The sequence below is a fragment of the Spinacia oleracea genome, chromosome 2, assembly GCF_020520425.1.
Source record: "Spinacia oleracea cultivar Varoflay chromosome 2, BTI_SOV_V1, whole genome shotgun sequence".
Lineage (NCBI taxonomy): Eukaryota > Viridiplantae > Streptophyta > Magnoliopsida > Caryophyllales > Amaranthaceae > Spinacia > Spinacia oleracea.
Window position 1 is genome coordinate 97,581,307 of NC_079488.1, and position 64,988 is coordinate 97,646,294.

The window sequence follows — 64,988 nt, forward strand, 5'->3', positions numbered from 1 at the left end:
GACGAGGATGCCGCAAAGCTTGAACTCGAACCCCATTCGTGTGGTCAATCTCTCTTTTGAATTAGCAGAACATACATACCCCGTGCGTCACTTTAGCTTGGCCTGAAAATAGGGAGAGAGGAGCTCTCCGTAGAAAACAAGCAAAGAAAGGCAATAGAGTAAGAATAACTCTAAATACAACTATTTGGAACTAAACTACGCTAATATGTACACAAAAGAGATCCTAATTTGCTCCTAAAGATGTGCAATTTACAAGCACGTATGTACCTATTAGAGATAGGACAACACAAAGATCATTAGGGAAAGCATTAGATGTTACAGCCTCAACCATAAATAGGCACATTGAGGCCTTGTTCTTTTCAACTTATAGGAACTTGTTTTCAGGTTCTATAAGTTGAGATAGGTTCCTATAAGTTCCAATAAGGTCTTATACGTTCCAGTAAGATCCTACAAGTTTCAATAAGGTCTTATAAGTTCAAATAAGGTCCTATAAGTTCTAATAAGGTCGTATAAGTTCCAATAAGGTCTTACAAAAATGTGTAATATTATGATTATTTGCGTTGTTGTATTAAATAAATCATATTCATATTATAGTATTAAAATAATTTGTGGTTACTAATTGACGATAATAATTATCAATGATACGTAAATAAGAATTAATATGTTATTATTAAATACTATCAATTTAATTATAAGGGAAAAAGTTAATAATCACTCTTAAAATTACGTGTACATCACAAATCAATGGACCATTTTTTTTGGTGAGACGTAAATAATCATAATATTACTTCTTTACATCAATGCATCAAGTGCAATTATCGTACAAAGTATCAAAGAGTTGTTTTTCATCCGTGATAATGTTACATTACGGAGTATAAACATGTTTATTAAAGAGTTAGTTACAAATATTTTTTTACAAATTGGTCGAATTCGTACGTACTTGGGATTTTATGAAATTTGGATATTATTACGGAGTAATTATTTATATTATTAAATAACATAAAAACATAGTTTTTAATGTAAGAACTAAATAATAATAGCTTTATTCATTTATATTTATTAATATTTACAATCTACTATTATAAATATTCTAATGGTTTAAAATTTAGTATAATCTAATAAACTTTATATAAAGTCTAATAAGATTTAATAAGGTCTTATAAAGTCCTATAAGGTCTTATAAGGTCTTGTAGGGTCCTATAAGGTTATATAGGGTCCTATAAGTTAAATAAGGTCCTGTAAGTTCTAATAAGTTCAGATAAGTTCAGAAAAGATAAGTTCAGATAAGTCTAGATCCTATAAGTTAAAGAGAACAAAACCAGAGAAATGTAACATAAAACCACACACAAACCCACTAAGGCTAGGAATTTCAGATGGGAATTGTAAGGCAAAGGTTGGTATATTGTCTACGCATGATAATGCCATCCACCATATACACAAGCCTAAACATTAAGCCTTTTATGATTATCTTTACATAGAAGATAAGTGGTTTTACTTAAAGGAAGCAAATCTGAAAGTGTATTTAGCACCCGATTAAGAACACTGATATTGCACAATAAAAAAATCACATTCCATAAAGTATGTTAATAGCTGGAGTTGCGCGCAAAACCAATCTTTGACACGAATGGAGTTTGTATTTTTGATGAAAAACTCAGAACATTTCCATTTACATATGCAGAACCAACAAAAATGAGTTCTAAAAATAGAGCAAGAGACACACTAATCACATGCAAATGGCCAGCTATAAGATAGAAATGGCCAGCCGACTCAGCAAAAACTATAACCATTTAGGCAGACAATGCAAACCCACATATTAGGGCCGGTGATCCATAATTTTTACAGGTGATCATAGATGGATTCACTTTTATATGGCAACCACAATCACCCCAAAGTCCCGATCTAAACGTCTTAGATTTGGGATTTTTTAGGTTGATCCAATTTTTGTATTAAAAAATATACCCAAAGACCTTGATGAAATGATTCCAACGTTCAATAAGCTTTTGATGAACTACACCAAAAAGTATTCAACAATGTTTGGTATTCATATCAATATGTAATGCAAGAAATCATCAAGGTCAAAGGAGGAGGAAACTACGTGATACCCCATATGAAGAAAAAACAGTTAGAGAAGCCCGAAAACTTGACTCTCCAAGTACAACCCGATGCATCAACAGTCAAAAAAGCATGCAACATTTGTTTCCAGAAAATGAAGGTTGAAATGGGGTAACAAACCAAGTAACCCGGAGCATAGTCCGATCCTCAAAACTAGTTGTTTTTTAAAACGAATTAGGCAAACATAAATAAAAGCTTTGTTCGAACACGCCAATTTCTTATTTTCATAAAACTGAAACTGAAAACTGCAATTGATAAACATGCCCTAGGAAACGATCAAACGAAGGATTAGCTTGTAAAAGACCCCTGAAAAATGTCCTGCCACCGAGGCACCGACTGTCGGGCTCAATCTTGAACATATTTCCCGCCCTAAATTTGTAGAGGGACGTGTTTATTTTGCAGTTTGAAAATTTCCGGTTTTACAAATTGCCGCTGAAAATCTTCGAACAATACGATTATCATATCGTCATTCGTCAAATGCTGCGCACTTTTTCACAATTGAAACCTCTCTTACTGTCAGTCTTCTCAATTTTTATTTCATATAAATTTTCGCATCCAAAATCAATTAATTTCTTCCTGAATTGGGTATTACTCTCAAACCCTAACCCTAATTTTAAATTTTCTGATTGTCCCTTGTAAACTGTTTCAGTTGTTTCAGGAAACAGGCAAGACGACCATCAATTCGGTATAGTAGTGTTAAATTTCAGGCGAATTGTTCAATTTTTGCTACCAAAATGGAGAATGATTCCTCCAAGAAAACTGAGATTTCTGCCCTAAACCCCAATTCACAACCAAGAGGGGCTCTGGTGGTGTTAGAAGGGTTGGATCGAAGTGGAAAGAGCTCTCAATGTAGCGAGCTTCTCTCTCACTTGCAAAGTATTGGGTGTCCTGTTGAGTTATGGCGGTTTCCGGACCGAAATACCGCTGTTGGGCAGATGATTTCTGCTTATCTTTCCAATGAATCCAATTTGGATGACCATACTATTCATCTCTTGTTCAGTGCTAATCGATGGGAGAAAAGGTTGTTCCTTTTTTCCCCTCCACTTTGGTTTAGTTTCTATATTGGCAATTTCTTTTTTGGGTGTTTCATTCCATTTGTTTGATGTTATGTTTAGCTGAATCTAATTCCTCTCCATGAATGGTGATTATTTTTGGTTTATTTGTGTAAGTCGTCCTTGGATATGTTGCGGGTCGAGCTATTATTGTTGGTACCACTATTTAGAGCATCTCAATTTGCAATGATTTTGGTATTTTGAAAAAATCAAGTCTTTATAATTGTTATTTTGGTATCTTGGTTAATAGTTTCTGTATGGATCTATTGAAAATAGTTTCTCAATGGCTTTCGATTAATTAGGACTAAGGCCTGAAGGCGACATGCATTCTGACATCCTTAAACCCCACCCTCAGTTAGATTTAAGTTCATTTGTTATTGTGGTAGTACCTTCCATAACATTTTGTATGGAGTAATGTCGAACATGTGGATTTTATGATCAATATTTGTTAAGTTATCAGTTCTCTATTAATATTCTTTTGGTTCATACTTGATATAATTCATGTAAAGCATAATTTCAGTCTCTTTCCATACAAGGGTCTAAAGGAAACTACTCATCCTGCAGAAGGTGGGAACTTAGACTATAGGTTTATGTTATGGTGTCGTGTTTTAACTGTTAATCCTAGATTTCCTTCCAACAGGTTTATTTTTATGGTGTAGTGCGGTAGGTAGGAATTCATACAATATGTTTACGTTTATGTTGTAAATTTCTGAACTTATATCTATCTAGATTCCTAGGGTTCAGGATCCTACTTGGGATAAGGGATATTGTGGCTATTCTCACCGTGGTTGTAAGGATTTGATATTATAAATGCTTTTATAATTGGTTGTAGATGCCTTTTGTTCTACATTACGAGGTTTAGAGGGGCTATGAACCAACTAGTCAATCCCTATTTTTGAACCTAGGAAAAAAATCGAAGATGATATCCTATCACATAATGTCTCCTTGAAGAGGCTTCTTTTATCTTGGTATCTTAAATAGATATTATTCTTGGTGTTTTGGGCTCATAAGATTCAAATATTTACCTTTTCATCCATTTTTGTGTGTGTGATGTCTGCTTAGTTGTTGACTTTTTTTTACAATTGCAGATCATTGATGGAGGATAAGTTGAAAGCTGGGACCACTCTCATTATTGATCGGTATTCCTACTCTGGGGTGGCTTTCTCATCAGCCAAAGGCCTTGATTTTGATTGGTGTAAGGTAAATGTGTTGTTACCTCCATTAGTGTTTTAGTGCCGGATGAATCTTCTATAAATTTGGTTACTACCTGATTTTCATCCCATGACACACTTTTCTTTAATAAATTTTTGGATGTCTCGGAATAAATCCTTTTGAGTTTGCAAATTCACAAATTAAATCTATCATAAATTCATAATTGTACGACTTTTTATTGTGCTAGCATTTTGTGGTTGCAGACTTTGATTCCTATGGAATAGTCAATTAGTCATGAAAAAACATTTGATCTCCATGCCACGGTTAAAGTGGAGGTTGATTTTAGGGAATAGGAAGTACATAGTGTCAGGTTCGATACTTGTGCAATTATATCTTGAACTCCTGGCCTTCACTTTTTTGCTTGTGCCTCTGGTATGCAAGTACAGCGATGGTTATACCTAATATCAGTAGCAAAAATCTGAAATGCAGAAACAAGGATATCTAGTTACCAATGTTAGGGGTAGAGCTTTCCTAGTGGAATTGGCAAACTTATTGGGTATTATTGTGTATGTGTTTCTCTTAGGATACACAGATGGAGAAAAGGCTCAATCTGAATATATTGTCTACTCAAGTGAAACTTTAGTATAGAGCTGACATGTGTAATAAGCAGGTAACCTGCCTGACCCTTGTAACCCGTTGTTCTAATTTCCCATTCACAGAAAAGTTTAAAGAAATCATCAAAAAACTCTGGAAGGACAAAATTTTAGACAATAGAAGTATTGCAATTGAAACATCCATTGATAAATTAGACATGGTTGTGCAGGGAATTTTCATGTTTCCGGTTTTCTGCAGAGATTAATGCTGGATAAAGTATAAATTACCAGACAAAAACCAATGTTCTCGGACTACATTTCATGCTAACCTAAACTATGAAAACATTTATCTAGATATATTATAAAAAACTGCAACTCCTTTTTAATTAAATAGCATGAAATTCTGAACCAAAAACCGTTCTTTCAAGTCCTTATCTTTCTGTTTTCTTAGTTTAGGTCATTTTTCAGCTTTATTCCTAAGCAATTGGAAGGGTACCTGTCATTGAACAAGGAATAGATAGAGAGGAATAGAGGATGGAAGAAGGGACATATGTAGAGAATATATGAACTCAACAGTTGTTGAGGGAAAGCTGAAAATTAGTCTAGAAATGTGGTAGGCAAGATAATTTTTAATAGTGCTAGGAGTCCATACTGGGCATTTTTTTAGCTTTGAATTATTATATGGACTGAGTGAAGTATTAATCAATGCCCATCTGGTTGAAGGCATGTTATTATAAACTAACACCACACCCTAGGTTTAATGTTGTGATATTGACTTTCATAGTCTCATTTATAGAAGACCATCGAGAGCAAGCAGAAAATTAGTAACTGAAATTGAAATATAATAAAAGAGAAAACATGAAGGAATGGTAAAGAGAAAACATATCTTTTATGATAAAAAAAATAGAACTGCACTGTTAACCGAAAATCCATTCTCAGTTAGTTGAGTGTGATATATGTTGACTACTTGCTTTGAAGATCCCAAGTCTTAGTTTCTTACCAATCAACCAGACCACTCAAGTCCTTGTCCATTTAGTTGTAATATGACTATTTTTTTCTTTTTGCAGGCACCAGAGATGGGATTGTTGGCTCCGGACATGGTCTTGTACCTTGATATATCACCAGAGGTATATTTTTCAAAGAAAGCTTTAGAATTTGGAACTGGTTTGCAAAAACATGGGTTATTGAATAGGCCTGACAGGAGCTTTGCCTATAGCTTCATGAAGAAACTATGTCCTGGATGATTTTAGCACACCAAAAGTTGATTTATGCAAACCCACTATGAAAACACTGTTTTATGTGTTCTACTCATGATGTGTGACAAAATCAATCAATGGATGCCAAAGTCAATCAATGGGTGTGCCATAATCAATTTCTGTCCTGGATGTATTCCTTTACTTGGAGATCTACGATATGTGCCCTTTCTTTTGTGACTCAGGGCTGTTAAATCAGATCTTAGTTCTTTCACATAACTTGGTTGGGATTGATAACTTAAGTACACTAAATTGAAGAAGTATGCCATTTACCTTACTGCTACCTTTCTATCCATCTTGTCACGTTCCTTGATGAAAATAAGGTGACAGTTGTGACAACTAACTAATTTTTTATGTGCACAAAAATAAAGGTAGGTCTAACTGTTCCTTCTGTGAATACAAGTCCCATTACACCAAATCCATTAATGTCAGGTCAAACTATATCCTAAAATCTAATTTAAATTGCAGAAAGCTGCAGAAAGAGGAGGCTATGGTGATGAAAGATACGAGCGTGTTGATTTCCAGGGAAAGGTCAGAGAAAAATATCAGGCTCTTCATGATGCCTCATGGAAGGTATATTTTCTTTTCATGTCCAAGAGAACAATTTGTCTGAAATTGAATGTGGGATTACAGAGTTCGAATTTGCAGCAGATCCCTTTCTTAGTGTGTTTCTATGAATTTGTTGCTTTAGTATTCTGATTCTGCCATCCATCAAAGTCAGTAATTACGTACTGCCATCAAGATTTTCATTGGGTGCTAAATGGTAACAGATTGTTGATGCCTGTTTGCCAATGGAAGAAGTCCAGAAGAAGCTCAGAGAATATGTGGTTGAGTGTGTCGCGACATGCCAGAACGGAAGGGCTCTCTCTCACCTCTGGTCACATTAGGTAGCATACAGTTGCTCGTATACCATAGTCAATAGCTATCTCCTACCTGTAGATGTTCTCGTCCTAGCATATGCTGAATTCTGAATTGAGGTGTTTCTACCTTATTTCCGGCTTTAGAAAATACAAATAGATGAAGTTGTAGCTGTATTGAACTTTGGCAAGGGTACATTTGCTTTTGTATTTCTATGCTTAGTAATTTAGTAGTGCTTAAGTGGGTGTATTGCATATAAAAAGCTCTTTCTGAACAAAATCCGTTGTAAAATACATCAGTTGTATGCAAGATCTATTTAAATTTCTTATATTCATGTACATAAAACATTGTTTTTTTCCCTATCTATTAAGACATTGGGTTAAGTTTGCGAAGACCTGAGTTAAAGGCGACCTTTAGTTTAGAAGGTTGCGAAAAAGATGGGTTAAGTTTGCGAAAAAGATGCAAATTCTTTAAATGTACCTTAGTTTAAATGTTTGTCACACTAAATTGGATTATTTGTTCTCACTGTTCATGCTCAATTTGTATGCAAGATAGACAATGAATTTTAACTACTAATAACTGTCTAGTAATATAATTAACCGACTCTTAGCAATTAATTGCCAAGATGAGTGAATGATTTTTTTATATTATATAAATATTTTAACGTCACATATCAACTCATAACTTCGATAAAAAAAATGGTTTGAAATAACTTTTTCATCTTAGAAGGATGTTTTTTACATGTGTTCATTATGTTGGATACGTGTCGGACATATATACGCTAGTGGCTTAAGTGGATATCATATCAGGTAGACATTAATAAAGGAAATTGAATTCAATGGACAAAAATATCCAAAAAGTGAAAGCTTACGAGGCTAACTTCTGATGGCAATATTGTCCATTTACATAAATTGGCAGCATTTTTTTTTTCTTCTGAAATTTCAGTACTTATTATGCTTTCCCTCCACAAAAGCATGGGAAAAAAAAGAAGCCACTGGATTCAACTATGCTTATACCTTGTTATGATCATTCATAGTAAGTGAGGAAGAGAGAGAAATAAGACACTAAGAACTTAAAAAGCTCAAACTCTTTCAAGAATCCATGGCCATGGCTTCGACAAGTACGTTTTCTTTCTCTTCTCTAGTCGAATGGAAATGTTTATATCAATAACTGTGATTTGTGAATAATGTAAATAACATGGCATTTTTGTAATTAAATTAGTACAACAAATAAAAAAAAGGTGGAAATAAAAAAATAAATGAAAAAAACGAATTAAATGAATAAAATTTGAGATTTGAGCTTAAATGAAAATTTTGAACTTAAATGAATAAAAATTGAGTTTAAATATATACCTACGATTATGCCATTTGATTTGTACTATTCATCAACGATTTGTTAAAATAGACTCGTTGTTGTTGTTACGTGTATAATAGTATCATAGATTCCTGCTAAAATGATGCAAGTTCATCTTTGAAAAATAACTCGAAAATTAAAGAAATGTAACAGAGAATGTTATCTTCCTATACACTGCATTTTGACAGCAAAAGTTTGGACTCAAAATCTTATACGGAGTAATTCAGATTTTCGGGCTAGCATATTTTCGATTTTTTGATTTATTGTATTTTTTGATTGTGTAACTTGGGTTATTCAGAGTTTAGCTTAGAGTATTATTTGGATGAATTGAATGCAGGTACACCCATGTTCAAGAACAAGTTGCAAGAATATACTCAGAAACGAGCTTTGCCAATTCCTGCATATCGAACAGCTAACGAGGGACTTCAGCATGCACCAATGTTTAGGTCCACTGTATTTGTTGATGGAATGGAGTATACATCTAAGCTTACATTTCGCCGTCTAAGAGATGCTGAACAGGATGCTGCAAAACTTGCTTATGACTGCATTCTATGCAATCAGCAGCAGCAGCTTGATGCCAAACCCCTGCTTTCTGAGGTGAGTTAAAATCTTAAAAGCTGCAGATCCTTGGGCACTTGCCCTAAGATTTTATATATTTTTTTGATAAAAAATAATTCGTTGATTAAAGTCATACGACAATAACATTAAGATTTGAATCTCACAAACACATACCAATCGAATCAAGTATGCTTTCCGTCTGATTGTAGTCGAAAGATTGACCTCATCTCGCACAAATCTTACCAATGACACAACCTGGACTAAACTAAGCACACAAAACTTAACTACAATCAAACTCATCATAGAGATACTTATTACACTGAAAATATGTAGTTTTATTGAGATCAAACGTAAAAAAAAAAAAAAAAACAAAATTGACGAGAAAGGGTCGGGAGTACCAAATTTCCAGCCTAAAGACCCTAATTTTTGTAAACCCTAAAAAGAGAAGGCCCTGAGATTTATATGATCTCAAAGAAGATGGATCTTTTTTCTGTCAGTAAAATTGTATTGCAAACAGACAATCATTCTAACAACCTATTTCATCAAATATGAGTATGATTTACCTAGGTCTAGTCGCGTCTAGAATACTTCTAATGCCTGCTCTGATATAAACTTTATCAAGAAGCTTAACTAGTTAACAGATTTGTGACTATACTCAGTATTCTGTCATTCTTTTGCAGGATCCAAAATCTAACAAGTTAATATTGTATGAATACGCAACCAAGAAACAGTTTGATATGCCCACATATAAGACTCATTCATCGGAAGGAGAAGGACAGCTTCCTATTTATGTCTCCACGGTGACAGTGGCTGGTACTAACTTCACTGGTGAGGGGGGAAAAAGCAAGAAAGACGCAGAACAGCTTGCTGCACATGCTGCACTACACTGGTTACAAGGTTTTTTCTTTTTATTTTATATATTTATCATTGTTGCATAATTTTATATAAGAATAGAGTTTTATGGAATTCAGCTTCCTACATACTCTATACTTGACAAACGAATCAATTCAAATGACAGGTTGCATAATCTTTGATCATACTATTGGGTGATAGTTTAACTTTCTAACGCTTTATATGCTGGTTCTGCCACTATGTAGGCCTTGTTCTCAAATTGGTCTGATTTTTCTAGTTTCTGGTCTGGTCTTAATATTTTCTGTAAGTGCTTTTTCTTTGTATGGTTTGGTCTAATCTGAACTAATAATCAATAAGAATAAGGTGAAGAGAACAAAGCCATATTTATCCATAACAACAGAAGTAATGCTCTACAAACTACATAACGTTTAAAGGTTATCCTGATTTTAATCAATAACTCCGCAACCTGCTTATAGGAACTGATTCTGGAGCTGTTCTGAACCAAGTGCTGAGTTCAAAGAGAAAACACTATAATGCACTTAAAACAGTCAAAGTCACAGGGTACAACCAAAAGAAACCAAGAAGCAAAAGTTTCACAGGTAAGATCAATAACCTGTTTCTGTAAACTGAGCTTGAGTTTCTTCAAGTAGAAAGTACTTCAAACAAGGAGAAAGGCACCTAATTTCAATACTTCTGGATTATGTGCAGGTTCTGTAGCTGTCTCAGAATCAAAAAGTGGTATAAAGGTTAAGAATTTTCACCAAGGCTGTGTCGAATACTTCATTTCATTTCAACATTAAGATCGATTGGGATGAATAGCAAATAGTACAGTTTTTTTTTTTTTGCAAATGTTATGTGTGAAACCCTTTTTTTTGTTCATTTGATTTTTGTTCATTGCTTACAGCTCTTAACATCAGCTCCTCGGCCGTTTACTGGTGTAACAAAAATGCCGAATTGTCAGGGTACAACCAAAACTAACCAAGAAACACAAATGCGCAGCTGTTTAAAGTGGAGCAGATCAGCAAGGCGTTGATTCGAGTACAGGAAACGTGCTTTTATGTTTGATTTACTACCCAATTATTCACTGGTGTGATAAAGCTAGTTACAAGATTTACATATAACAAGCACATCATTTCACAGCAGACCGTTGCAGTTCAAGTCTTGGCTGAGTGTTGTAGAAGCACAAATTAGTTTTGTTCTGATAAATCATGTGTTTATTTTCAAACTGCAGTGTCTTATGTAACCCTGCACTCTATACTCTATACACTATAGTGTAAGCCTTTGGTTTAGAGATACTATCATACTTACGCGTCACCTATTGTCGGCTGGACATAATTTCATGTTTTCAACAACTAGTATCAAGACATTATCAACTGTTGAGGAGTGATACATCGTTGTTGCCCAGATGGCAAAATGCCTATATCCACCAAAAAAAAAGGAAATGAAAATGAAATAGAAGAAGGGGTCTAATGACAGATAAAAAATCAAATTATGTGATTTTCTCATATTCTCAATTTAGTAGCGTTGTACATTCGGCCTATTACATCATGCAACGAATAAATGAAAAAATTGGCGTCAAGGAGTACAGTAACTAAATAAGCTTGAGTTAAGGGCTATTTCTTAACGGTAATAAACAAACAAACAATGAGAAAATTTTAACTTCATCTCTGTTAACAATCATATGCAGGTCTACGCATTTTCAATCATGTATCTGCAATAACTGCTAAGATCTTTAGCCTTTGTTCAGCAACGTAAAAGAATTGAGTTATCAAGGTACTGTTCTTACAATCAGATCACCTTCATACAATACATTGTAAGAATAACTGAATACTCTACAACAGAACTATAAGAAAACGCGCAGATCACCTATCCAGTAAACTGTGGTTGAAATTTATGGTCTTGGTTTCGTAAATACATGACTATACAATTACATAGTTAACGTTACACAAGCCAAATAAATATAAACTTATACAACTACCTTTTGCGCTACATGGTGTAAAAATTTGCTCATTCATTTTCGGAGAGCAAAATGAAGAGTACATCGTCTGTAATTGATCCCAGCTCCATTGCTCTCTCCAGTGCAGTCAGTCCTCCCCAATCCTTAATAAGTCTTCTAGCACCTCTGAAGCCAAATAAGAAAATAGGTTTTATCAAGTGAGCAAAGATGCTGAAATAGAGAAGGTTGAGGAATGTACAAATGGAAATTAGAGGTACCAAAGACATATCAATTATTGAATAGACATGATTGCTATTTTGCTACCGAAACAGTGTCATATACAATTCTAGAATGTCCAGACAAAGTAATAATATTTCTTTAACTAGTAATCGGATCAATTTTCTTTAAATAGTAAGGGGTTGGGAGACTTGGGACATGATGACAACTAATTTCAGACGGAAGGCGTATTTATACGGGGGGGGGGGGGGGTTCAATGGTATACAAGCAATAGCAAATCAAAATTGGGAGAAAGAGGCAAGTTTACAGTAAGAACAAAAACATGAGGTCTATAAATGTAGAAGTGTATCCTTTTGGCATAATTGCAGGAATTATAGTGAACTTTACCTTCTTAGAAGATACTTCGCCAAGTCATTGTTCTTTCTTGCAATGCAGTGGTGCAAAGGAGTCCTTCCATGAAAGTCACGCATATTAACATCGGCACCAGATTGCAGCAAGAGTTCAATCATCACACGGTTGCCAACATGGCATGCCACGTGCAACAACGAACAACCACGTAAACAATTTTCAGGCTCACTACCCCTTAACCTTGGGCATGCGGATGGATCCAACTTGTGACCATCTTTTCCCAACTCTTCTTCTAATCTACTCAAATCAACACTGTGTATCTCATCAAATGTTGTATTCAAGATACTGGCATCTGACACAGCAATCAGACGATAAGCTTCACGTAGGTTACTAGCCCTAACTGCTTCCCACAGAGCCCTGGCACGTGAACCAAGGACTGAATCAGCTGCATTTAGGCTAATTAGCTGCTTTTCTGCATACTAAAACCAAGTATAAGATCATGTTAGAACTTGCACATAGTATCGAAAACTAAGAGACAGGAGCCTGAACAGGAAACAACAACCTGGGCGGTAATACGTCAAGACAAGATTCAAGAAAATGTCAAACATTACCTTCATCTGGATATACTTCTCCTTCTTGCTGAAAGAGTCGTGCGAAGATGGTTTCACAATAGATGTGGTAGAACAATCTAATTCATCTTTTCTGTATTTGAAGGATTTTACAAAATCAGATAAGCATGAAATAAGACACATTGGGGAGAAATGCAGCAACTGATGTCAATAGTAGATATATACATTAAGAGGTCAGTTGTAACTTCTACTAGAGGTTCTACTCCCTTTTTTCTTTTGTTATAAACGGATGCTTGAAGTAATTAGATGCATTAAAGAAGGCATAGTAGAGTTGCCTCCTCTGGAGATGGTGGATGTTTACATCATCCAAAGAGGTTCTACTAACTATTAAGAATTACTTAACAAGTAATGAACTCTTCATGTAAGTGTAGTATGTTGCTATGTTCAGTTTGGGCGCTAAGGTGGTTGGCACTTGTTTATTTTGTCTCTTAATTTTGTTATTTTAATATGCTTGTCATATGTTCTTTTACTTCTCTAGAACTTTTTCTTAGTTTAAAAAGAGCAAAACTAACTTCGTCTACATACTTGGTCTAGATGGACCAAAATTTTGTGGAGGCATACTGGCAGTCTGCTTGCATGGCTATTCCTTGGATATTATGGACAAAAACGGAACAATTAAAGACTGAAATTATGAAAGAAGGTCAATTAGTATGTGAGACTCACAGACAGAGACTACGGTTGTGTTTCTTGCTTTTCTAAGGTGTTTTTCTATGGGAGTATTACCAGGTTTATATTCAATTGCTAAGAGGTAAGCATCATTTATTTCAGTAGTTCTTTAACTGTACTCCTGGTAATCTGCTAAGTGTATCTATTAAATGTTTTATGTTAAACAAGATTTAGCCAAAGGATGGAAGCATCGAACACCTAATCCATAGCCCAAGGTACCAAAATGAAAAACAATTCAACAGCATAGACTGTCTAAACAATAATTGGTGGTTGAGGCGTAAATGAGTGTTCAGCCAACATATATTACCCGACATGCAGAGAGCCTCTTTCGGTGTGCATGTTTGCATGCATGAATGCATGAGAGAAAGCTTACTTAATAACAGAAGCATATAAAAACTTACAAAGAGTCATAATGTTTTACCTCTCTATATCAACAGACGGTTGTTCCTCCCACACAGAGTTGCAATAAGCATTGCCAAGTGCTTGAAACAATTCCAACATCGTTGGCTCCCAAACCTTGACATCCAATGTTATAGATCGAACCTACAATTGGAATGAAAGATGTAACATTGACTTCGTCCACATGCTTTGACTACATGGAACAAAAATTTATCAACTAGCAGTCTAGCATAGATTTTTAAACAATGTTTTGCCGTTTTTTACCCAAAAGGAATTACAATCAGATAAAAAATGATGCGAATTGTCCTGCCAGCCCATAAAATGAGAAAAGACCTTTTTAGTTAGGTGGTAATCACATTGACAAGTCATGACATAGCATGAGTTTTGCCTCAGAATCCTTAAATAAGGAAATTCTTCCAGAAGAAAGGGGTAACTGATATATGCCCAAAGAAGTGCCTAAGCTGCAACAATAGAAACTGAACAAAGACATGGTCACATGGCACCTAGACGCCTACCTCAACCCCCCCCCCCTCTCCCAAGCTCCATCCCCTGCGCCTCTGCTCGCTTCGCGTGCCTTGGGCGCGCTTTTTAAAACTAAGTGTTCAGCATGGGCGAGGGTTGGGAGAAGGGTAGTATTAACTATTAAGGACCCTTGTAAATATGCTTATTCAGTTTCTACCAGAAACCTATTTATGAATCCTCAAGTTGAGGCTTGAGATATTTTAGATTGAAATCAGGTTAAAGGATAAAAAACCATTGCGAGACAATTTCAGAATATAGCTCAAATTAAAAGCCGCGAAATTATCTGTCATTTTATACATGATACTCAGCATAAGGAGAATATTTGATTAAAAGCAAAGCTGCAAAGTACCTTTGAGATGTGAACACCAAGATTGCGATGGGCACCCGAGCATTCAATACACATCAATATGCCAAGATTCAACGAGGCCCAATCAGGCTCAGGAGAACTGCATTCTGCACACTGATCATTTCCAGGAATTTCCCTTAGGAGTTGAGAGACACCAACAGTGAGCTTCTCCATATCATTGCTCAAATTTCGACTATGTGATGTTGGGACATTTGACATAGCTTCACTTGCAGTGCATGAATTCTGCTTTTCAACCACTGGAATAACTGGCTCCTGAAATTATGGTGTCACTGTTAGGCGAGTTAGCTATTGAAAAAAATATATTGAATAAATGAATTGTGAACAGCAATGAGTTGAGTAACCTGTTCTAATATGTGAGAATTCAAAAGTGAGGTAATAACTCCAGTGATTTTGTTGACCCACTCCATTCTATCTGCCTCTGTTTCAGCCTGCAAAAAAAAAAAAATTACAAACATTGACCATAAGCGCAATTGCACTAACCAGCAGTACTCCATATATCACAGCCAGGATTTCATTCCCTTTTTAGTAGAGTGCGTGATAAAAAGGAGTCATAAATAACTAAATATGCAGTGCAAATTTTGATGTTCATACTCCACAATTAGAAGGTCACCACTTCCAAACCAGATGGAAAAGAGCAGATTGCTGTTATGCTAACTTCTGATGTCTAATACCATCAACCAAAACTCCTCGAAATAGCGATAACTTCATAGAGACTCGAAAATACTACACATACTCATATCAGTTTTGAAATTTTTGGTTGGTTGGAACATAATGAACCACAGAGAAGTTTAAAGGCCGTGCAAGATTCTCTGAAAACGGAAAAAAGGGAACAATGGGAGAGAGATGAAAATGTGGGAAATATAACCAATATGCACCTTATGCAATTCACAATGTATCTCCATTATACTAACATAGAGAAACCACACGCTGACAATGAAGAGTAGCTGACATTTCCAGACATAACTCAAGATGAGAGGGTGGGGGCAAAAAACGTTAAGGAAATGTGAAGTATGTGTATGAGGTTATAGTACAAGCAATAAAAGCAATCTTCAATGAGTTTGAACTGTTGATATAAAGCATTGAATTATCATCAACAAAAAGAAGTCATTGCCTACGGACAAATAAAAATTACGGAGATCACTACTAGAAAAGATTTTGCAACACCTACAACAATGGAAGTGGCGGGAAATAGTTCTAAGTTTCTAACTATAGCAAATTTGTGCAAATAATCCAAACTGAGTATACGCTAATTAACTAATTAAATAATCCAAACGAAGCTCAACTAAGTAAACTAATTATTAATTTATGCGCTAAAATATGTGATTATATAAAGTTAGATATTGCACGAATATTCCATTAAGTAGTTTCAAATGCTTATAAATAAGACAATTACCTGCAATGTATATGATTTTGATGGTGAAATTACTCTAAAGCAAAGACGGAGATCTCTGTCCTCTGCATCCATTTTGATTGTTGATGTACGAAGATCAACAGTACGATAGTTAAGGCTTTCTTCACTCCATGATGGATTCCTATTATGCCTTGCCCGAAATCTCCCGAACACGCCGTTATTTTGTTCTCCAACAGCTGTTGATTGATTTGAATGAGGGCCCTAAAAGGTTCAACAAAATAAGAACCTTAAAACGTCATCAGGTATACATTGTAGACCAGGATGTATAAATTGCACTAGTTGGGAATGTATCAATTAACGTCATCCCATAAGCCATTAACTAAATTCAACAGAGATCTGAATTCAGACTTCTTTTGCCAATTTAGCATCAAGTCCCTTCTGTTTCAAGTTTTTAAATGTGACAGTAATCTTACTCTCCTTCTGGTCTAAATGCAAGATCTCTTAGATTCTTAAAATCTTAAATATGAAGCTGGAAGGTCTTTGAAGAACAGAAGGAGGATATATAAAGAAGCACAAGAAATCATGCAGAAAACAACCCACAATAGGCTAACTAATGATTTTTAGTTAGGGGTACATATATAGTTTAATTTCTGGAAAATATCTCTTCAGATTACAACTGACTGCATGTTCTACTGATGTCACATTGCTCAATAATTAATACATTTTATTGACAAGCCTACCTACCACAAGTGAATCATACTTCATAAGGGCCAAATGGCTTACCAATGGTTTCGGGCCCTTGTTTCTGTAATAATATAATGTTCCACGACTGTCAAGCACAAAGAACCGCCTCTTCCAATCTGCCCTCAAACTTGAAGAGCGTTTTTGGAGGTAACCTTGCTTGATGGTTTGGACCTGTGGCAAAATACAAACCAATACATTTTACCATTAAATCCTCAAGAACCTAGGTAGGACATTATGGATCCAAATCATATCATGATGGGACCAAACATTAACAGTATATAACCTCTAAGAACAGAAGAACTATAAACAGGAGCGACAAAATTTAATACAGGGAATAAATTTAAGAGACGGTCTACCATTCCATTTGTTGTAGACTGCATAATTGCCTCTATATTTTTGTATGAGGAACCCATACTGACAGGGCGAATAGGCCGAGTAATGTCAATGCTGGTTGAGGCTTCCGTGTTACTTGCAGCACGTAAGTTGTCCATTTGAACTTGGGTCCTGAACTCCTGAATTTTTCTTGCAAGTTTGTCTTGCTCAACATTTGCTACCTCTTTTGACTGTTGTGCATATGTCAACACCTGTAGCAACATTATATCTGTGAGTAAAGCATTAGAAAGACCACTTAAAAATAAGACATCCTTAAAATTAACCAAGGAGAGATTCGTTCTTCTCCAGCAAGAGGACGTGCATACTATAGAAAGGGCATTGGATATGGTACTATTAGTGTATCCGACTTGTCAAGGCTCACATCTAAATACATAGGGACTCTGTCTTAGATTTGGATATAGTGTCGGACTGTCGGGGCATGTCATTATTCAATTTGTAAGGAGAAAAGTGGATATATATGCAGAAACTATCCGAAGTCCAAACTTTATACAATTTCAATATTTCTTTAAAAAACAAAACTTATGCGAATGTGATAAGATGATGCTGGTTTTTCCTAGTATTGTCTCTCAAACCCAGGGTGTTTTTGTAGCTAACAGAAGCATTTTACAGGATATACTTATATGCCAGGGTAAGGCATTATGGGAGGAAACGAGGTCAGAAATGTTGCATGATTAAAATATACTCGAGGAAGGCTTATGCTATAGTGGAATGGGATTTTATCATGAAAATGCTTCACCTTCAGGCTCAAGGATTGCCTAGTCCCTTAGTGCATGCTGTGATGACCTGTATCACTTCTCCTAAATTTTCTTTGCTCATAAATGGATCCAATTATGGCTCCTTTTCTGCTAAAAGAGGCATAAGGCAAGAAGATCCAATCTCTCCCTTGATTATTTCCTCTGTATGGAGTACTGTCCAGGATAGTGAGCTACTTTGGAAAGAAAAGATTGTTCCGGTTCCATTCAAGATGCAGAACACTACAGTTGAATCATTTGTGTTTTGCTGATGACCTTTAACTCAGTCTTTTTGATGATGCAAGGCTTACAACTGTTCTTTAAAACAACAGGGCTGCAAGCTAACACACACAAGTCTGCTTTGTACTGTGCAAGGAGGGATCAAAGTGATATTGAGAGACTAACTGAAGCTTGGTTTTTTAATTGGAAAAATGTGCCAAAAGCTTAAAGGCTGCAGACTGTGATCAATTTGTAGATAAAAAGACAGTGAGGTTTAGACAATGGTGTACAACGAATCTATCATTTGAGGGGAGGCTATAATTGGTCAATTCAGTTTTAATGAGACTGCACAGCTATTGGGCCAAGATTTTCTTATGGATTAACGCTTTTCTTTGGCATGGAAATGCTGGAAGGGTATGTGAAGTCGGTAAAACTTTGTTTCCCAAAGAAAGAAAGGGGGGCTGGGCATCAAGCATGTTGTTTGGTAAAGATAAGTTAAGGCGGGGTTGTGAGGTTGTGAGCCTCCATCAGATGCTAGTCGGGTATGGAAATGTATATGCACAATCAAAGATGTGTTGAATGATGAGGTTTAGATGAAAAACTGGCCAGCCAACAGGAAATACTCAATAAAAAGAAGGCTTATCAAGTCCATATTAGCTATCACATGATTCAGCCATGGACTTACCTCGTATGGGAGAAACGTGCAAGAATACTTTTTTCACTATGTACAATAATACTTTTTTTTGGAGGAAACACCAGAGGCAATATGTACAAGAATAGTTTAAGAGCAACAAATATACTCCGTATCAAATTTGCCAGTCTAAATTAGGCAAAAAAAATTTGTTAGAAAAGACCTTTTATGTCACAGTTGTTGTGAAAAATACACCCTTTATGTTAATATTGTTTAATAAGCGCACCGTAAGGTATGATTCCGACCAAAAAGCCAAGTTTCCGGCCATTGATTTCAACTTTTCCTTCCAACTATGTGCGTCAGTTCCTATGATAATTGTCAATAGTGTAATATACACACATCTCTCTCTCGCTCTCTCTCTCTCTCTCTCTCTCTCTCTCTCTCTCTCTCTCTCTCTCTCTCTATCTATATATATATATATATATATGGAGGAGAAAAGTGGGAGTCAACGCCCGAAAACTTGACTTTTTGGCCGAAATCCAACATTAAGGTGTGTTTAAAAACAATTACTAACATATAAGGTGTTCTCACAAAATAAAAAAATTAAAAGGTGTTCTCCTAAAAAAAGAGTTTTAAAATGTGTTTTCTCACAAAAACTGTGTTATAAAAGGTCTTTTTTCACAAATTTGCCTCTAAATTATATCAATTAATCAAATCTCTAATCTGCAGTGAGGGCTGATGAATATTATTATATCTTGTTAATAACAAAATTCCATCTCCAAAAACTACCCCCAGTCCCAAAAGAAGGTCGACAAAAACTGTCAGGATGAGAAATTTAATTTCATACCTGATGTATCAAGGGCTCCATTTGACTTAATAATTCATATCCCTGAAATCATTTAACCTCCTTCAATTTTCATAATCATAAATATTGCTGCAAAACAAAGAAAATTTCACACTACTTACCAGCTTGAAATATTTAAGATGAGCATCCATTATTGCGCTGAAGGACTCCAAGAACTCATATTTCTTTTTTGATTCGACATTCATGAGAGAATTCACCTGGAATCCTTAATCAAGAGGTTACAAAATGTCCATAAACAAAGGGATAGATTTAAAGAGAGAAAACAGAAAAGAACATTTATTACTTAACGTACCAGACTGAAACGCGTTCTCTCAAATGCTGATTTGGAGTTGTGCAGCTCCTGCAGATAAATTATTAAAAAGTTCCTTCAACCTGGCTATCACTTAAATGTTTTTAGCAAGGCATCATATCATATTTTATCCCTTTTCTATCTATCAAATTTTTGAGAAAGAAAGACAAGATTCTATTTCAGAATAGGGAAACAAGCATAAGTTACAGAGAAATCATCGGTACATACCTCTTCTACTCCAGCAACAATGTCCTCACGTGTGCTTTTCTTCAGTGAGGCATATCTTTCACGTGCCTGAATTTCATCATGTTTTTCACAAAAGAACGAAAGAAAAAAAACAAAAACTCAAGGAAAGACAAAATATTATTAAAAACATACTTCCTCCGTTCTTTTTAGTTGTTTTGGCACACATATTAAGGAGAGGTAAAGGTGAAAGTTAAAAGACAAAAGTGCCCCCTCAACAACAACAATCAACCATCACTTTCACCAGATCAACATCCTTCATTTCGTTCAAAATAAATAAATAAAACCCATCCCTGTCCTGCTTGAACTCCTAAACCACAACCATCATCCACCGTCGACTACTCCTATGAGTTAGTACATTGGTAAAATTAGAAAAGATGGTTCCAGGAAAACACCACAACAAAAGTCACTGAAACATCTTCTAACATCTTTTCTGATTTTACCAATGTACTAACCTCCCTGATTTGAATCGATACATCTTTTCTTCGACAAGGACGCCTTTGAGTTTATCAATCCAAGCGCATAATACCAACAGATCTACAGAATCATCGAAGAAATTTAACAAAAATTAAAAATTTATAAACAATATGAAGAAAACCCCAGAAAAGTGTTGGCAGAGGGAAGAGGTGAGTGATACAATGTGGTGGCTAAAAGTTGCGGTTCCAATTTGGGGAGATTTTCGTCTGGGTTAAGCAGAGTTGAAGAAACACACCCCATTTTTTGTTTTTCGTTGTTGATTTGGATTGGTTTTTGGTGAGGAAGATGAGAGGAAGTTGATTACTCCGTAAAAAAAAAAAAAAAAAAAAAAAAGGGTTTTTGAAATTTAAGGTTCAAATTTGTGATTTTGGGGGCAGAGAAATGGGAGTTACTGGGGTTGTATATGTGATGGAGATGCCGATTTGAGTTTGAAAATGTACAATGAGTAGTAGCACAGTGGATAGTGAACTGACTATTGAAACGTTAATGATGGAGTGAAGGAGAGAAGAGAAGAGAGGGCTCGATGAGGGAGGGGAGATTCAAACGCCAGCGACGAGGGAGGAAAAGATTAGCACACTCGCAATGGAGGAAAGGAGAGAAGCGAGGCGGCAAAGAGGAAGAAGAAATTAGAATGCGGCGACGAGGGAGGAGGAGAAAAAATGGGGTATGGTGGTGAGACCCCCTTGGTGGTTGTACTTGTTACTTTGTGAGAGAGGAGAGAGAAGAAAAGTGAGTGGGGGTAAGGGATGAGGGAGAGGAGGAGTGAGGATAAAGACGACAATTCACCATAAGCAACATCCCCAAAATAAAAGGGTATGAATTAAATAGAAATTTTCCGAAAAGGAAAGTGTGTCAACTAAAAAATAACAGAAGAAGTAATAGTTACACGTACATGAAAAAACAAAAAACTCCAGACGATCCCCCCACTCTAAACCAACACTCTCAATCACAAGATTGAAAGCAACACGAAGAAAGATAAAAGAGAAAGGCATATGATGGCCCATTCACAAGACAAGCAACATGAAAGACATGCACAATAAAGGGGCAATAACTATTGAAGAACCTAAGATGTAGACTAAAACTCCCTTTGTTTCTTAATAGATGCATCATTATGACTTTTACACTATTCATAGCCTGACTTTTACTTCTTTTGTTTACTAAGTATAAAAAATTACTTCCTCCGTTTTTTTATAATTGCACCATTTGGAGTTTCACGCTTGCCAGGGCAAACTTTGTTCATCAATATCTTAAAGTATGTTTTAGTAAAATTATAAACAGTTGATATTTTGAAACTGCAAAATGGGCGAATCTAATAAGATCCTACTCCCTCCGTATTTTAAAAAGATATACACTTTGACCGGCACATAGTTTTAGGAGAGTGGTTTGAATTTATTAAAATAAGATGAAAGTGGGGTAGTGGGTGAATTATTTATTTTAGTAAAAAGATAAAGTGAGTAAATGTGAGACTGTGAGGACCACAAGATAGAGAGAAATATTTAATATAATTGGAAGTGGGGACCAAAACATGTCAAAAAAGGAAAGTGTATCTCTTTTTAAAATACGTCCGTTTAAGGAAAGTGTATCTCTTTTTAAAATACGGAGAGAGTACATGACTATACAATTCGTTACGTACAAAAGGCAAAAGACGGTCAAAGAAGGATCTGAGAATGGTGAAAAAGTCCAAACGGTGCAATTAAAAAAAAACAAAGGAAGTATATGTTAACATATAATATTTCGTTGGATTAGTCACAACGTATATTTTCAAAATATCAACTTTTTCTTCTATTAGTAGATAGTTTGAGATACTAGTGGTCAAAGTTGTGCACTGGAAAATGTGTCGGTCAAGCTGATGCATCTATTTAGAAACCGATAGATTAAAAGGTAAATTTGATGGAAATATTTACTTGCAAGCAGTGTGATGTTTATTTTTTAGGATGACCAAAAAATAGGAAAATTTGTCAATAATTGTCTATCTTATAAGTCACTTTGTCAATTACTACCTAGAAAAAAATGTTGTGAATTACTACCCAGAAAACCTTCATATTATTACTATTGCTAGGAAGACATTCTAGCAATAGTCATAATCATGAGGGTTAGCGATAATTTGCTCCAAATTCATCGATTTAAGAGAATTATCTATGACTTGAGTTAAAAATCAATGGGTGTTTTTAATTTCCTTTTGTGTTTTTAATTACTTAAATAATATTATGAGTTCATGTTTGGCCGGAATGATGACTTAAGTAGCAATAGCAATCCTAAGAAAGCATTCTAGGTAATATTGACAACCTTTTTTCTTTATCTAGGTAGTAAGTGACAAAGTGACTAATAACCTAGGTAGTAATTTACAAATTTTCTAAAAAGTAAAGAAAATTGATAAATAGATAATATTCATAAACAGAAATATTCAGATCAACAAAAAAGGGATCAAATGTACCTGGTCATAGGAATATATAGATTTGTCGAACCGCCGACGGGAATCCTGCAAGGGAAGGATATGTATTAGACAAGGTATAAAAGCAGAAAGGGAGAAAAGAATCCTATCGACATTATTTCACCAAACAGTGGACATGAAAGAATATTGAACTCGTGAAATACTTAGTAAACAATTAGAGGAGTGTTAATGCAGTAAGGCACATAAAGTGTTACCGTGTCCAGAAAATTGACAGTGGTAGAGTTTCGACAACAGGAATTTAAACAAACCTTATGTAGTATATTCCTCATGCATAAAACCTTTAGGCTTTCAAAAAGAAAGTTGGGACTTACAAAGAAAACTTAGGAAGTAGAAACATCAGTCAAACTCCAACCAGTTTCACAACAGGAAAAAAAAAAAAGTATTTTAATCACATAAAGATATTATAGTAAATACATTGAGTAGAATAGTTTAAGCCCTTAGAATTTCTGCGATATAAAGCCAAAGATCCTTAGGGCATGGGGAAATTTGTAAAAAGGAATTCAATCTTCGCCCGTTCTTCTAAAAACAGCCTCACCTTTGAATAATCTAGGAATAATTCAAGTTTTAGGAGGTATCTTCCAAAGAATTTCCTTGACTTGTTGGTAACCGGATTAACAAGTTAATGTGACACGTATCTCACTCTAATTGGTCATAATTCTTTTGATTTTAATTTTAGTTTTAATTTTTTCAAATACTCTCTCTTTCTCTTCCTGCCATCTCCCGAAGGCCGTAGCTGCCATTCTCTCTCCTCCCATCTTCCGCCGTAGCCACCACCTCCACGTCATCGGATGATTCTCTGGTCGTCGGAGATCGCCTCTCCATCCTTCCCTTCATGAATTCGCTGTCTCTTAGACTTCCTCCTCCTAACAACGCCGTTTCAGGACTCCCAATCCCTAATTCACACTCACGAGTATAGGTCTTATCACTTTGTGTAATAGAGAAATTCCTTCAAAACAACACCGTTAGCTGTGGTCAACATTGACCCGGCATTTCGAGGGAAGTACAACGCGTTTTCGCCGAACTCAGAGCTCCCTTGCTTGTTGTATGAGTTCCATGGTGGGTTCCCCATGAAGGAGGACTGAGAGGGAGAGATAAAATGAATTTGAGGGAAATGAAGAAGTCCCTAAGCATCAGAAGGATTTGAAGGTGTATGCGGCGGTCGGGTACGAGCTTGGGAGTTTGAGTAGGTTGGTGGGGTATGTCCGTATGTATCGATGTGAGTTATGTTGGTGGAGGTGAAGAGGGGTATGGTCAGCGGTGTTGGGGTCAGTAGTGGAGAATGAGAGGGAGAGTGATAACGAAAGTTCACCCGAGAGTACGATCGGTGGGCTGGGGTCGACGGAGTTGGAGAGGAGGAGAGAGAAAGGGTGGGGGGAGGAGATAGAAAGGTGGTGGTGAGGTTGTGAGGGGAGGAGAAGGGTGAGAAGGAGAGGGGTTTTTTTTATAATAAAATTTAAAACTATAAAATCTAGACCAACACTTTAGGGTGCGACACGTAGCATGCTTAACTTGTAAAATATAATATTAACCCATTGTTTAGGTCGTAGGTAAAACATACAGTTTTTGGAATATACCCCCTAAAGCTTGAATAACTCTTGGATTACAAAGGTGGATTGTTTTTAGAAGAACAGGTAAATGTTGGATTATTTATCACAAATTTTCCTAAAGAAATCTACTATACTTTAGGGTTTAAAAAAACAATCCACGCTAGTTTAGTTTTGGGCTACATCTATAACACGTACAGCTTAGGGAGACACCAACAGTTTAAGCATGATAGCTTGTTGGCCAGAGACGTGTCAACAAGGAAACCTTTACAGTTGGCTTTGGGCAACCTTCAGATGCACCTTTGAAAAATTCTCATATGTATTACCAAAATCTAAAACCACTCAATTCTGGCCTTTTTTGCGTGTATATTCTAGAAATCAAATTACATGCAAAATTCATGTTTCTCCGGTCACATCTTAATGAAAATCGAAGATAAAGGAAACGGAAAAATTATAAGAAATCAATGAACAATCTTCTAGGATTAAAAGAAAGAAAAGAACCTTACAACGAAGAGAACAAGTAGTTCTCTACTTCTCCAATGAAGAAAAGACGAAAAGAATAAAACACGATAAATATCGATTAAATAATGCCCCACAAAGCCCCAAATGCCCAAAGCATAATGCCAAAGTAAGGTTAGAAAGACCACCATTTCTTACCACAAAACTCGAACCACAATTCAGTTCTGGGAAATATTATGATTGCACTCCAGCCACATTATTCTCTTAAGTCTACAAAATCCAACATAAAAGTTGCAATGTGCCAAAACAATGACTGGACCTATCCAGCTCATCCCACAACAAAAATATCGTATACAACAATAATTGTACCAAGTCACAACACAAAAGTAGATGGCTCTCCAAACTCCCTCTTCCCAAGCACATAATGAGAAACATCATGAGTTGGAGTTATCTTTTAAAATATAGAGACGTTTACTTCCTCAGTTCTTTTTAATAGGAACTAAAGGTTTTGGCCTCTTTCAAGGAAGAGGAGAGAGTAAGAGGAGCACGTGATCCCCTTACCAGAAAACCAACTACCACCATCCCACCTCATCACCTCCTCCCCTACCACGCATCCATCAACACCCAAACCTCCTCCTTGATCATGTATCCACCATCACTACAAATTGTATATTTGTATCCTTTCCAGCTCAATATCTCAGACTTCCAAATCAGATAAGAAACACAACTCGTAGAGTCTCAGTCTACCATCTATATCTATATTTTCTGATGGAAAATTTGCCAATTACTACCTACTTTTCCAGTCACTTATTACCTATGAAAAAAAGGTTGTCCATAACTGCTTAGAAAATCTTCTCATGATTACTATTGCTACCCAGCCTACCCTAGTCAACACTCCGGTCAAATTGGTCGGATATGACATCATAATCGCGTAAATTAACGAGAATTTGCTCTAAAGTTGCCGATTTAAGAGAATTAACAGTTAAATCAATGGTTTCTTTTTAATTTTTATATAAATAAGTTAAAATCAACTTAAACAATATTATGACGTTATACTTCAATTTGGCCTGAATGTTGACTTGGATAACAATAATAATCATGGGAAGGTATTAAATGTAGTAATTAAAAACTTTTTTTCTAGGTAGTAAGTAACAAGAAAGTGACTAGTAACCTAGGTAGTAATTGACAAATTATCTTTTTCTGATATGAAAGAATCAGTGAGGGAGGGAAAAAATTGTTCAGATGATGCTCCAGTGTAACTAGTAATAAAGTTGTGCCCATCTCTTATGCTTTGATATACAACTTTAAGAATAAGCCTTGTAAGAGTTTTGCAAGAATCATATGTCTCATTACTCACATATGTAGTACTGTTTCTTGAATCAGAATGGGAATCCCTGGTCTAAAACCAAGCAATGAGCAACTTACAAAAATTGAGGAATATTTTTAAACACCACCAATTATTTCACCAGTAGAGTTTAATATGCACCTTTGCATCTTGGAGATCAACAGACATGAACTGGTGGAGACGGTCAACTAAAACATGCTCCACCTGCATTAGGATGATGACCGCATCAGACACAATGTCATAACATTCATTACAAGTCAGCAACCATCAAATGTAAATCCAGAAAATTAATGTTACTACCAGGTTAAAGAAGAAAGCAGGGTTCCAAGAATAGGTCCAAAGATAAGAAAATGTCAACAAGATCACCAGTAAAAGGTAAAACTAAAAAACAGTAACGCAATCGCTCTCCCGCCTTCTCAGGCATCAGAAGTTCGCACAAGAGCCACAAGGCACTTCAAAGAAAAATCAATTTTAAAGAACTTTTTCTTCCTATGGAGCTAATATACAATTTCAATCAAATACTTTGTTACTGTCATAAAAGTTTCTCAATTTTGCTTTTGCCTTAAAACCTAATATTATATCAATATTGGGATCATGATTTATTTTTGCTAATGGTAATTTATTTATTTTAATAGATACTACCGGAAAAGTGCAGGATTTTTTTATTTGGTTCTTTTGTTTTATTCAGATTTTTATTTTTATCATGGGTTTCCCTTTGTTTGATCTAATATGCCCATATTGAGTGTATTGATATTGATGTTATTGTTGGTTTGTATAGAATTTTAGAAGAAGGATCATTACATGAGTTACATCTACAAAGCAATAAAAAGAAGGGAACGGCGACAAGAGAAGCATAAAAAACTACAAGGTGAAATCGACATAACTTAATTTTACTTTGTTTAACTTTTGATTTAATGCTAAATATTGGATAAAATATAACTTATTGGTTATCGGATAATTTGAACATTTGAAGTGTTTGAAGCTTATTACTTATTAAGATTGTTACGAGGAACAAATGTAGGTGGAACACTTGAAGCAAAAGATGTAGAGGAAGAAGAGGAGTTAGACAAGTCAAGGCATGATAAGGTAAGCGGTTGGGATGATGATTGACGAAGATGGCATGCAACGGCAACGTATATGATAATTAGCAGTTTGTCAAACATGATTTAATGAACTAAAGAAGACAATGATGAAAGCACGATACAAGGAAGAGGATAGGAGCACATAATGGATGTCCCAGTTTGGGAGTTTGCATATTTTTTATCTCCAACTTAAGTATGAAGTATGTAATATATTTTTCCTTATAAATTTTTTGTTTTACTTAAAAATAGAAATATCATATCACTAGTTATATTTTTTTCAATAATACACGGAGTACAAAGTACAAACTATCACATGCTATGCCCCATCTACTTTTTCGCCTTAATATTTACGCAAACCCCTAGTCTAAAAAATACCCAAGCATAAACTCCTACATAATTTCAACGATGCCCGAAGATTCACAATTTAGGGTTTTGGATTGTAATGAATTAATCACAATAGTTCTAGAATATCAATGCTTTCTTGAAATAACAAATAGTCTTTGCATTTCAGATCAAGGGTCTGATAGAAAATGCCTCTTGCCCTCTTGCTTATCATAGGGAATGGCTCAATACCCTATCAGCCTTCCATGAAACTAAAAGATTTTCTGTTCTCAGCCTTAAGATTTTAGCTAAATGAATCAAAATCCTGGGGCTTCTTATTTATAGTGATCTGAAGTCTTTTGCAAATATAATATGACCAGCGGGAAACAGTTAGAAACAACAGAGGACAGGTTGTCCCGAGAGCAACAGAAACAGATTACAAATTAGCCCCAGTTTACACTGAGTAACTACTAAAACCCCCTTGCCTAGCTTTTTCTAGATAGGAAAGTATCGAACGCCAAGCCGCCAAGTTTAGCTTTTTCTATCCCAAAGCAATAGTCCAGTTTCTTTGAATTTTGCCCACTGAGTAACTGTTAAAATCCCCTCGGCCCACAATGACATTATATGAGTTTTTTAGCCCAAAGCAAATTACCCACTGTCTAAGCCCACAATTACGCGCATTCCATTCTATTCACAACTCACAAGCACCACATAATCGCCATAAAAGCATTACACCACAACAACTCCTCTTCCCTTCCAACACCCACAATCGAACTTGTGGCAATTGCAACACAATACGAAGGGAAATCAACACTCCCCAGTCTCCATAGACAGCAAAAAGCCTCCTCCAGATATACTCGCCCGTCTCACAATGGAGGAAAACATGAAAGCAAGACTCACTATTGGCATCACACAGCATGCAGATATCCGGCAATATAGCCATTCCTAGCCGTCTCCTTTGGAGTGTCTCATTAGTGTTGAGTGTTGACCCTACCAACGCCAAGATCCATGCGACAGTTCTCACCTTTGGAGGAACTCTATCCTTCCAAATAAATAATTCCACTGGGAAAAAAGGGGTAGTTTGATGGCAACTAAGCCAAAAAGACTTGTAAGAAAATCTTCCCTAAGAATCCCTCACCCAACTGCCAGTATCCCCTACCTCCAATAGTTGAGGAACCTCAAAAATCAAGGTGAGATTCTCTTTCTCCCTGTCACGGTGATACCTTCATAAATGAAGTTTCCAAACAATGCTAGCATGTTTTCCTCAAAAAGAAACAAAAATTAAATCGCTACCATGGAAAGCCGAAACAGGAGGGTCATGTAACAGTGAACACTATATAATCAAGGGAAATGGACAATAAGAAGAGCCTCTCAATTATCACAAGACAATGTCCGGTATATCCAACCCTCTCTTAAACCTGTATTAGAAGCCTTTTTAGAGGCATTGGTTATACTCGATGTTAATAATGTGTGCATTTGGGCGTGCAGGCAGTTGGAAAAGGCAGTTGGAAAAGGCAACAAGGAATGACAGTTTTCCCAAGCCAACCCAAAAATATATATTTTAATAGTGGGAAAATATGAACTGGCCTGTTAACCCGAACATAACCCGAAAATAACGGGTTAGGATTGGGATTTTCAAAACATTCAAATAAATGGGTTGACACTTGACACAAACAACCCGTTTGATAAAATGGGTCAGGTTAATGTTGATATCTTCAACCCAAAATTAAGACCCATTTAACTCAGTTACATATAAATATCTCAAAAAATGTATTCCGAAATGTTATAATTAGTTAAAATTTAAGAAATACTAAGGGTAGGCCATAATTATTTTAAGAAAAATGTAAACATGTATTTCCTCCGTTTCAAAATAGTTGCATCATTTTGACTTGACCATCAATATTTAATATTTATAATTATGTATTAGTAAAAAGAAAAAGTTGATATATTTAAAATATACAATGAGACAAACCCAATAACATTGTACGTAATAATATTTAATTTATTAGTAGAGAATTGTGGTCAAAGTAAGATTAGTGAATATTGCCAAAAGTCAAAATGGTGCAACTATTTAGAAACGGAGGTAGTTTAATTGCGGTGATTATGTCGATCAAGTTTGTCGAAAAATTCAGTTTTAATTAAGAAATAGACAAATGGGTTAAACAGGCCACCGGTTTATTTATAGTTGGGTTAGGGTTGGGTTTTTCAACCTGTTTGATAAATGAGTTATGTTTGGGTTGAGGAATTTCAACCCGTTTATAATCAACCCAAACACAAACTCGATCCCACCTGCCTAGAGCTACTGATGTTATAAGCTTATGTAAGTGGAGTGATGAGTTAACTCTGTCAGTTTCCTAAGCATCTAAAGGAGATTTATGGCCTGGCAATTTTTCCTTAACCCTCCTTTTGTATAATGGTGACAACCCCTAGGACCCCGTTAGGTTTAGCCAACTGTATGAGGTATGGGTTTCGGTGTCAAACCCATGGGTTTAGAATGAATGACACCTAGAACCAATACCTTATTCCACATGTTTGGTTAAAAAAAAATAGAATTAAAGCATACCACTACTGCATTCTCTCTCCTCACCAACTCCCCACATCTTCTCCCCCTCTTTCCTTCAAGATCATCACGTTAAAAGTTGCAGAAATCTAATTATGTGATATAGCATCATCTCTACCACCGCAACTTCTCGCTTTCCGTCATCCCTTACCGTCAGTCTGCCACATCCTCCCCTCTCACAAACAAATATTATTTTTAGTTGTCTGTTTTGACCATTGAAGCTCCAAATCTGAAACGTTAATAATCAAAATTGATCATTTCCAATCTATGTGGATTTTTATCCATAGTGTGTTTTCAATATTTGTTTTTGCAGCACTCTATGTTTGGTCTTCTGAGTTTCTATGGTGGTGTTGGTGGCGAAGGTGGTTGCTAGGTGATGTGATTTGATGGTGATATTAATGACTTAGACGATAATGGTGTTGATTTTTGGGTATCTGTTATGGTGGTGGAATATGGTGGTTAGGTTGTTATGTTGTAGGCTTGGATTGGATTGGTGATGGAGAGCAAGAATTGTTTCATTGTGGTAGACTGGAGTATGGAGACATGCAGAGTACATGAATTTGCAATGTTAAATTATTTTTTCAATTTTTTTTAAAAGTTGATTCCAAGGGTGGGGGTTTCCTCCAAACCCACCTTCCCCGGGGTGTGAGAAACAGATGCCAGGCGGTTTAAGAGGTAGGTCCCCCAGGTGTCAACTTTTATAAAACAGTGAACCAAAATCAAGTATGGATGATTCCCAACCCATACTTGATTCCAAAAAATGCCCAACCAAATGCCCCCTAGGTTTCTTTCTAAATGTATCATTACAACTTATAAAAAGGAAAAGAAATTACCACTCTGATGCTTACCTGCAAACGAAGAAGGTCCTTGTAAGTTGAAAGCTCCCGAAATGCACTGGTGAACTTAGTAATTAGTGGACCTGAAGAAAACAATTATAAAGTGCATAAAAGCAGTGTATATATAATTGCATACTTGAGAAATTAGAAAAATGAAATAACAAAGTATCAAACAAACTTCCATCAGATACACAAGTCTCTTTTAAAGTACAAAGATACAAGCCTGTTTCATATTGCTCAAATGTCAAACTGGGGAAGAAACTCTCAATCTACAACTCAAAAGGTCAATTTTCATAATCTTTCTGTCCTACAGGCTAGAACAAAAGAAGGAATTTTTTAGTTCTAAGAAGTTACCAGCAGGAAATTCCAATTTCCAACACTAACGGAAACTCCAGAGGCCAAGATTTAGAATTCATCTTTGTATCAATAACTTAAGGTGCCTCTCTACACAAGGGAGCAGGAAAACTCACCAACCTCCCAAAAGAAAAAGGAAAACCGGGATAGGATTGTGTAATACTGTAAATTAGACAAGCCAGCAGCCTAATTGAGACAGTTCAACACAGCCACATAAGGTGTGTAAGGGAACACCACTTACCTCCCATTGATAAACTCAAAGGATCATCCTGTCCTCCAAAGGATTCTAAAGCATCTGCAAAGGTTGTGTCCCCGTCATAAGCTTCAGAAAGACCAGCCCTGCAGTTTAATGAGTAAACCGATTTTAGAAATTCACCATTCAGACATAGGTCCTAATAACCGTCCTACTGCGGATTGTGAATGCCAATTCATGTATTCAAAGTAATATTCAAGGTACATCCTACAAGGTCCATCTAGGTACATTAAAAAAAGGTTTTAAATGATTAACGATGAAAAAAGTTTACATTGGGAAGGACAAGAAATCCTAAAAGAGGAGAAAACAAAACAGCCATTACTAGGTGATCTAGGCAGTTTCTCAAGAGACCAAGATGCACATGAGTGCAGACAGGGTATGGCAGACAGGGTATGTTGGAATAACTCGACTATATTTGTGAAATTTTTGCGGAATTCTTTTCAAATGATATCATAGTTCGACCGAGATGGAAGCGGTGTTTAAAAAAGCGCGCTTAAAGCGCGAAGCTCTAGGGAAAAGCCCTTAATTAGGTCTGAGCGAAGCGTTTGTGATTGAGCGCACTTCGCGCATGAAGCGCGCTTTTTCGCGCTTTATTGGAATTTTTTTTATTACTTTACGTTGAAAGCTTTTTTTTATATGTTGTTATGTGTTTTGGACGACACCCTATTAATCTTAACAATTGAAAGTGGTTCAAGAGTCCAAAAGAAAAGTTTAAAGAAGAAAATAAGAAGACAACAATCACAGCTAGCAGTCGGCCCTAGCTTCTAGATAAACACTGTGTTATATGCTTTATTTTTGTTAAAACAAAGAGTAATATGTTTTTGGAAGCAAATCTGATGTTTATATATTTTTGTGGTTATTTTAGTAAGATATATATGCATAATAATAAAAACTTATACTTCTTAAAAAGTGCACTTCACTTCGATGAAGCGTGCACCTTGCACTTGTGCTTTGCGCTTAGGCTCTAGGACTCATATCGCTTTAGTGCGTTTTGCGCTTTTTTGCTTACATATAAATACATTATACATGAACTTGCAACAAGGGCGTGATAATTCTAAGTGACATTTACAAAATCTCAAGTCCCAAAAATTATGAGAAGAACAATTATTAAAAGGATCTAGCCCTGGTCCAAAAGCAACAAGGCCTTTCCTTGTTACGTTTTTCTCTATTGACCCATTTGCGGTTTCGTACAGTAGTGGATTGGATTATGCTGCACATGTTTTGGCAAGGACAGTCAAACGGTAACTGAGTAACATGACTAACATCCACCCATGATCTCTTTGCTCCAATTGCTAATTGCCTAGCTAAGTCTTCCCTTCACCCACTGGGTATTCCACTGGAAACAAATCTTATACTCCATCCGGCCCTAAAAGATTGCCCCAATTTCCTCTTTAGTCCGTCCCTTTGAGTTTGCCCCATCACCGTTTATAGTATGTGGTCCTCACATGTCTCCTCTCATTATATTATTTAAATTAGCAAAAAGACAAAACTACCAACTACTTGCTTTTCTTTTGCCTTCTATGTTAATAAAGTGAAAATGTGATATGGGGCAATCTTTTAGGGACGGAGGGAGTATTATACAAAGTACTTAATTTGTGAGTATAGAAAGATTTCTAAATAAGAAAACAGTTTCAATAAAAGGTTTACATTCTTTAGGGGGTATCACCTAATATCCTTCTAAATTCTCTTTATAGGTTTGTGATTCCTCAAGACGGAGAAAATCGGGAGAAATATTCTTCCACACTTGGGTCAGGGCTTCGGGCAAAAAAGAGAGATTGTTCTTGGTGGGAAAATGATGATGTTTCCCTATACAACTTGAATTCCATAGCACCGAAAACGATGGGTGGTGGGCTGACGTAGCACATGTTCATATTGTTATCATCAAATCCACTCTAATGAAATTTATCTCTCGCGTTTCATCCTTTTATATTTCCTTGGAAACAAGGTCAAGATCAGAATCTGATAAAAAGTCTGGCATGGCAGCAATCCTTTTCTACCACTTTCCCATGTCCTTCTTTCAGCTTGCTTCTCCACTAAACATTATGCTCAAATTTTCCATATTCTGATCAGGGAGGAAAAATAAATTATTCATTTTCTTATCGGAGGGAGAGTCTGTTAAGGGGAGCTCCCCCATATTTAGTTGGCACACAGTTCTAAGCTTCTAACCCATTAGTTTCAGGACTTTTGGTTCACCATGTTGTATATCTGTCCGTTTTTGGTAATAAAATTTCTTTTCTCTAAGAGAGAAGAGAAAGAAAATAAAAGTTAGGTAAATTCCCTTAATTAACACTCCACAGAGAACCAAACCAAGACTTCAGTTGGTCATTGTCTTTAGCGGGTCTAGACAAAATTACCAATCTACCTACCACAAATTCAAGAACTACCAACCAACTCTATCATAGGCCTCTTAAAATATGGGCTACAACTTGCAAGCAACATATCTCCTACAGTCCGACTATTATGATATCAGACATCTCAACCAACTCATCATCAGTGAAGTGGCATTCGAATTCCATCCTCCATTCCTCCCCTCAAATGCAGAAAATTCAAGTAGAAAACAAAGTATTGCCTACAACAGCAACCCACCCAATAAGCTAAGATCCTTTGCAACTCAAAAAAGAGATAGAAACTAATCACGAATGTGACCGCAATTATTGAATTTCTTGGATTGAGCCTTGCTGGTAATATGCAACTCAGAGTGGTCATAAATTCCTAAAATGGAAAGAACATTGTATAGTACAAGGTAAATGTTACTCTTATAAAAGATTAAAAATAAAAGTTCTTCAGAGTACTCACAGCAATTTCTGGGATCCTTTATATAGTCTCTGACAGCGATCCTTTAGTTCATCGGTTGTTTGTTCCAGCGAAAACATCTGCTCAATAGTAACTGTGATATCAGATACAGCATTCGTTCAACAACACTTCTATCTACTGCCTGCTAAAGGTAACATCACAATACTTACATCTTTAAAAATCTAGTAGCATATAAATGTGAAACTAAACCTTTCCGAACCAAAAAAAAATATAGTTGGTCGGATTTGGGTAATGCCGGTAATCCTGTTAGACACAGGTATGAGTCCAAGTGTTTGGCTCGGCTACTTAGAAAAAGCTCTGTGATTTTGGAACAAAATAAAGTAACACATTGATAACAAACTAAATCTTGCCAACAAATTGCTCAATATGTTATTGATTAATCAATTAAAATTCAAAACAAAACAAAAATTGCACACCAAAATCCGAGACCAGTTCCAGTGTAATGCAGTAAATCAATAACAATCAACGAAGTTGTACAGCATAAAATGTAGGTGCATAATTGTACTTGATCACCAATTACGCAATTTATTATCAATTCGGTTCAAATATTACGAAAAATTCAAACAAATCAGCAACTCGAAATTTTCGTGAACGTAACCGAATTACATTACGTCGGTATTTTGGAAAGTTCAGATCGATTCATAAGAAACTGAAAATTGCAAATTACAGATGAAAAAATAAAAAGCTACCTGCTTGTGAAACATAGGAGAATCTTCTAGATCAATGAAGGACGCCATTGATAGAGCTTCGAAATCTGAAAGTGATGAAGGAAGATGAGAGAGAAAGTAGGGTAGACAGATGTGAGCTCAGTGTCATATGCTACCGAGTTCCGCCTTTCTCCCGACAAATTTCTCGCTTTGTTTTGGTACAGCTACGAGACATTAATGCTTCTTTTTTCTTCTTCAAACTACCAAATGGGTTATCCGGTTCCTGGTTCCGAATACCCGATTTGAAACCCGTATTCACAAAGACATGTTCGGTTTCAATGGTTGAGAATCAGAGCGACAGAGCCTAAAATTTGTGGCAATAGAATCAAAATTAGAACTTAAGCACTCTCACTAATGAGGAAAAAAAAACTCACAGCTCTCTCTCTACCCCTTTATTACCCCTCCACATCATTCTCTTCGCAAATAAAATCTTTGGTAAAAATTTATCCCATCAATGAACTAAAAAACAAATTCACCACTCTCTAATTTCTACTGTTCATTACACCCCACCACAATGATTGCTGACTAAAAATAGCTATTGTAAAAGTACAATTTAAAGTAAAAACAAACTGATTCAACTTAGATGTTACCAATGGTTGGGGTTGAACTTGGTAGGGAGGACCCGTGTTCGATCCCTGCAACAACAATTGGGAGGGGACTGGAACCTATCCACCCATAACTCGCCCCGAATCCGGATTAGCCCTAAGGTGAACCGGGTGCTAACACCAAAAACAAAACTTAGATGTTGCGTTTTAGGTTTGTTGGGTACATGCAATATCTTGTACTCGTCGTTTTATTCTTCTTGCAGCAAAAAAATAATAAAAATCCTGCTGGTAATGACGCATGTGGACCCCATTTTGCACAGGGGCCAAGGCGTAAGAAAATACTTGAGAAAGAACGCCGCACGATCTTTTTTCCAAATGCTCGTGAACTCTTTTCCTTCTTCTCATTGATGTAGTTGGTGAATTTTTTATTCTCACCATATTTCACTAGTGAGGAACTATTTACCTCATTAGTGAGAGTGGTCTAAGGGTCCGTTCAATATCTTTTTGTTTCATGTTTTCTTTTTTTTACAAAACTAAAAACCAAAATAAAGGAAATCTATAAGGGGTTGTTTGGTTGGAGAAGGGGAAAGGGAAAGAGAAAGGGAAAGAGTGTGAGAAAGGAAATCTAGGAGAAAGGAATAAAAGTCCTTTGATATAAAATATCATTTGGGTGACCTCTGAAAACCCCACACGCTTTTCCAACTCCCGCCCATCATTTTCCTTGACCAACAATACCAGTATCACAATTTGCTTGATAGAGGCGATCTTCTCAAGGCCAACACTCGCTTCAGCTCCGTCAACGCTTCAGTGTCGTCGTAGATGGTCGTGTTCCTTCCTCCGTCAAGTTGTGATTCTCTTTCCTCCGCCGTTAAGATGTGATTCTCCCCCCCCCCCCCGCCATCAAGCTGTGATTCTCTCTCCTCCGCCGCCAATTTGTGACTATGTAACGCCCCGACTTTTCGGCGCAATTTAGAAGGTGGACCATGGTGCACATAGAGCATGGTGCACCTTAAGAACATTAGTATATAATTAAAAGAACATTTGGTTACGTAAAAAGAACATGGACATATATTTTTTATATTTTTAATAAATTGTGATTTTTTATAACAAAAAAGTAAAACATTATATTGCATGTTCTTTTGTCGTAGTGTCATGTTCTTTTGTTTATGCACATGTGTTCTTTTGGTGCACATGGTGCACCATGCTCTATGTGCACTATGGTCCATAGTCCACGGATTGACTTTTCGGTACCTTAATTATCGATAATAAACCGTACTTAACTGATCTTTAATAGCGGAATTAGGCACAATTAATCATGGGATCTATGGGTTATGGGCCCACAAATAAAATGATCCTCTAATAACATGCTTTAAATAATACAATAATCCCATTATAAACATAATTCAATATTCTCATAATAATCTCAATAACCGAATTTCCATAATAACTAATCTCTCAGCTCGATATCATATCTCCATAATAAAATACCAACTCCAGTAATAACTTTTCTTTGAGCAACTTGAGCTCCTTAATCGTACATGTACATCGTCATAAAAATAGAAAACAGGAAAAACACAGAAAAATTCCAAAAATGAGTGGAAAACTCAGTAATAGCGCTAGCTATACCTAGGTGTAGGGGTGGCAATGGATCGGAGGTGGCTCCGTGGAGCTTCAATTCACCTCCATCCTCCAACTGTCCATCCATCCATCCGACCCATCCATCACCCTATTTATCCTTCATCCACATCCGACCCATCCATCATCTGCAGGTGAATTGGGTGGAACGAGTGAGTAACTGGTGTAATTAAAAAATATCGTCAAATTTATTTATAATATTAATATAAAGCAATATGTGTTAATATAGGGGAGAATGAATTATAATTTTGATACATCTACATTATAAAATAGCCTAAAATACTAATAATAATTTAAAAAAAAATATATTAGGTAATACATAAAAGTTCAAAAATAATTATTTTTTTACCTACTTTTAAGAAAAAACTTTTTTTTCTTGTAAATTGTAAATATCAGGTAATAATTACATGCCTATAAACCAATATCCATTAACCACGGAGTATTATAATATATCAATGTAAATATATTTATATATTCTATTAGTAATTGGGTAATGGTAGTGCTCCATTCGTTCTTATTTATTAGTCCCTTATGGAATATTGAACAATCACTAAAAGGACACCTTGCATGTGAATCCTATTGAACAATCACTAAAAAGACACCCTGCATGTGAATCTCTAAAGAATCTCACCCATATGGGTAGGAGAGAGAAAAAAATTAAAAAAATATGGGTAGGTGAAGTGTTTAGTGTTGTTAAATTAGAAAATAAATGGACCACTTGCATATTTATTTGGGACAAAAGGAGAATTATAATCTAATATATATATATATATATATATATATATATATATATATATATATATATATATATATATATATATATATATATATATATATATATATATATATATATATATATATATATATATATAAAGGGGAGTTTTTTCAAGAGTATTGGGAGCGCCACGTAGGAATGTCCAGTCACAAAATCATTATTAATATATTTTAATTAATTAATAAAAGAAGATAAAATGAGTTAATGATAAGATATAAAAAGATATGTTTAATCGAAAGATAAACTTAGTGTCTCATGATAAGATAAAGATGCATATTATCATATTTAAAAAAACAAAAAAAACTCACTATAATTATATTAAACAAAAATAAAAAGATAATTTCAAGAAGAATTCAATTAGGATTGAAATACGGAGTAGTATGCTATATATATATATATATATATATATATATATATATATATATATATATATATATATATATATATATATATATATATATATATATATATATATATATATATATATATATATATATATATATATATATATATATATATATATATATATATGTAGTTAGGTCATGCATAGAAATCAAACGACATAATATGGAACGTTGATGGTCTCTCCCATCAATATCCTTCAATGGAACGTTGATGCTTCTCTCAATCGAGGCCTGTCCAAATCAGCCATAGGGGGCGTGCTCCGCAACAATAAAGGGAATTTTGTATGTCTCTTCTCCTCCTCTATACCAGTCATGGACATCAATAATGCCTGAGATATTGGCAATTCATTGTGCAATCAAAATTTCGAAAAGATGTGATTGAATCTCATACACCAAACTTATAGTTGAATCGGATTCCGCAAACGCAGTAAAAGGGTGCAATGAGGCCGTGGAACTTGAACTTCATCATTAACTTCATTTGGAATGCATTAAAGGCTGGAAATGATATTGAAATTAATTACAAGAGTCGGAAAACAAATTTCGGGGCTGACTCAGTGGAAAAACAAGGACTCACAAGATCGGACGAGTACATAGCATGGCTGAAGTATAAAGCCCAATGTAGTTCAATACTGGGTGAGGACATTCTGTTTACTGCTATAGTATTGGTAGCAATGTGATGTACTATGGGCTATTTTGCCTGGATGGCTGCTTTCATTACTAATCGCCTCCCATCTAATATTAATAAAGTCCCAACTCCAATTACACGGAGAATATAGATTAGAGAGAGTCAATTTCAAGTTGCTTCTTCATTTCTTGGTCATTTGGCTCCAACTTCAAGGCATATACAATATCCTTCATAGATCCTTCAAATACGCGTTGTACAAGTTCAAGGCCTTAGTACAATCGTCCTCGGTCTCATGGTATCTACCGACCTAGAGATATGTCAATTCCCTGTTTTCATAAGCGAAAGCATTAGGTGACATAGCTATGCTCTTGGAGTAGGATTTTATAGCTTTTCGTTTCAAAGTTGTTGTTTGACAGAATATTAGAAATGTCATGTGTGCAACCGTTCCCCATCTTAAAATTGTAGAGAAAAGAAAAGCGCGCATGACCTCCATAAACATTAGAGATTAACAGAAATAATACAACTTCATTATATGAATATTTACAGGAGTATATAAATGGTTACATCGTTACAGTTTCCATACCTAGCCTTCACAATTTTGCAGACTGTATAAGCATGAGGAGCTTTTCTCTTGATTTCTATTGCAATTATTCCAAACAGAATAACCTGTCAACAGGTTCCTTAAAAAATTTGTTAAACTGAAACTCCCTTTAAAATCAGTTTAGATGCAGAAAAATATAAAAATAAACCACTTGGTTCATTTCCTCTTTTAATATGTTCGATAATATTACTATTTGAGATATTTTACTTTAACTTTCGCTAATCAATTACTTAGGATTTTATAATTATTTTTTTATTATCTTTTACTATATTTTAAAGAAAATATAAAAAATATGTACATAAGTCTACAACCATAAACCAGTATCATATTTAATATTTTGGATTTTTTTAATAAAAACTCGTGCATCGCACGGGCATCAAAACTAGTATATATATAAAAAGGGGAGTTTTTTCAAGAGATTTAGAAGCGCCACGTAAGATTTCCACGTCATCAAGTATAACTAATATTTTAGTTTTATTTAAAAAAATAGACGATAACTTATTATTCTTTTTTTTAAAAAAAAAAAACTAAAAAATAGTAGCCGCGTAGAGTATAACTTCTTCCAATGATAAAACATTGTAAGTGTATCATCATGCATATAGACTTTGAAAATTTTATCATATTTAAAGATAAATTTTATCGTTATTAAGAAAAAGGAAAAAATGTTTTTACCCCTATATAAACAACTTCCAATCCCTCCACGTAAAATTAATTAGACGTTCATTTGTTTCTTTTTATTGTTTTATTTTTCTCATATTTCAACTCCCCTGATTACATATTACGGTATTGAGCTTTGTATAACTGTTGCTGATTGATTTTCTTCTTTCTTTCCAGTAAACTCCGTATTACATACAAATTATTGAAATTACTCAGGTGCAACTCTTCCTGCTGATGGAGATGTTCCAGTGAATATAGTCTTCAATGCCTTATCCAACACCTTATTTGGCTTATGCTTTGACGAAATCATCTTTCTTTACAGGCCTATTTCCTCCGTTTTTCATTTTCCTCACTCTTGAATGCAAACAACACTTGGTTATTTTTTGTTCTTTAAGATCACTTGGATTCTTTTTGTACTCTCTATCTTCCTAAAGAAGCCATAACTGAAGTTGTAATACTCTTTGCTAATCATTTTGACATTTCTTGGGCAATTCCGGGAATTTAACAAGTATATGCTTCAGCCTTTGAGGAGTTGCAGTTCAAACAAGTTTCTTGAGAATTTCATATTAGTTGTTGGCATTGTTTGTATCAACATAGAACGAACGAGTGCACAATTTTGTTGAGAACCTGTAAATTTAGCATTTTTATATAGGAGATTTTTGAGGGATTTTTTTTTTTATATTCCAGTGTTTTTGGACGGTGATGATTGAAAAGGAGGGTGGGAAGGAAGGTTTTGGGGTCGTTGATGCTGCGATGATCTTGGTGATTTCGGAGAAAAAAAGGAATATAATTAATGAGTAGGACAATTTTAATGGGTATTTATTTATCTTTTAAAAAAATTCAAAATTTATCTCTTTATCGGGTCTTTATTTATCTAATTTTATTTTTCTCTTATTATTTTTTACTGGGTTTTCACACATGATTAAACAATATCAAGATACTTGCTTAAGTTATGGTGGAGTATTACACATATACGTTGCACACAAGAAAAAATGAAGCACAAACTTCAACAAATTATAGTAGACTACTGAAAATTACACCAACATAGAATATACAATGATAAACGTTGACATAAAACGGGGTTGCAAGCCTACATGTGGAAAGACACCAGTCCGAAGATCGCCCCATATTATTAGATATTAGATTTTTTTAAAGTAGTTATGTAAATTTATTTTATCTTATGTAAATTTTGGTTTTAATTGTTAACAATTATCCAATCGTATAACTTAGATACCTATTGTGTATGTACCACCTTTAAGAGTATAACATGAACTTTATTAGTTGAAAATAAATAGGAGAGAAAATTATGATTAGCGAAAATGATAAGTCGGTTTATATAATCATTTTACTCCATTTTACGGTCTTTAAGACACATCTTTGATTATTAATATATATATTTAATTATGCATTACTAAATTTATTTGTATAATTAGTTATTACTCTGTAATAATAGTACCACGTAGGATTTTAATGTCATCAAATATCAATATTATTTCAGATTTATAAAAAGTAATTAATAAATAAATAAAGACCCGATAAAAGATAATAAAAGATAAATTTTGCTAGGAAGTGTAAAAAGATAAATAAAACTCAGTTAAAGATATATAATAAGATAAATTTTGCTAGGAATTATAAAAAGATAAATAAAACTCAGTAAAAAATATATAATAAGAGAAAAAGTTACTTATCCCGTTTAAAATAATAAAATAGAACTACAAATATTATCAAATCGATCATAGGTTAAGTTATTTATTGTGATTAAAGGACTACATGTATTTAATTCTCATATAAATTCATCTGGGTAAAGTTGAAAAAAATCTCACAAACAAAAATAAATAAATTTAACGATGCACGGGCTTTAAATCTAGTTATAATATAAGGATAAAGGGGAATAATTGTTGAACAAATAAGGAAATATTCCAAAAGGGACTAATAAAAAAAACATCACAATATTAAAATGAGACTAATAAACAAGAACGGAAAGAGTAAAAAAATTAATAATTTCAACGGAGGATGGATGAATCAGATGAAGGATCGGGTAGCAGGTTGATGAACCTTCACCCGAATCCGACCTGACCCCTCACCCGATCCACCCGCCACCCGTTTGACATCAGTGTTTTATCGGGTTTTCATCCATATATTCGGATCGGGTGGTTCGGATACCCGTAGGGTTCAGATGAAATTGCCACACCTACCTGGGTGTAGCAAAAAAAATGCAGGGTAGAGCCATATAAGAGATTATTCTAGATCTTACGCAAGTTACGCCTAATGCGTACCACCAAATTGGCAATTTGCAATCAATTGAGGTGATCAATTGGGAGGGAGGGATCCTGCCCATCAAAGTACCCATATAAATTACCACGGGATATAATTCCACACGTCGAAGGCCGTGAAAATTCCTCGTACAAAAAAAAAAAGCGTAATTTGCACCCACAAATAGCCTTACCAGTTACCACCATTAACTGATACAGGAAGGTTATTATCTTCACTGTTAACTAATCTCCAAGGTGAAGATCAGCTGATAGAATCGACTTCCAGAAGAGGAGGAGAAGAATACAGAACAGAAGAGAAGAAGATTAGAAGAAGAGAGAAAAGAAGACTTTAGAACTAGAAAACATAATTAGAGAATTAGAAGAAGATTGTGATTTTTATTATGTAATTGATTGAATCATACAATGAAGATGATGATCTATTTATACAACTGCTGACATTAAGAATTCAGCTGTAACTAACTACAACCAACTGCCACATCAGCAAAATCAATTATAACAACTTTTTAACCAAAATTGGCGCCTAAAGTCAAACTTCCAAGAAGTTGACTTATTTAATCCTTATCATACCTCCCTTGTTCTAAAAAACTTGACCCAAGTTTAAGGTAAAGTAAAGGCTGGAAATGTGGCCTCAAATTCAGCAGCATTTATCCAAGAAGATTCATGAGGAGGAAAATTCTCCCACTGCACCAAATATTGCACCACAGGTGGGTGTTGAAGGAAATAATGCCCTTGGTCCAAGTATTCATTCTATGTTAAGTCTAATAAGTGCGGTTCAGTATTAATTAACAAGTTAATAAATTCAGTGAGATCAAGTGAGCTGAATGCCTAGCTAGAGGCCGCTTCAATTTAAGTGGAATTAATGATATTAATCCACAGCTTACTCTTGACTGAACCCGTAGGGTCACACAAATAGTACGTAAACGGATCAAGTATTTAATGGCATTAAATACTCTATCTATGGATATTCGGAATCGACGGATCTTGGTTTCAGTGGGAGCTGAGATCGTCACAAGCAAGAAATGAATACTCCGGAAACGATGATATTGCCGGAAACGGAAATATGGATCGTATCGGAAATATAAATATTATCCAAGTCGTAGATGTTGCCGGAAACGGAAACATGGTACGTATCGGAAAATATTATCGGAAATGGAAATATTGCCGGAATCGGAAATATTGCTGGAAACGGAAATATTGTCAGAATCGGAAATATTATCGGAATCGGAAAATAGTTCCGGAAACGGAAATATTAAATATTTGTTCGAAAAGGAAATTAATTCCGGAATCGGAAATATTAAATATTGTTCGTATCGGAAATGAATTCCGGAACCGGGAATTTAATCGGAAGCGTATCGTACGAATAAGCATCGGACGAGGCCTGCCGGACGAAGGCCCAGCACGAAGCCAGGCCATCGCCCAGCAAGCCAAGCGCGCCACACAAACAGCCAAGGCCACGCCAGGCCCAGCGCAAGGCCAGGCCCAGCAGGCCGTGGCAGCGCGCACAGCGCGCGCAGCAATGGGCTGCGAGCTGTGCTGCTGCTCGCGTGGGCTTGCGGCTCGCGTGGGCCGAGCGGCCGTGTGGGCTGTGCGCGGGCATGGCCTGCACGCTCGTGGGTCATGCTCGTGTAGAGTTTGTGTTCACATACGAAACCTAAATTGTGTAGGATTTGTTTGATGATTAAATTCCTAATCCTAAAAGGATAAAATTAATTAGTTAGAGTCCTACTAGGATTCTAGTTTAACTAATTAGTATCCTAATAGGATTCCAGTTCCTTTTCCATACCTCTATAAATAAGGGCCTAGGGTCATTATTTGCAGGTACGATTGAAGTATTCAAAAGGGTAAGTTTTTGAAATATAAATCAGCCATACACTTGCAATAAGAGCCGAAAATCCTAAGCACCTTAAGGGCGATTCTAGTTGGTCAATCTTGAGGCGGATCCGGACGTACTGTGGACTATCTACGGAGGGACGACATTTGGAGTCCTAAAGACTTGTTCTTGTTCGGTTCGGGCACAGCTAGGGAAGGCACGCTACAACATGTATGCATCAATTCTATGCTAAATGATTATGTGAATATAATATGCTTTCCTAGCTTTATGGTTTTTCCGCATGATTTATGAATTGTCATATGTATCATAACCTAACAGTGGTATCACGAGCCTCTTATTATTTTCATAATCTAAATTTCATAAACATGGTTAAATATTACAAATTTGCAAGAATTAAAAGGGGTGATTAATTTTCGTAATTGTTAATTAATTGCAAATTGCGTTTATTTAATTATACGTACGCAGTTTTTCGGCAGTTTCTTCGTTACTCATCCAAATCGAGTAATTTTTGTGTCAATTCCGCATGTAAAAGGCATTCTAAAATTTTGACAAAAATATTTTTTTTTTCGGCCGAACCCAGAATTCTCAAATTCGAAGCCTAACTATGACTTTTCGGAGGTTTTAGTTTTTCGAATGCAATATTTCGTAAATTTAAGATGTTAAATTAAATATTTGCGATTCTTGTTGATAAATCTTGAATTTTTTATTGACCTACTGTATATGTTTAACAAGTTTGAATGCCTAGCCTTGTTAATTATGCAATCTAATTTGTAATTATGATTAGTTTGTTGAAAATTGGAATAATTTAGAATTAATTTGATTTTCATAATTAGTTATAATTTAATTAGATACCTATGATTAAAAACCACCATAAAAATTGTAAATTTGTGTTAAATTTTAAATTTTTATGACCTAGACTTGAATCCATGTTAATCGGAAATCAATTAAATAATAAATTTTCGATTTTTCGCCCTAAAATTATGAAATTCATATTATTTATTAATTTGTCATTAATTTTGAATATAAATTTTAATTTTTTATGCGACTCGCTCATATAACTTGCACACACAAAGCAATGGACGCTACGTGTTACCCTTAAGGGGTGTTGTATAGTGCGGGCATGCGACGACGAGCAAGGGAGCTCGTCGCCCATGCGGTACGAATGCAGCGAGCAAGGGCATGGTGCACGAGCACAAGGCAGCAGCCCTGCCTTGTGTCGTGGGCTGTGAGCAATGGGCGTGTGGGCAGGGGCGAGAGCAAGGCACGAGCAGTCGCGTGTGGGCAGCAAGCGTGCTGCGCCACAGCGCGCACTGCCTCGCGCAAGCATGCGGAGCCTCGCGCGCAGCGAGCGCAAGCTCGCGTGCCACGAGCGCTACGCACAGCGTCGATGGCTCGCGCGCAGCGAGCGCCAGCTCGCATACTGCTGCCTCGTGCGATGAGCGCAAGCTCGCATGCGGGAAAGGCAGGCGCGCAGCGAGCGATGGCTCGCATGGATCGAGCGCTGGCAAGCGAGCGCAGCGAGCGATGGCTCGCGTGCATCGAGCGCTAGCGCGCGCAGTGAGCACCAGCTCGCGTGTTCGATTGATGCCTTGCGATGGTGAGCAGCAGCGATGCAACGCAGCGCATGGGTTGCGCGCACATGGCCAGCGATGGCTGTGTGCGTGTGGCCCATGGGCGTGCGTTGCGTGGGATTGTTGCGTTGCGATTAGATCGTTTTGAAATTTTAATTTGAAATTTTCAGTTTACGTAATTTTAATTAATTTTAAAATTAATAATTTAAATTAATTTCTTGGATTTTAATTTTGAATAATGTAATTATAATAAATTTTATTTATTCTAATTATTTTACTAAAATCAAAATCATGAATTAATTTAAATACGACTGAAATTAAATTAAACTTTTTGGATTCAATTATAAATTTTTATGAGCTTTAAATTTTAATTAAATTTGTATGTTTCCGGTTATACTAGAAATACATTTTTATGTTTAAAATTAGTAAAGCATATGAATTTATTGGTTTAAGTGGGAGCCCTTTTAGTCATATACTCTTGATTAGGTCTACAAATCCTTAAGGTTAAAACAACTTGATTAGAATTAATAAGGACTGAATAATTTGTAGATTATTGGTGCCCTTGATTAATTGCTGCAAATGTTTATGTGATGCATAATGTGTTTTACTAACCAGCTATGTGGGCCATTCATGATAATGAATGGGTGAATGGTATATATTGTATATGTACTGTTTTGCAGGTTATGAAGTGACTAGTATGGCCCAAATAGGATAGAAAATATGGTCTGCATACCATTAATTTGAATGTAATTGGTCTAAAGTACCAAAGTTGTTTTTCAATTCAAATATGGTCTGCGTACCATCAAATAGTTGTAATTAGTTTTAATTATAGCTTATCCTATTTGAAGAAAATGGTGCCTCCCACGGAGATTTTCAAGACGGACTTTGAAGTTAAAGCTCCAAGATGAAGTCGGGCCATACTAGATCACATTTATCTTATGCATGTTTTAAGTTATTTATTGCTTTTAAATATGTCTTAAAATGCATGAGATCAAAGCTTGATTATGTTGCATGATTAAGGATTTTAGTTCACTTAAAATCTAACCAACATAGTAAGAGCCTTAAGTTCCAAACTTAAAAATTGAGTTAAAAGGTGCCATGCCAAAATATACACTTGCTTGGATATCCTTTACATCAATCTAGTAATAGTTTTCGCTCAGCGAGGTGTTACTTATTGGTCCTAAAGGGGCAAGGTACACAAATAATTGTGAGTACATGTTAGTTTTGGTGAAACTCAACGATATAAGTAAGGAGTCCTTTTATGTCGTGGCAAAATCGATAGGTTTACCTAATAAGTTCTTAGACGTACCTATCAACCAAGAATAGTTTCTAGACTATTAGCAAAAGGCTTTTGCTTACCTAAGATGTTTTAGGATTAAGTCGACAAACTGTGCTTAGTTCTTCAATGATTTTAGGGTCTTGGAATCATTTTATTCACACCTGCCGGAACACATAATTCGAATAAAATGCTAATGACTTGTTTAAATTGCATGATTGCTTTCATTTTCAAGTTATTATTCATGATAAATGTTTAGACTTTGCATGCTTCAATGTATGTTTTAATTATTGTTTATAATTAAATATCTTGCACTGCAATAAATCCTTTTAGAAAGGTAACAGTAAATTTCCTCGATTGGTAGTGAATCCAAGAACGATTCACGGAAATGAGAGAAAGTGAGCAATTTAAAATGTACGCTTCTTATAGTGACTTTTATGGTTGTTTTCGAACATCAAAATCGAATGGCAAACCGATTGGTGCTTGTGAATTCAAAATACAATGTAGTTTTGAGATCATAAAGCATTGAGTTTAAACGCTCAGCTTTACCAATGGTTAACAACCTAATATCTTTGTCCATTTAATTCTCGAATGAGTCTAGTCCCTAGACATTCGAATAGATCGATGCTTAGAGAACTTTAGAAGCTTCTGGTAAGATCATCTAGTTGAAACTTAATATTCAACATAAATTAAATGGTAAGAACCTTGTTGGGGTGACATTGGACATGTCTAACAAAGTATAAAAGTCAACACTAAAGAATTCAATTCTTAAGACTATAAGAAAGGGTACAAGAAATAGGAAAACGAGGAACAAATGAAAGGAATTTACGATTCCGTTTCTACCTATAAGTTTATGTTTAAAGAGAAGTGACCTAGCAATCAAACTTCCTTGGTATCATATACCGCTTGAGGTTCTTACTTCGGTAATAACTCAAACAATGGAAGCTAGGATACACTAATGACCTACAAGTGGGAAATGAAGCATGGCAATGCTACATTAGTTGTAGGGTCATCTAGTTTGTTTTAAGTCCTTTCAAAGGCTGGAACTTAATGGCTATTTTGTTCCATAATCAACATACCTAAATTTCTGTTTTCAAACACAGAAAGACTCACATTCAAGAAAAACAAAAACAATGTTTGTTTGTTTATTTGAATGAAATGGTCAATTACAGGTTGAGTCAATATGCTTGATTAAAACAAACAACTCTTTAAAGAACTTTACTAGGTTCAAATCAACCCCTTGATTTGAGTTCCACTAATCTTTGGCATTGTTGCTTAGACCATATCAACAAGTTAACATTCAAAAGCTCTATTTTGATGGCCTTTTTGAAAGTTCATTGATTTCTAGATCAATTTAAGAAGACTAGTCTTACTTGTTGAAAGTAACAAAAGATATGAACTATTGTTAGAAAACCTAGACAACAGAGTTCAAAGCTAAAGAAAGATTTTATGACTTTATTATTCCACATGGATTTGAGTGAATATAGGTTTATTTACTCAAATGTGATATAAGTTGAATCTGTTTGGCTAGTTCAAAGATTCAGAAGTATAAAATCCACTTGGCAAGAAATCATAAAGATCTAGGTTAGATCATGTTGATGATTACTTGAGACCAAATATGATCATCAATGATTGTGTGTTGTAATTTCACGATCTAACTCCATAAGATATGGCATATCTTAGTTGGAATAATCGAAGTCAATTAGTACTTGATTCAATTAATGATGAATCATAAAGACTTTTCCTATAATTTCTAAAACAAAATGCTCAACTACCACCAAACTAAACCAAATTCGTCAAAGCTATTGAAAAGTAATTTCAGAATAACTTTTCATAAAATATATCTAGAGAGTTGCAAAACTCAGTGGGAGCTTAGTGTTTGTCATTCGACAAACTAAGGCCCAAGTATAGATATATGTTTCATTGTGATTTATTCAAATGAGACACAAGGGTATTGTTTCTACCACGAATTTTTGAGAACATAATGTTTGTTTGCTCGAAATAATGTCCTTTTGGAGATTCGTTTCCAAAATGACAAGTGGGAGAAAATAGACCTCGAAAGTCTTCGAGGCGAACAACAAACATAGACGGACATTCCGGAGGCTTTTCGAAGTTCTTTAGAAAATCCGAACACGTATTCTTTAAGGACTTTAGAAGTGCCTTTAAAGAATAGACATCTCTTAGAAGACTTTACAAGTGCTTCAAGGAGAACAGAATATTCAAAGGACTTTCAAGTGGCTATTGATATTCTATTGTTTGATGTTCTATACCCAAGTAGGCATAGAGTTCAAATCACTAAAACTATGCAATTCTTCTATTAGATAGTGAAGAAACCTACAACTTGCAGTCAAACTATTATCATGTAGATTAATGAGTTTGTGACCTGTAAGAAAGCTATGACGAAACCCAGATTCCCTAAAATGGTTAGAGGCCATATATAGACTCAAATGTTTTAAATGGTTAGAGGCCATAAAACATACTCAATGTTTTGATGACAAAATTGAAATTTTGTTGATTTGCAAGAATAGTTTCACACCTATTGGTTGCAAGTTTGTTTTAAAGGATAAAAACCATCAAACATTGAATTGTGTTCACACACAAAGCTAGATTAGTTGCTAAAAGGTTACAAGCAAATTCACGGTGTGGATTGTGTTGAAACCTCATGCATAATCGTGATGCTCAAGTCTATAATTCAAGCAATGATTGCATATTGGTACATATAGCAATTGGATGACAAAACGTATTCCTCAATCAAATGTTGGAAGAAACTATGTACATGGTATGTAATAGGATTTGTGGATCCAAATAAATGCTTGAAAAGGAAAGCTAGCTTATAAAATCTAAGTACAGATTTAAGCAAGCAATTGGGAATTGGAACTGTATTTTAAGTGAAGCTAATAAGCATTTTAGTTTCATAAAATATACATGATTCTTATAGATATATAAGAAGTTTAGTGGGAGTACATAAAACTTAATTGGTCCTATGTGTATCACACACATATCTCTCTATTGTGAAATAACATTCAAATGCTAAAAACTTAGGTTTGAAATTATTCATCAATGATGGACCAAGGCGAAACTTAGTACATACTGGGTATTAAGATCTATTTACAAAGATCTTATATTAATGTTTTGGATTAAGTAATGGCATTTACTAAATCAAACACGAAAGACTCCATTGGAGATATTCGACCCATATGAATAAATCTGAGTAAAGGATGTTTGAACTATGTATAAGCATTTACTAAGTTAAACATCAAAGAATCTAAGTAAGATTCTTAACCTATATTATATGTCAAAGAATTTAGCTGGATTTAGTATCTACTGAAACTAGATGAGCTAAAGTTACATGACTAGAATTCAATTGGGAATTATTCTGCAAAAGAATTTATCATGTATGATATAATATGAGGATCGCCAAAAACGTATCGTATGACTTTAGGCATGACGAAAATATACCAATCTCTATTGATATAAGTGAAGATCAACTAGATTGAGATCAAGAATACTTATGGTACTTGAAAAGGTACATAGGAATAGTTATTGATTCAAGGAAATAAAGATATGCTAAATATTGATGCTGCACGCATAAACACTAGCAAAGGATCAAGCAAGATTCATTTGGAGTTAACCATTGACAAGGACGAGCTATAGAGCATCGTGTTTTGAAATGGCAACATGGATTGGAGACCATGAGTTGTTGCGTGGGAAATTAAAATATTAATTTCTATGTTCTAAGATACAGCTGGAAAGTCTTCCACATATCTGTGAACTGCTTGGATAAGTAAATCCAATCAAAGCATCACTAGCAACCTATACAGTTGAAGTAAAAGTACTTATTGCCTAAGAAGCAATTAAACAGGGTTGTTTATGTTAAAGAGTTCTTCATTGAACTTGGGTAGATCACATGTCTGCTGACTTGATGGTTCTTCATTGCAAAATGCGTAGAACCACTATTATAGCTAGAAAGAATAGATCACAAACTAAACACACTCAAAAGATCTTATCATCCTATCTCGAAGAGACATTCGATGAAAAGGATATTAAGATTGGCAAAGCATGATAACTAAACCTATGCAACAAGTGAGAAGCAACACTCACATTGTAGCACTGGAAATCAAGCATAGCTTTGAATTCCATGAACTGTTTTAGAAGATGGGTTTGAGGCCCATGGTTGTAAAACATTGGGGTTGAACATTTATCATATATGAAATATATTTTCATATTCCATTTAATCTTGGTTTAGTATTAAATGATGAGTCCCTTCAATTTGACGATATATTCAAGATAGACTGTCAGGACCAGTCCTGTGACTAAGAAATGTCTATCAAGTGAACTTGAGTGTCAAAAGTTGAAAATGGTCCCTGGTCGGAGTTTTCTATAAAATTGGACGCATAGAAAACGTTAGACGACTAGAATGCAAGATGACTAGTAGTTCTGTTTCTTGAACTATGTGGACATGGCAATGTCATAATCATATGCATAGATACTTACTTTGGGAAGACTAGTATCGGACAGACCTATGAAACTTTACTGTAAGAGATGAAAATCTGTCATAAGTAAATTTCATTAAAATTATTAGACACTAAATCCTCAATACCTGAGTGATTTGAGATTACTTGTTTGAGAACTGGTTGCTTTGACGTTGACCAACCGTCGCACCGTAAAAGGAGGCTATAGAGGCAACGCTCAGGTAATCACCTATCAAACGAAGTCTAATCTCAAGATCACAAGATTGGGATTGTCCTCCCATAAATTGGGATGAGATGCTTAAAAGTTGTACAAGGCCACTCGGAGAGCTAGAAACTGTGAAATGCATGGCCGTGCTCGGATGAATCATAGGCTATGATTATTTGTTTATTTGATCAGTTGAACTCTGAAACCGAGGAACACCTCTGGACATAATAAGGATGACAACTCTTGCCTTATGTTCAAGAGCAAGCATCGAGTGACAAAGGAATTAGGAAATGCACACTTGTCCCTAAGGACAAGTGGGAGACTGAAGGAAATAATTCCCTTGGTCCAAGTATTCATTCTATGTTAAGTCTAATAAGTGCGGTTCAGTATTAATTAACAAGTTAATAAATTCAGTGAGATCAAGTGAACTGAATGCCTAGCTAGAGGCCGCTTCAGTTCAAGTGGAATTAATGATATTAATCCACAGCTTACTCTTGACTGAACCCGTAGGGTCACACAAATAGTACGTAAACGGATCAAGTATTTAATGGCATTAAATACTCTATCTATGGATATTCGGAATCGACGGATCTTGGTTTCAGTGGGAGCTGAGATCGTCACAAGCAAGAAATGAATACTCCGGAAACGATGATATTGCCGGAAACGGAAATATGGATCGTATCGGAAATATAAATATTATCCAAGTCGTAGATGTTGCCGGAAACGGAAACATGGTACGTATCGGAAAATATTATCGGAAATGGAAATATTGCCGGAATCGGAAATATTGCCGGAAACGGAAATATTGTCAGAATCGGAAATATTATCGGAATCGGAAAATAGTTCCGGAAACGGAAATATTAAATATTTGTTCGAAACGGAAATTAATTCCGGAATCGGAAATATTAAATATTGTTCGTATCGGAAATGAATTCCGGAACCGGGAATTTAATCGGAAGCGTATCGTACAAATAAGCATCGGACGAGGCCTGCCGGACGAAGGCCCAGCACGAAGCCAGGCCATCGCCCAGCAAGCCAAGCGCGCCACACAAACAGCCAAGGCCACGCCAGGCCCAGCGCAAGGCCAGGCCCAGCAGGCCGTGGCAGCGCGCACAACGCGCGCAACAATGGGCTGCGAGCTGTGCTGCTGCTCGCGTGGTCTTGCGGCTCGCGTGGGCCGAGCGGCCGTGTGGGCTGTGCGCGGGCATGGCCTGCACGCTCGTGGGTCATGCTCGTGTAGAGTTTGTGTTCATATACGAAACCTAAATTGTGTAGGATTTGTTTGATGATTAAAGTCCTAATCCTAAAAGGATAAAATTAATTAGTTAGAGTCCTACTAGGATTCTAGTTTAACTAATTAGTATCCTAATAGGATTCCAGTTCCTTTTCCATACCTCTATAAATAAGGGCCTAGGGTCATTATTTGCAGGTACGATTGAAGTATTCAAAAGGGTAAGTTTTTGAAATATAAATCAGCCATACACTTGCAATAAGAGCCGAAAATCCTAAGCACCTTAAGGGCGATTCTAGTTGGTCAATCTTGAGGCGGATCCGGACGTACTGTGGACTATCTACGGAGGGACGACATTTGGAGTCCTAAAGACTTGTTCTTGTTCGGTTCGGGCGCAGCTAGGGAAGGCACGCTACAACATGTATGCATCAATTCTATGCTAAATGATTATGTGAATATAATATGCTTTCCTGGCTTTATGGTTTTTCCGCATGATTTATGAATTGTCATATGTATCATAACCTAACAGGTGTTGGGAGTCAAGTACTCGAATGTCCAATATAGCCAAAGGCTTATACACTGTGGTTGCATTTTTCCCTTGAAACCACTGAGGAATATGAGTAGCAATAGGGAGTTTTCCATGAAAAGCCTTCACATGGAAAACATTGTGAATCTTAGATTCCTGTGGCAATTTCAACTGATAAGCCACCTTGCCAACAACACCTATGATTTGAAATGGACCATAATACTTCATTGAAATCTTCTAATTGGTTCTATGTTGAACTGACTGCTGCCTGTAAGATTGTAACTTCAGCCAGACCCAATCACCCACCATAAACACTCTGTCAGACCTGTGTTTATCTGCTTGATGTTTCATTCTGGTTTGGGCTTTGTGAAGATGGGATTTGAGAAGAGTGAGCATTGCTTCTCTCCTCTGCAAACTCCTGTCAACCTCTGCATTATCTGAACCCCCAGGCAAGTATGGCAAATGTAAAGGGGGTGGTTGACCATACACCACTTCATATGGGGTCAGTTGTGTTGCAGAATGGAAATGGGTGTTAAACCACCATTCAGCCAAAGGCAACCAAGCATGCCACTCTTTGGGATTCTCATTACACATGCATCTGAGATAAGTTTCCAGGCATCTATTAACCACTTCAGTTTGGCCATCAGTTTCTGGATGGTAGGAAGAAGACAGCAGAAAAGATGTTCCATGTAAACTGAAAAGCCCCTTCCAGAATTGACTTAAAAAGATTGGATCTCTATCACTCACAATACTTCTAGGCCACCCATGTAATATGAAAACATGATCTAAGTATGACTGAGCAACTTGGATAGCAGTAAATGGATGAGACAAAGTCATAAAATGACTGTATTTGCTTAATCTATCAACCACCACAAAGATGACATCCTTACCAGCTGATTTAGGTAAGCCTGTGATGAAATCCATAGAAATATCCATCCACATAGCTTCTGGTATGGGTAATGGTTGCAGTAGCCCTGGTTTTGCAGATGTATCATATTTAGCTGCTTGACACACTTTACAGTGTTTAACAAAAGTCCTCACATCCTTTGTCATTCCCTTCCAGTGGAACAGATTTTTGACCCTTCTTAAAGTCAGTTCCCTTCCTAAGTGACCACTCTCAGGTTCTGAATGTAACCAATTGATGACCTTTGTCCTCAAAGCATCATCAGGACCCAACACAATCTTGGTTTTTCTTCTCAGTAGTCCATCCACTAAAGTATAGTGACCAACTGAAGGTGTTTGTTGTAAGGTAGCAAGAACACTAATTAATCCATCATCAATGGTGTAACTTGTAACACCCCGACAATTCCCATTTTCTAAAATACCCCTTTTTAAATATAACTGTAGGGAATTATCAAAGTATTATCGCCCGTGTGAAAACGTAACGGTTTATTCAGAATTTTGCAGCGGAAAACATAAAACTAACTGTTAGGTTCATAAATAATCTTATTACATATTAGGTCCAAACCAATTAACTGAAATAAGGAAATACGAATAGTACGACAAATTTCAAATTTAAGTTAACAAACCAAATCACTTAATAAAGCAAATATAACTACAAGCTCTCTAATCCCGATCCCAATGATGCATCATCTTCAAACCTGTAGATGGGCAACGCTTATTGATCCTTAGAGAGACTGCTCACCAAAGATGGGTCATCACAGGATCAATAAGGCATAGCCATGATCAACACACACAAACAAAGCACGTAATCAGCAAAGCTGAGTACTACATACTAAAACAATAATAATCCTAACATGATACTAATGAAAATAAACAAGGGCAGACAAAACATGATAATTTGACGACCATACTTAACTAGACTAGGCTAGACTGGACTGGACTTTTATAACAATAATATTATTTTAGTTGAAATAGACAATGGACCGAGTTTTCTAGCTAGAGGCTTCACTAAGGAAGACGAGGTACGGGCGTGACTCCGTAACCTCAGTGACCTGCGATATCGAGGAACGTTTGAATAAAAATAGGACACGGTGATCAATCCGGTCTGAATTAAAGGCCATGGGCTACCACCATGAACCCCAACTCATGTTTGTCCGTCACTTTAGACGTGCACAGTCTAAAGCTATTGCTACTCAGTTTCACTTTACATGATTTACAAATTGACACCCTGTTATGACTCAACAATCACATAAGGCATACAATCCACATTTATTTACAACTGTTTTTATCTTGGAATTAAGTAAGTGATCACAAAGGCATCAAACAAGACTCATTCCAATTAACTCCAATCTTTCCTTTAATATTGATCAACCCTGTATATATATGGGTATAAGGTTTCAACTTACTAAATGAGGTCCTCGGCCCTCATAAAGTAGTGAAAAGCTAAAAGGGAACGACAATCCACTGATCTGAATTATATAAAAAGTAATCTAGTGTTCCCAATCAAACATGTTTGTATCAATCATCCATACTAACATGCTATAATCCTCAAAATGCAATATAGGTTCAATATGTCTAACCAACAGTATTAAACATGCAATATTCAACCTGACTAAATTCATCAACGATATCAACATAACCAAGTTCATCAACAATTCAACATGGTTTCAACAATTAGCACATATTCCAAGCACACAAGTATGTACGTACCTTGTGTAAACAAACTGATAGGCCACTTTAACACTTTCAAAAGTCACCTAAAGAGAATTCTCCGTCAATTCAAGAAGGAGGAGAGAGAGAGCCGGCGGACGGAGGTGGCTCGCGGCAGGGGCTGGGCACGGCGACGCGAATTGGCGGCGGCTGTGCGACTCGAGTTGCGTGCTAGGCGGCGGCGGAGGCGTGCTAGACGGCGGCGAGCTCGGCGACGGCGTGGAGAGAGAAAACTGTTGAGTGTTGGTGCGTGGGATTGGAGGAAGGATGGAGGGTTTCCTCTTTCTTTGGTTTCACGTGAGTATGGAGGGGAGAGAGAGAAGGGCTTGGTTTGTTTTACGTGAAATAGCTTGGGTGAGGGTTTGAGGTTTGGGCTTTGATGTTGGGTTTTCCCAAGTAGGCTAGAATTAGGATTTAGCTTTTATGATTCGAATCCAAAACTGAATATGATCGTTTTCTAATTTCAATCAACTTTCGTAATTCAAATTCTTTTCAACTTAAAATTCTAAAATTATTTTCGATTTCGTAAATCGTTGAAAATATTAAAATGTAATAAGTAAATGTACGTTAATTATATATTTATTTCCAAAATTCATAAATTCTTATTTAAATATATTAAATATACGTCAAAATATATAAATGAAATGTATAAGATTACGGGGGATTACAATCTACCCCTCTTAAAAGAAGTTTCGTCCCGAAACTTGACACGAAAATCACATATCTTTCCAAACTTTTCAACTTATTCTTATTGTAGAAGTAGTTTGTGCCACTCTTGTGCACTCTTTTGCCAACTAAAAGTTACTTGTAATACTCAAGAACACATTTTCTTATGCGGAGAATCTATTTACTTGCATCAACATGTAAAAAAAAACAAGCATGAAATGCATAAAAATACCATAAAAATAGGTAAAAAGCGCGAATTTCTATCGCATTCTACCCCTCTTAAAGAAAACGAGTTACGCCCTCGTAACTCACCTCAGAAAATAACTCTGGATACTTGATCTTCATTTCAGCTTCGGCTTCCCACGTTGCCTCTTCGTACTCGTGGTTCGACCAAAGTACTTTCACTATGTTGACGTCCTTATTGCGTGTACTACGCACTTTCCTATCAAGGATTTTCACAGGCCTTTCTTCGTATGTGAGGCTACTATCAATCTGGATTCTCTCAGGCTCTAAGATATGACGCTCATCAGGGATATAATGCTTCAGTTGGGAAATGTGAAACACGTCGTGCATCTTTTCGAACTCCATTGGCAAGGCTAACTTGTATGCTACTTTCCCTATTCGTTGCAGAATCTCATATGGGCCTACATACTTGGCACTTAGCTTGCCCTTTTTCCCAAATCTCATCACACCCTTAGTTGGTGATACTTTCAAGAACACTTTATCACCTATTGCAAATTCAACATCTCTTCTTTTCAAATTAGCATAGCTCTTTTGCCTATCCTGGGCGGCTTGAATTCTAGCCTGAATCATTTTTACATTCCTAACAGTCTCCTCAATGAATTCTGTTCCCAAAACTATATTTTCACTGAAATCATTCCAGCAGGTGGGACTTCTACACTTTCTCCCATATAGTGCCTCAAAAGGTGCCATCTTAATGCTTGCATGGTAACTATTGTTGTATGAAAATTCGATCAAGTCTAGATGGTCTTCCCAACTACCCTTGAAGTCAATCGCACAAGCCCTCAACATATCTTCCATAGTCTGGTTAGTTCTCTCAGTCTGACCATCGGTTGCAGGGTGGAAAGCAGTGCTCATTTTCAAAGTTGTCCCAAGGTTCAACTGGACCTTTTGCCAAAATTTCGAGAGGAATCTTGAATCACGGTCTGAGATAATATCGGTTGGGACCCCATGCAACCTCACTACATGCTTAATGTAAGTCTTTGCAAGCTGTTTCTTTTTCCATGTCTCCTTAATCGGAATAAACACGGCTGATTTTGTTAGACGGTCCACAATTACCCAAATGGTATCATTTCCGTTCTTTGATCTAGGTAAGGCAGTAACAAAATCCATAGAAATGGAATCCCACTTCCATCCAGGCACTTCTAAAGGTTGAACTTTCCCCATGGGTCTTTTGTGGTCTATTTTGACTTTCTGACAGGTTAGGCATCTAGACACAAACTCGACAACTTCCCGTTTCATATTAGGCCACCAATAGATTTGCTTCAGGTCTTTGTACAACTTGTCACCCCCAGGGTGCATAGAATATGGAGTATTATGCCCCTCATCCATAAGACGTCTCTTGAGTTCTTCACACTTCTGTGGTACACACCATCTCCCTTTGAACCTCAAACTACCATCTTCATGAATCTTGAAATCTACTTCTTTCCCTTGTCCCATCTTTTCTTTGATTTTCTCTAAGTACTCATCCCCAGCTTGACTTTCTCTAATCTCCTCGAATATAGACAACCCCAACGATAATGCACTCAGTTTTGCTTTGGTTTCCCCAGGATTTACTATTTCCAGGCTAAGTCTCTGCATATCTCGACACAACTCTTCAGGCACTACCAAGACATTCATACTATGGCTAGATTTCCTACTCAATGCATCGGCAACTACATTTGCTTTCCCCTCATGGTACTGAATGTTCAAATCATAGTCCTTGATCAACTCTAACCATCTTCTTTGTCTCATGTTGAGATCTTTCTGGGTGAAAATGTATTTTAGGCTTTTGTGGTCTGTGAAGATCTTACATGTTGCCCCATAGAGGTAATGTCTCCAAATTTTCAAAGCGAAAACAATCGCAGCTAGCTCTAGATCGTGGGTAGGGTAATTAGCCTCATATGGTTTCAATTGACGCGACGCATACGCAATCACCTTCCCATTTTGCTGTAACACACACCCCAACCCATTCTTCGACGCATCACTATATACCTCAAACCCTTCATTCCCATCAGGCAAGGTCAAAACAGGTGCTGAAGTTAAATGTTCTTTGAGAATTTGGAAGGCTTCCTCACATTTTTCGCTCCACTCAAATTTTGATTATTTCTTCATCAAGTTGGTCATGGGTCTTGCTATCTTTGAGAAATCTCTCACAAATCTCCTATAATAACCAGCTAGACCTAAGAAACTCCGAATATCAGACACATTCTTCGGAGTAGGCCACTCACTCACAGCTTGAATCTTGGAAGGATCCACAGAGACTCCTTCCTTTGACACATAATGTCCCAAAGTGCTACCTTTTCCAGACGGAACTCACACTTAGAGAACTTTGCATACAACTGGTTCTTCTTAAGCGTCTCCAAGATAACCCTCAAATGCTCATCATGTTCCTTTTCATTCCTCGAATAGATCAGAATATCATCAATGAATACCACCACAAACTTATCTAGGAATTCATGGAAAATTCTATTCATCAAATCCATAAATATGGCGGGTGCATTGGTTAACCCAAAAGGCATTACTGTAAACTCATAATGGCCATAACGAGTCCTAAATGCAGTCTTAGGAATGTCCTTTTCAGCTACCCTCAATTGGTGATATCCCGAACGCAAATCAATCTTTGAGAATACACTTGCCCCGTTCAACTGGTCAAACAGGTCATCTATCCTAGGCAAAGGATATTTGTTTTTGATTGTTACGTTGTTCAACTCCCTATAATCAATACATAGCCGCATACTCCCATCTTTCTTTTTGACAAACAATACTGGAGCTCCCCACGGTGATGCACTAGGCCTAATGTACCCCTTGTCGAACAAATCCTGCAATTGAGTCTTTAACTCACTCATTTCTGGGGGTGCCATCCTATAAGGTGCTTTGGATATAGGTGCGGTTTCGGGATTTAACTCTATGGTAAACTCAAGGGCTCTAGCCGGTGGCATACCCGGAATCTCATCCGGAAATACATCTACGAATTCTCTTACGATTGGGACATCCTCTATCTTCACCCCAACTTCTTTACTTACATCTTGGACACTACAGAAAAATAGTTCACACCCTTTATTGACCAATATCCTCACTTGCATTGCAGAGGTCACCCCAAAGTTCCTAGACTTCCCAAAACGTCTATATGATATTGATTTCCCAGTAGGGTTCTTTAGGCTTACTTTCTGAATCTCGCAATCTATCATGGCCTTGTATAAGCTTAGCCAATCCATCCCCAGAATCACATCTAGGTCCCCCAAACTAAATTCTATCAAATTAGATGGAAAAGTGCAATCTTTTATCTTCAAAGGCAAGTTCTTAAATAATTTCGTACACCTTATTGTTGCACCATTAGGCATACTAACAGGTAAATCAATTGCCTCAAAATCTACTAACTTCAAACTTTTAACAATAGAGGACGAAATAAAAGAATAAGTTGCCCCTGAATCGAACAACGTTTTAACAGGTAAGGAGTGAACAGAGAAAGTACCCGAAACTACATCTGCAGAACGTTCAGCTTCATTTCTACTCATTACGAACAGGTTTCCGGGAGCCTTGTTGTTATTGTTGTTTCCATTGGCAGGTTTGTTTTGGTTTCCCTGGTTATTTGGTGCCCCAGCAGGCTTCGAACCTTGGTTCCCCGAATGGTTAAACCCTGGTTTCCCTTGGTTACTACTCCCACTACCATTCTGCTCTCTCTTCTGCTTTGTAAAGCACTCATACTCTCTATGCCCCTTCTTACGACAGTAGTTGCAATTTACCAATTCCCCCTTACAGTCCTTCCCAGGGTGATTGTTGTTGCACATCTTACAGTGATGCACTCTGTTAGGCTAGTTTTTGTTGGTGTAGTTATTCCCCTGGTTATTTCTTCCCTGAAATTTACCATTGCCATTACCATTCCCATTTCCATTTCTATTCCTTTTGAAGTTCCCCTGACTTCCCCCAACATTAAACTCTTTCCTTTTATCCCCAACAACAACATTCTTCTTGTCTCTCCTGGTCTGCAGGCCATAAATATGAGCAACTCTCCCATACACAATGTCTAAGGACGTAAAGGTTTCCCCGCCTAATCCCAGTTGGATCTCATCGGTTAACCCCTGCTCAAACCTCTGAGCCTTTAGCTCCTCAGTAGCTACCACCTCAGGTGCAAACCTCGACAAAGCTATAAACTTACTGTAGTATTCAGCAATGGTCATATTCCCCATCCTAAGGTTGATAAACTCCTGTGCTTTCTGCTTCCTCATAAAAGGAGGATAAAACTTCCCCCTCAAAGCAACAATAAAAGAATCCCAATTGAATCCCTCAGCAGCACTTAGTCTAGTCCCATTTTCCCTCCACCAAAGGTCGGCCTCATCTTTCAGGTAGAGGACAGCTTGGCCTACTTTCATATGCTCAGGACAGTTTACCGCCCCAAATAGTTTCTCAAATTCCCTGATCCAGTTTTCAAGGAAGGTGGGGTCTGCCTGCCCCTTAAAGTATGGTGGCTTAACTTTCGCAAGCCTTTCAAACATGTCCCCTGCAGAATCGGGGCGCTCAGTTCTTTCCTGGGTTAGTTTTTCCGCAAAGAGGCGAATAGCAGCAGCCAGGTCACTATTATTGGCCATCCTAGAGCGCGACCTGAAATTAATATACTCTAATTCAGGTTCAAAACTTTACTTATATTATCCTCTAGTAATGCAATATCACATCAACATTCAAAATTCACACACAATGAACAATCATGCAGAACATTCAACCGAGAGACAAGGAGTAACTTCAAACATCACGAATAATAAGGTAGAATAAAATAATAAAACATTCCCCCTTGCGTGCCCGTAATAAACCTTGATCCTTTAGATAGTCAATAATCTAACTTTTATTCCTCAGAAGAATGTCGATAAACATCCTAAATATTAACACACCTGTTCTCAAAATAAAGTAAAAAGGTTCTACGATATAAACATAAACTATGGTTGGGCGAATTGTCCAACATTTTTCTCACACACAACTAAATATGCAAGAAAAGCTAAAGGGAGACGTCATCAGACTTGTCCTTTGATTCGCTATAATCTTCTAGGGTGAATAACTCATACTTAAGTTCATCATCATCATCATCCATATCAAAATAATAAGCTTCTTTTCTTGGCCTTGAGGATCTTCGTAGACCTTGAAGTTGATGATTAGCTTCCTCTGGCTCAGGCTCAGGTTCATGTTCAGGCTCAGGCTCGGGTTCAGGCTCAAACTCAAACTCAGGCTCAACCTCCAATTCATGCTCGAACTCAAACTCAAATTCATGTCCGAACTCAAACCCAAATTCATGCTCAAACTCAGGCTCCGAATCGCTTTCAGGTCTCAAAACAGCTTGATAAATATCGACCCTAGTTTGCCCTCTAGCACGATCAAATTCACGAAGGGCTTCATCATCAATATCAGGTTCTCCTGCTCTTAAAACTCGACGCAGAACAAGTTCATGGCTGGTGTAACTGTTAATGTCAGACTCGTAATCCATTTCATTTTCATCATCGCTTAGAACAATAGGGTTAGAATTGGTCCCTATTCTATTTCCTTCTATGCCAGACATGATTAGTGATCTATAACAATTAAACATAGTTTCTATGTTAGTAATTAGTACTCTCGCTTACCGTATGATCCCACAATACACAACAAGTAAGAATATGTATCAATGGCAAAGCATAGGAAAGACACGACAGTTAGCAGGCACAAAAGTACAATCATGTTGACATAATGCAGACACAATGCTTCTATTCTATATGCCCTTTCCTGTGCTACCCATCTCTCAAAATAAACATAGTATATCAAACATTGAATCGTAAAAGAATAAACAAGAATGATTTATAAGAATTAATTTGATTAAACGAATAAGTATTTAAACGTCAAAATAATAATGAGGAAAATAATAACTTTTTTTTTTTACGGTACTGTAGCAGCAGCAGTAAATTTTTTTTTTTTTTTTTTTTATTTTTTATTATTATTCGAAATATTAATTTAAAATTTCAAAAATGAACGAAATTCATTAATTCACATAAACAAGAACGTATTTCAAAGCACGTAATTCAAGAATCATTTTCAAAATAAATTCAAACATTTCTGACTAATAGCTTTCAATTCATTCACTAGTTGTAGTTTAATCAAGTCTGTCAAATCTGAGCTAACCACATAGATAGCCATACAAAGTAATGTTGATCCATGTACTCTTGATAAAGCATCAGCTGCACCATTTTCTTTTCCACATTTATACTGAATCTCATAGTCAAATCCCATTAGTTTTGAAAGCCAAAACTGTTGAAAAGGAGTAGAAATTTTCTGCTGCAACAACCATTTCAAACTTTTCTGATCTGTCCTGATAACAAAGTGTGCACTCATTAAATACTGCTCCCACTTCTGAACTGCAAACACTATAGCCAAGAGCTCTTTCTCATATACAGAGAGTTTCTGCCACCTGGGACCCAAAGTTCTACTAATAAAGGCCAAAGGGTGACCTTCCTGCATTAACACAACCCCAATTCCATTACAAGATGCATCAGTTTCAACTATGAATGTTTTAGTAAAGTCTGGTAAAGCTAATATAGGGGCTGAGATAAGCCCTTGTTTGAGTTTTTCAAATGCTTGTTGAGCATGATCAGACCAAGCAAATGCTCCTTTTTTCAACAAATCAGTTAAGGGTTTGCAAATGAGTGAATAATGCATGACAAATTTTCTGTAATATCCTGCCAAACCCAAGAAACTTCTTAACTCTTTAACTGAATGAGGAACTGGCCAACTTTCTACAGCTGATATTTTTCCAGGATCAGTTTCTATGCCCCTTGCTGATATGTAATGCCCAAGGTATTCCACCTTTTCCATAGCAAAGTTGCACTTGCTAGCTTTAGCAAACATGCTGTGTTTCCTCATGAGCTCAAACACTTGAGCCAAATGGTGCCAGTGTTCTTCTCTAGTCTTGATGTACACTAGGATGTCATCAAAAAAGACCAATACACATTTTCTTAACAATGGTTTGAATACACTATACATCCACCCTTGGAAGGATGCAGGTGCATTTGTCAGCCCAAATGGCATCACCAAGAACTCAAAATGACCTGCATGAGTCTTGAAAGCTGTTTTATACACATCATTATCACTAACTCTCAATTGGTGATAGCCAGCCCTGAGATCCAGTTTGCTAAAAATGGTAGATCCTGCTAACTCATCTATTAATTCATCTATAATAGGAATAGGAAATTTGTTCTTCACAGTTCTGTTATTAAGTTCTCTGTAATCCACACATAACCTCCAAGTGCCATCCTTCTTTCCCACAAGTACCACTGGTGAAGCAAATGGACTG

The 64,988-nt window shown here is 36.2% G+C and overlaps 3 protein-coding genes across 3 annotated transcripts; 2 read left to right on the top strand and 1 right to left on the bottom strand.

Annotated features, from left to right (window-relative positions):
* Nucleotides 1-2,320: 2,320 nt before the first annotated feature.
* On the top strand, nt 2,321-7,348 carry LOC110802944 (thymidylate kinase). The gene is made up of 6 exons (XM_022008402.2): nt 2,321-2,627; nt 2,762-3,133; nt 4,253-4,364; nt 5,977-6,036; nt 6,631-6,735; nt 6,933-7,348. Exons 1-6 carry the CDS (start codon nt 2,590-2,592, stop codon nt 7,047-7,049), a joined length of 804 nt encoding a protein of 267 aa, XP_021864094.1. The 5' UTR covers nt 2,321-2,589; the 3' UTR covers nt 7,050-7,348.
* Nucleotides 7,349-8,000: 652 nt separating this feature from the next.
* LOC110802954 (double-stranded RNA-binding protein 4) lies at nt 8,001-11,072 on the top strand. Its single transcript, XM_056837417.1, has 6 exons — nt 8,001-8,140; nt 8,711-8,970; nt 9,612-9,828; nt 10,260-10,382; nt 10,492-10,529; nt 10,688-11,072. Exons 1-6 carry the CDS (start codon nt 8,122-8,124, stop codon nt 10,814-10,816), a joined length of 786 nt encoding a protein of 261 aa, XP_056693395.1. The 5' UTR covers nt 8,001-8,121; the 3' UTR covers nt 10,817-11,072.
* Nucleotides 11,073-11,477: 405 nt separating this feature from the next.
* On the bottom strand, nt 11,478-35,867 carry LOC110802932 (ADP-ribosylation factor GTPase-activating protein AGD4). The gene is made up of 19 exons (XM_022008387.2): nt 35,540-35,867; nt 34,833-34,909; nt 32,025-32,122; nt 31,442-31,512; nt 26,772-26,834; nt 23,265-23,309; nt 20,339-20,404; nt 20,114-20,161; nt 19,923-20,018; nt 19,804-19,845; nt 17,339-17,566; nt 17,022-17,153; nt 16,281-16,499; nt 15,229-15,315; nt 14,870-15,139; nt 14,021-14,142; nt 12,916-13,006; nt 12,344-12,783; nt 11,478-11,905 (listed from the first exon to the last, which is right to left on the bottom strand). Exons 1-19 carry the CDS (start codon nt 35,585-35,587, stop codon nt 11,791-11,793), a joined length of 2,358 nt encoding a protein of 785 aa, XP_021864079.1. The 5' UTR covers nt 35,588-35,867; the 3' UTR covers nt 11,478-11,790.
* Between the last annotated feature and the right edge of the window lie 29,121 nt (nt 35,868-64,988).

Bases quoted from the DNA above. Each gene is read 5' to 3' on its own strand.
- LOC110802944 (XM_022008402.2), top strand. From the start codon at position 2,590: ATGCTGCGCACTTTTTCACAATTGAAACCTCTCTTACT. The intron at 4,365-5,976 runs GTAAATGTGTTG...TTCTTTTTGCAG, and splicing joins TTGATTTTGATTGGTGTAAG to GCACCAGAGATGGGATTGTT. The intron at 6,736-6,932 runs GTATATTTTCTT...AAATGGTAACAG, and splicing joins TTCATGATGCCTCATGGAAG to ATTGTTGATGCCTGTTTGCC.
- LOC110802954 (XM_056837417.1), top strand. The intron at 8,971-9,611 runs GTGAGTTAAAAT...ATTCTTTTGCAG, and splicing joins CCAAACCCCTGCTTTCTGAG to GATCCAAAATCTAACAAGTT. The intron at 10,530-10,687 runs GTTAAGAATTTT...CATTGCTTACAG, and splicing joins AATCAAAAAGTGGTATAAAG to CTCTTAACATCAGCTCCTCG.
- LOC110802932 (XM_022008387.2), bottom strand. From the start codon at position 35,587: ATGGCGTCCTTCATTGATCTAGAAGATTCTCCTATGTTTCACAAGCAG. The intron at 19,846-19,922 runs GTAAGTAGTGTG...AAATGATTTCAG, and splicing joins ATCTTAAATATTTCAAGCTG to GGATATGAATTATTAAGTCA. The intron at 16,500-17,021 runs GTAAGCCATTTG...TGAACCTTTTAG, and splicing joins ACAAGGGCCCGAAACCATTG to GGCCCTCATTCAAATCAATC.